Below are 72,089 nucleotides of genomic sequence, written 5' to 3'. Positions count from 1 at the left end.
GCAGTCACAGAGAATACACATGGTGGTGGTCTGAAAAAACAGCTTGGACATGTGCATTTAAATAAATCAAAAAAAGTGGTTTTATAATGTGTCAGTCTGTAAAAGTGATTTCCAATTGTAAAAAGTGATTTTCACTTGGCCCGAAAAAAAAAGAGCAGTAAGTGTGCTTTCAAAATGGCAAAGAAATTTCGTTTTGGGACTAATGTGAAAAAATGACTCTGTGTGCATAGAGGAATTATAGGCAGAGATTTATTGCGTCTTGCTCTGGTGATTTCACAGTTGCATTAGATGGAAAGGGGGAGCGAATTTTTGGGGGAAGAAGCAGAGTCTTAGCACACACCCATGTGCTTGCCATGTATAGTCATGCACAGTATTTAGAAGCGAGTGGGGTTTTCAGGTTTAAGTCTGTAATGCAAATACATTCAGCATCACTAAGGCTGGTTGCCCTTGCTGGAGTGTAGGCAGTCACCGCGAATACACATGGTGGTGGTCTGAAAAAAACAGCTTGGACAAGTGCAATTAAATAAATTAAAAAAAAAGGTTTCATAATGTGTCAGTCTGTAAAAGTGATTTTCACTTGCCCCGAAAAAAAAAAGAGCAGTAAGTGTGCTTTAAAAATGGCAAAGAAATTTCGTTTAGGGACTAATGTGAAAACATGACTCTGTGTGCATAGAGGAATTATAGGCAGAGATTTATTGCGTCTTGCTCTGGTGATTTCACAGTTGCATTAGATGGAAAGGGGGAGCGAATTTTTGGGGGAAGAAGCAGAGTCTTAGCACACACTCATGTGCTTGCCATGTATAGTCATGCACAGTATTTAGAAGCGAGTGGGGTTTTCAGGTTTAAGTCTGTAATGCAAATACATTCAGCATCACTAAGGCTGGTTGCCCTTGCTGGAGTGTAGGCAGTCACAGAGAATACACATGGTGGTGGTCTGAAAAAACAGCTTGGACATGTGCATTTAAATAAATCAAAAAAAGTGGTTTCATAATGTGTCAGTCTGTAAAAGTGATTTCCAATTGTAAAAAGTGATTTTCACTTGGCCCGAAAAAAAAAGAGCAGTAAGTGTGCTTTCAAAATGGCAAAGAAATTTCGTTTTGGAACTAATGTGAAAACATGACTCTGTGTGCATAGAGGAATTATAGGCAGAGATTTATTGCGTCTTGCTCTGGTGATTTCACAGTTGCATTAGATGGAAAGGGGGGCGAATTTTTGGGGGAAGAAGCAGAGTCTTAGCACACACCCATGTGCTTGCCATGTATAGTCATGCACAGTATTTAGAAGCGAGTGGGGTTTTCAGGTTTAAATCTGTAATGCAAATACATTCAGCATCACTAAGGCTGGTTGCCCTTGCTGGAGTGTAGGCAGTCACAGAGAATACACATGGTGGTGGTCTGAAAAAACAGCTTGGACATGTGCAATTAAATAAATTAAAAAAAAAGGTTTCATAATGTGTCAGTCTGTAAAAGTGATTTTCACTTGCCCCGAAAAAAAAAAGAGCAGTAAGTGTGCTTTAAAAATGGCAAAGAAATTTCGTTTTGGAACTAATGTGAAAACATGACTCTGTGTGCATAGAGGAATTATAGGCAGAGATTTATTGCGTCTTGCTCTGGTGATTTCACAGTTGCATTAGATGGAAAGGGGGAGCGAATTTTTGGGGGAAGAAGCAGAGTCTTAGCACACACCCATGTGCTTGCCATGTATAGTCATGCACAGTATTTAGAAGCGAGTGGGGTTTTCAGGTTTAAGTCTGTAATGCAAATACATTCAGCATCACTAAGGCTGGTTGCCCTTGCTGGAGTGTAGGCAGTCACAGAGAATACACATGGTGGTGGTCTGAAAAAACAGCTTGGACATGTGCATTTAAATAAATCAAAAAAAGTGGTTTCATAATGTGTCAGTCTGTAAAAGTGATTTCCAATTGTAAAAAGTGATTTTCACTTGGCCCGAAAAAAAAAGAGCAGTAAGTGTGCTTTCAAAATGGCAAAGAAATTTCGTTTTGGGACTAATGTGAAAAAATGACTCTGTGTGCATAGAGGAATTATAGGCAGAGATTTATTGCGTCTTGCTCTGGTGATTTCACAGTTGCATTAGATGGAAAGGGGGAGCGAATTTTTGGGGGAAGAAGCAGAGTCTTAGCACACACCTATGTGCTTGCCATGTATAGTCATGCACAGTATTTACAAGCGAGTGGGGTTTTCAGGTTTAAGTCTGTAATGCAAATACATTCAGCATCACTAAGGCTGGTTGCCCTTGCTGGAGTGTAGGCAGTCACCGCGAATACACATGGTGGTGGTCTGAAAAAAACAGCTTGGACAAGTGCAATTAAATAAATTTAAAAAAAAGGTTTCATAATGTGTCAGTCTGTAAAAGTGATTTTCACTTGCCCCGAAAAAAAAAAGAGCAGTAAGTGTGCTTTAAAAATGGCAAAGAAATTTCGTTTTGGGACTAATGTGAAAACATGACTCTGTGTGCATAGAGGAATTATAGGCAGAGATTTATTGCGTCTTGCTCTGGTGATTTCACAGTTGCATTAGATGGAAAGGGGGAGTGAATTTTTGGGGGAAGAAGCAGAGTCTTAGCACACACCCATGTGCTTGCCGTGTATAGTCATGCACAGTATTTAGAAGCGAGTGGGGTTTTCAGGTTTCAGTCTGTAATGCAAATACATTGAGCTTCACTAAGGCTGGTTGCCCTTGCTGGAGTGTAGCACTCTGGACATGGGCTTTTTAAAAAATCTGAAAAGTGGTTTCATAATGTGACAGTTTGTAAAAGAGATTTTCACTTGCCCAAAAAAAAGAGCAGTTTGTGTGCATTCAAATTGGCAAAGAAATTTTGTTTTGTGACTATTGTGAAAAGAAATGTAGTAATATATTTAAATACAATAAAGGATTTTTTTTTAGTTTTTTTCAGGTATTGCTGAAGAACAGTGAACAAAATTTAAGATGCCTACAAAATCTCGAGTTCAAAAAACGCTAAAAAAAAAACTATATTTGAAGACAACTGGAGGACCAAAGTTAGTAGAAGATGCTCATGTTGGGAAAAAGAAAAAATCTTCTGGTAAGCAGAAAAAACAATTTCTTAAAAAAATATTCAAAACAAAGAAAAATGTACAAAATGTCTGTCCTGGGAAGAATGTAACAAAACGAAGAGAACAGCAAAAAATTGAGAATTTAGTTAATGCAAATATACCTTCTGCAACTGAAAAGTTTTACATAAACAGAAAAACAGCGTTTAAAGAGATACGTAGAAAAATGTTTCAGAGAAGAGTTATGTCCAATTTGATAAAGGATGTGAAGAAATATAAGCAAAAGGCAAAATATTACAAGAGAAAAAAAGAAATTGAAGCCATTGCAGCAAAAGCATTAGAATTAAAAAGGAAACTATTCATATTAATTTTGAATAGGATGCGTACATTAGATAAAATGGTTAATGTACTGAAATCACAAAGCAAAAGCAAAAGAGTAGTGAACAGAACAAACTTTTGTAAAGTGTTTTTAGGAAAGTGGATGCATAGTTCAAGTAGTGAACCTTTTTTTAATGAAGAGAGCTATTTTCAAAGTAATAGTTTGCTGCATGCAGTTGACACCAGAGGTCGTTCATACGAAGTAAAAAATGGTTGCATAATGGAGAAGGAGATAATGGTTCCAAGAGATGAGGTACAAGTGATGGCAGATGAGGCAATGGGGAGACGTCCTAAAGCCCCAGTGTACACTTGGAATTGTAGTAGTATTTGCACTGTGCGTCAGGAATCTATTGACAGATTTCGAGAGTTTCTAAGAGAATATAGTAAAAAAAGTGTAAAACAGAAGATTAAGGTGCTTCAAAGTCTGGATCCATGCAGAGTGAGAGAGAATACTGGTTTGCAGGGTCATTCTCTGGCTTGTCTATCTAGAAAAGTGTGCAATAGTGTTTTCCATCATTTTAGGATGCTGGCTGTTCATCATACTGAAATGAGAAAGTTTGTGAGACGGTTGTATTTTGCCAAAAGTCCAGCAATAAAGTTAAATGAATTGAATAGGGCTCTGTTCCGAGGAACGGTATCAGATGTAGAGAAGGTTGTTGATGAAATTCAGTTTTGTTACTTTGGTCCTGAACAAAACAGTGCAGAGAAGGACACAGTAAATGAGGAAGAAGTGGAAGAGAATGTAGAACCTTCTGTAAGTAAGACATTTAATGATCACATAACAAAATTTGCAATAGTCTCTAATGAAAGACCAAATGTTACTTGTATTTGTTGCCGCAGAACTCATTATAGAAAACAAACTAGGAATGTTGATCTCTACAGAAAGAGTGAAAATGAAGATAATTATAAGTGGATGGATTTTGCCACATATATATTTCTTGAAAATTGTTTTGAATTGGGTGAAGATCAGCGTATTTGTAAATACTGTTACAACAAGTTAGAGGAAAATAGAATGCCGACCAGAGCTGTACATAATAATTTAGAATTGGATGCTATTCCTGCTGAACTTTCTGAATTAAATACATATGAGTCTATACTCATTCAATGTGTTCATCCGTTCCAGACCATAGTACGTATGGAGCCCAAAACTGGTAAATTACCTCCTTCAGATTTACTGAGAGGTTTAAAAGGTAGAGTGGTGTATTTGCCCTTGGATTTGAAAAAAAATATGGAAACTATTGATGCGGATACTTTGGAAACTGAACCATTAATTATTCTGGTTAATGGTGTACCTACAAAGAATAAGAAGATTTGGCAGGAGCTGGTAGATGTGCGGAAAGTACAAAGAGCAAATTTGTATTTGAAAAAAAATAACAAATGGTATGAATCAATTTATATAGAAGAAGAAGAAGAAGAAGACGAAGATTTTCAAGAAGACACAGAAACACCAACTGGACAAATTGAAAAAGTGGACAAGACAAAGGAAGAAGAAATTTATGAACATTTTAGCATACATCCTCTTCATTCGAAAGAAGTTATGGGAGACAATATTGATCTCTTTCAGATGAAGAAAGCAAAAGGAACTCCCGTGAGTGTATGGGAGGAGAGCTTGGAAGCTCGATGTTTTCCCCAGCTGTTTCCTACGGGAAAAGGAGGACGATACGATGAACGTCCAGAACAGATTCCAGCTTCAGAGTATCGGACTACAAGACTATATGCTGAAGATCCCAGATTTCGACAAAGTATTCCTTATTTGTTCCATCTTTTATTTGAAAGCGACTTGTCTGCACTGTCTTATGCAGTAAATCACATTTTAAAAAGTGGAGTACATTTACAAAATGTGTCTGCTAAGGATTTTATGGAGAAAGTGCAGCACCGAGATGATCATTTGGAAACACAACTGATCAATCTGATGGCTTGTCAGCGTGGGACAAATGAATATTGGTACCGACGCCATGGTGAACTAAAATGCATGTTATGCAATTTAGGAACACCAACATGGTTCCTTACCCTAAGCTGTGCCGAGTACGCTTGGGATGATTTACTGGATTTTCTACGAGAGGCCAATTCAAACATTAAAAACATCGAATACAAGACAGCAGGAGAACTGTGCTCATTGGATCCGGTTAATGTTTGCAGATATTTCAATCATAGATTTGAGGCTATGATGTCCTTCATCTGCAATAAAAAAAATCCACCCCTTGGAGAAGTAGTGGATTTCTTTTGGAGAAAAGAGTACCAGGCAAGAGGTGCTCCTCATATTCATATGCTGTTGTGGATCAAGGATGCCCCAAAGTTTGGAACAGATACTGATGAAGCAGTGTTATCTTACATTGAAGAATATGCAACATGTGGTATACCAAAAAGCACAGAAGAGAACAAGTTAAAGGAGCAAGTTTTACGTTTCCAAAGTCATCGGTGTGGAAAATACTGTCGACGGAAATACAAGAGCAAAGAAAAATACTACACTAAATGTCGATTTGGATTTCCTAGACCTGTTCTTTCAAATGGAAGAGTAAACAGTTTTATGTCAGCTGTGAGACATACTATCACAAGAAAATCACCTAAGAATACCTACAACCTTAAAAGAAAAGAAGAATCAAAAAATATAAATGACTACAACCCAGTCATTTTATCCATGTGGAACGCTAACATGGATATACAGTATGTAGCTGACAATTCCATTGCTGTTGCACGATATGTAACGTCTTACATTACGAAATCAGAAAAAACAGAATTGAAGGAAATGTGGGAAGAGATTTCTCACGAGAAGACTGTTAGTAAGAAGCTGTACAGTTTCAGTTTGAAGATGTTATCGCATCGAGAAATTGGATCCTACGAATGTTCAGATAGGTTATCTTCTGCAAGTCTCTACTCAAAGTCAAGAAGAATAATTTGGGCAAGTTTAGGCCTTGCAGCAATGAGAAATCGGGTACTGAAATCTGTTGGAGAAATTGAATATTTGGCCGAGAATGACCCAGAAAGTACAGATATATTGAAAACAAACATGTTGGACACATATTATCCCAAGAGAAGTCATCATCTGGAGAACATGTGTCTCTATGAAGTGTTGCAGAACTACATTTATTCACGGAAAGCTGCAGAAGACATTAATAATGGAAAATATAAAGTTGTTGGTGAAGAAGGATGTTTGGTGAAGCAAACCAAAGGAAGTTTGATAAATCACCGGAAGCTGAGTTGCGACACTACCGACAAGAAAGAATTTTACTACTTGGCTCTTTTACAGTTGTTTAAACCATGGCGTACAGAGGATGAACTACTGGGAGAATTTCAAAGCTATGAGGATTCATTTAATGCTTGCAAAGACAGCATACAATGCAATACATTCACAACTTATCTGCAAATGTTAAATGAAGAAATTGAACAGGAAACTACAATTGCAGCAGAAATAGCTAGAGACAGTTCTCAGGACAGCCAAAGTTCAGGAACACACAGTCAAGATCCCCTAGGACAACCAATCGTTGAAAATGAAGCATCAATAGCCATGAATGAAGTGGAAACAGCTATGAATCAAGCTCAAGAAGAATTTATAGACTTAGAAAATTTGGAAAGACAACTGAATCAAGAGCAGCAACAAATTTATGAAGAGATCAAAAACAAAATTGATCACGGATTTCTACATGTAAAAAAAGAGTGCTCATGCACATCATTTCATCCAATCAGGATGTATGTAAGCGGACAAGCTGGCACTGGAAAAAGTTTCCTAATTAAAGTCATCAGAAGCTACCTAAAGCAAAAAACGGATTCTACGTTGTCTTGTGTGGTTACTGCTCCAACTGGGTTAGCAGCATATAACATAAAAGGAATCACCTTACATCGTTTGCTAATGTTACCAGTGGAGCATGAGAACAAAATACAATTCAACAAGCTAACTGGAGAAGCATCCTTGGAAGTTTCACGAGTATTGAAGAAGATGCAAGTTCTCATTATTGATGAGGTGAGCATGGTATCAAACTTAATGCTTGCCTTTGTGCATTTAAGAATGCAGCAAATTTTGAAGACAGACTATGACGTGTTATTTGGTGGAAAACACGTCATAGTTTTTGGAGATCTTTTGCAACTTACTCCAGTTAAAGGACAACCAGTGTTTAATACTGTGACACATGAAGACACGAAGAAGTCATTGGGAAGCATCGGTAATACAAATATTTGGTCCTTCTTTGAGTACAAGGAACTTACAACTAATATGAGGCAAGCAAACGATGAAGAATATGGAAGTATTCTGAAAGATATCAGGATTGGACTACTCACAGAAGCTGGCAAAAAAGCATTACAGACTCGGCTGCTACATAATTTATTTCCAAAGGAAGAAATAGTTGCAGAGAAGATATACAAGAACATTGCAGAAAACAAAAGTGTCATCTGCTTAATGCCTACTCTACGTGAATGCTCAATATTCAATGAGGAGCTTTTGAAATTGGAAAAGGAAGAGATCAGGAAATTGGAAGCAGTGGACAAAATTGAGGATGGAAGAATTACTGTCACAGTAACAGGCAAACTGAAAAATAAATTGGACTCACTAGAGAAGAACATCTCCAAAACAGCTGGATTAGAAAAAAATATATATGTTTGCATGAACTGTAGAGTGTTTTTAAGGAGAAATTTGGATGTTGAGAAAGGTTTAGTTAATGGAGCGATGGGAAGAGTTGTGGGTTTTATTAATTATCAGAAAAAAGAAGGAATTGAATGTTTAAAAATAAAATTTGATCAGATAGATGAAGTTAAAGATATTTGTCGTTGTACAGTTCGTTTTATGCTTGTGAAAGACTTATATGTACGTAGGAAGCAGTTTCCGTTTTCTCTAGCATATGCTGTAACTATTCACAAGTCTCAAGGATTGACTGTAGATTGTGCATTTGTGAACATTGGTTCAACTGTGTTCAAAGAAGGTATGGCATATGTTGCTTTGTCACGAGTCAAAACATTATCAGGTTTATTCATGATAGACTTTGAAGAATCAAAAGTTAGTGCTGATACAAATTGTGTAAAGGAGTATAATAGATTAAGAAGAAGCTATGCTCCTCATTTAGGTCAGTATCCTGTGTTGGAGAAACGTGTAGTTTCTCGTAAAAGAAAAAATGAGAATATCTGTAGTGAAGATGTAGAGAAGAGGAAAAAAAAGAGGAGTGATGTAATTGCAAGCAAAAAGAAAAAGGAAAATGAAGAACAGGTTGTAGGATGTCATTTTGAAAATAGCTCTGGTGTCAACTGCTACGCAAATGTAGTGCTGAATGTTGCATTTTATCTGGAAAGTTTGCAAGAGCAGATAATAGTAAATCAGGGAAAAAGATTCTGTTCAGAGCTGAGTCTCCTTTTTCAAAAGTTGAGTAAAGATAAAACTCAAATAGAAAGTGCTACTGACATTAGAAAACTTTTAGATGTATGTTCAGGACGAACACAGTTTTCTCAAAATGAACAGCAAGATGCACATGAATTTTTGATGTATTTTCTTCAGGTAGTGGAAGAAGAAGGAGTTCCCATTGACATTTTTTTTGGTCTCTCTTATAAATGGGAACATAGTTGTGATAATTGTTATAATATATGTGGCTCTATTGTTGATAATGAAAGGTTTATTTATTTGACATTGCCAGAGAGTAAAACAGTCACTTTTGCAAAATTAGTTAAAGATGCTAATCATAGCATGAAATGTGGTGAGTGTAATTCTGACATGTTTTCAACATTAATTTTAAAGGAATACGGACAGTATGTAATTTTAATGATGCAACGATGTAGAGCTGATGGTTCAAAATTGGATACTTTAATAAAGAAGTTTACAGGACAGCAATTATCAATTTCAGGAAAAACTTTTGTAACTGTTGCAATAATTTTCCATGATGGACCTACTGTTACTTCTGGACATTACACAGTTTATCTAAAATGTGAAAAAGGCTGGACACTGTGTAATGATTCCCAATTGATTTTCAAACAACGTTTGCCTTTTGATTTAGCAAATTCCTATCTAATCTTCCTAAAACCTAAATTTTAGAGAGACTTGGCAAGATCTGGACAAAATAATTTTACCATTTTACTGGATTACCATTGCAATTTTGTAAAAAAAAGATTTTTAAAATTATCATTTGGCCTAATGGAAAGATAACCAATTGTAATGTGGACTTTTTTAATTTTTAATGCAATTTTGAAAAACCAATAATTTAGAGATTATCGGTAACTTCTGCACATTTTAAATTTTGGAATGTTATTGGACTGCCATTGAAAAATTTTTCAAAAATGATTTAAAAAATTACTATTTGGCCATGTGGAAAAGTAACCAATTCTATTGTGGACTAAATAAATTATTCAAAAAATTTTCGTGAACCAAAATGTTACAGAGAATCGGTGAGATCTGGACAAATTAAACTTTAGAATTTTATTGGATTTCCGTTGGAAATTTATTCCAAAAAAAAAATTAAAATTACTATTTGGCCTAAAGGAAATGAAATCAGATGTATTTTGGAGTTATTTGAGATATAATATTGTGATTATAGTTCTGAAACAAACATATCAGACGGTATTTTAAAGAAATAAGTATTGGTATTAGATGATATTTTTTTACAATATTATGCATTTCTATAATGTTAAGTTTAATTAAAAAAAGAATCAGGGCTTTTTTAATACAATCTTTGTGATTGGTATTTTTTTTTGCCCGCTGTAAAATGATGAATGCAATTGCTTTCACAATTTATAGTGAAATGCAATATATTCTGAAAACAGCAAAAATAAGGCAAAAAGATTTTTTGGTAAAAAATGTAAATATGTGTACTGTATTATAAAATGTTTAAAAAATATTAATACTTTTTTCTTTTTTTCCAGATAGATATAGAAAATTTTCGAAAACTACAAACATTTTTAAAACTATTTTTTAAAAAAAGAAATGAATAAATATTTTTTCAGTGAGTATGGTAAGTCAATAATAATAATTGTAGTCTCTCAAGGACAATGTAATGTGATAAATGATTTTTAGTGTTTTTTTTAAAAAATAAAAAAAAAGTACGCGCACCGTACGCGTACGGTAAAAAAAAAATAAAAAAAAGTTTTTAAAAACATATGTAAAAAAAAGATGAAAGATAAGGTTGGCTCTTAAAAGAACCGTTGTGTTCATGCAGGGACAGAGGAAAGGAAGCATGGGAAAATTATTCAAAGCGACAAATGTGCTGATCTATTTTGTTGTTCACTAGGGAAACACTGGTCTCCCAATGGCAAATTAGATCTTTACAAAATGTGCAATGAATATCAACCTTCCGAAATCGAGGGTTCATTTCCAGAGGGCCAGCAAAAGGAGATTCTCCCCCCACAGATGAAGGGCTCACCTGACCTGCAGAAGAAGGAGTAAGCCCTGCAGGTGATGGTCCAGGCTGAGCTGCTGTGGATGTACTGGCTCGTCTTTCTGAAGAGTTACCTCCAAAAAGATGACCATGTGTCCTTCTGTGTACATCCTGGAGGTGTCTCTTCATGGTGTGATTCCCAAAGGAATACTTCCTGTCAGGATTACCTCTAGAAAGTACACGCTTACACAGCCTGCAAGTAACTAAGGGTGCATTCACCTTTTGCTGGCCTTCTGGAAAAGTAAAATAATCCCAAACATAAGAAGGCTTTTGTTTCCTCGATCTCTGCCTCAAGACAGTGCTGCTAGTGCTAGCCTCACTCTCAGAAGAGCTCTGCTGTTCTGCCATCGTATCCCAAAGACAAACCAGCTCCTTCTCCCAAGGGATCACAAGCAGAAATGAGGGGAATGGGTGTGGTGTAGGAGAGTTCTAGAACTGAAAGTAGTTTCAACCAATCAAAAGTTGTGTTTCAAGATCACATGACCTACCGTACGCTTACGGTACGCTTACGGTACGCTTACGGCAAAAAGTACGCGTGCGCGTAAAAAAGACACGCGCTTGCGCGCATGCGCATAACAGTCACTCCCCGGCACTTCCGCGTAACGTGCGCGTGTGGCGTAAGCGCGCACGCGTCCCACGCGCAGTACGCGCGGCTACGCAAAGTGCGTAACTATACGCAAGCAGCGTAGATAGATTACGGACGTTGCGTAAACCGTACGCTTACCGTGAGCTTACGGTATGCATACTAAAAAAAAATAAAAATAAAAAAAAAAAACTGGAAATAAATTTTACATGTTTATTTTAAAAAATATATTAAAAAAAAATATTTAAGGATTTTAAAAATTAAAGCATAGTCTTTATAAAAGGTAAGAAAATTAAATTAAAAATATGTTTGAAAAAATTGAAGAATAAAAAAAAAATTAGCATTTAAAAAACCTTGCAAATTCACTGAAAAAACCATGGGTTTCACACACGTTATAGTTAGGAATTAGCATTTAAAAAACCTTTGAAATTCAGTGAAAAAAAAATAGGTTTCACACACGTTATAGTTAGGAATTAGCATTTAAAAAACCTTAGAAATTCAGTGAAAAAACCATAGGTTTCACACATGTTATAGTTAGCTGGACATTTTACTCGTAAAAAACCAATGAAATTGCCCCGTTATAGTTAGTTCAGCTAACTATAACTCGCGCGCCCGCAATGCACTGCTGATGACGTCACATATTACATCACTCATGACATGGTCAGTGACATCACTCATGACATCACTGATGACATCTCAAATGACATCACTGATGACATCACTGATGACATCATCCAGTGAATGTGTGTTTTTCTGAAAATTAAATATGTTTTATATATGTATATCTCAAGGTCGATGGAAGAATAAATGGGTATATAAGTGTCTAAATGGATGAATTGTTTTTGAAAAATTGATTGTATTACTGACTGATTAAGTGTATCTTAGTGAATACATGGCTTAGTGAGTAATGTTTAAATATGTAAATATCTGTATCAGTCTCTCACTTTGTGTATAAGTGGCTGCATGGGTTGGTGTGTAGCTACATGAGTGTCTAAATAGGTTATTAGTTGTTTTTTTGAGTATCAGTATGAGTGTGAGTGTCTGGTTCGGTGAGGGGTATTACGTAGTGCATGGGTGCATGAATGAGTGACTCATTGTTTGTATGTGTTGAAGACAGCATGTGTGCAGGACTGTATGGGTGGATGAGTGTATGTATGGGTGTGTTAGTGAGTGAATGACTGTCTCAATAGTGTCTTTATGTGTAACTACATATGTTTTAAACTAGTATATGTGACTATTGGTGTATATATGTGAGTATATGTGAGAGTGAGAGATTGAAAGAGTTCCTGTATGAATAAGTATGTGTTTCTATAAGTGATTGTTTAAAAGACTAAGTATGTGTAAGTTTCCGTAGAAGTAAGTGTGGTGGTGTGTGTATAACTGTATATGCAAGTAAATGTATGTTTGATTCTTTATTAGCATGACTAACTATGTGTGTGAGTACCTCTATGGATGAGTGGCATTGTGTAACAGGATGTATACGTGTATGAGTACATATGATGAGTGAGTACATGTATGAGTGACTGTATAGGACTGTTGGTGAATGAGTGGATGTGTATTTGGATCTTAGAATTACTGTATAGGTTGTTGTAACTGGTATTGGTATGTCCATTTTTAAAAAAATTTTAATTTCTATTTTTGATTGTGTGTATCAAAGGTTATATTAGGGGAAGAGGAGGTCTGCCACTCTATCACAAGGATGATGTCATCAGTGATGTCATCAGTGATGTCATTTGAGATGTCATCAGTGATGTCATGAGTGATGTCACTGACCATGTCATGAGTGATGTAATATGTGACGTCATCAGAAGTGCATTGCGGGCGCGCGAGTTATAGTTAGCTGAACTAACTATAACGGGGCAATTTCATTGGTTTTTTACGAGTAAAATGTCCAGCTAACTATAACATGTGTGAAACCTATGGTTTTTTCACTGAATTTCTAAGGTTTTTTAAATGCTAATTCCTAACTATAACGTGTGTGAAACCTATGGTTTTTTCACTGAATATATATATATATATATATATATATGTATATATATATATATATATATATATATATATATATATATAAAAACCAGAGTTTGCCTGTCGAAGAGAAAGCCACACTACAGGTAAGTTTTTCGCCCAACGATCTTTATTGAAGGATGCTGCGAGGAAATCGGCTGGAGCAACACAAATCTTCGATTGTCCAAGGCCTGACGCGTTTCGTTTACGAACACTTCCTCAGAGGCGTGGACTTGCAAATTCAAGGCACGGCAATTTGGGCTAAATACATCTTTTTCCCGTCCAGAGTGGGTGTGGCCACCCCGTGGCTTTCTGGTCTTAGTAGTGCCATTTCTTGCTTCAGTGAGCTGCCATGCCATAGGTGCAAAGTAAAATTGAATGATACCACAGTGGGTTGTGTGGTCCGCCTCAAGTCTTCGCTGCATGTTTTTGCCCTTCAACAACAGGCACCTGCTCCCAAAGCAGCAGCGTCGGTTGGCTGAGCCGCGGAGGGGAGCCTTGGGGCTGCGAGCAGCCCACCATTGGAGACGCCGAACGACGCCTCCGCTATGGAGAACAGTGCCGGTTATTTGAAGACAAATGTCAGCAACGAGGAAGGGTGCTGGGCTGTGCAAACCCACTGTGGTTTTATTTTGGACACAATTGATGTAATGGCATGGTAGCTCACTGAAGTAATACGGGCACCACAAGTACCATCGGGCCATGGTGTGGCCACGCCCACTGGGCCGGGACTTCTCATTACTTAACAGTGGTGCCTGAAAATGTCATGCTGCTGCCTCTAAAGTCCGTTGCCTTTGAGAAAGTGCGCAATGCACGAAACACGTCAGGCACGATGAACTTGTTGCCGCCTTTCATTTTTCCCCGCTGTTGCTTCGAATAAAGATTGTGGCTGATACTCACCTGTTCTGTGGGCTCCTTCCTTCACAGGCAACTCTTTGGATTTGATGTTAAGCGGCCTGCCTGAGCCGCGGAGGGGAGCCTTGGGGCTGCGAGCAACCCACCATTGGAGACGCCGAACGACGCCTCCGCTACGGAGAACAGTGCCGGTTATTTGAAGACAAATGTCAGCAACGAGGAAGGGTGCTGGGCTGTGCAAACCCACTGTGGTTTTATTTTGGACACAATTGATGTAATGGCATGGTAGCTCACTGAAGTAATACGGGCACCACAAGTACCATCGGGCCATGGTGTGGCCACGCCCACTGGGCCGGGACTTCTCATTACTTAACAGTGGTGCCTGAAAATGTCATGCTGCTGCCTCTAAAGTCCGTTGCCTTTGAGAAAGTGCGCAATGCACGAAACACGTCAGGCACGATGAACTTGTTGCCGCCTTTCATTTTTCCCCGCTGTTGCTTCGAATAAAGATTGTGGCTGATACTCACCTGTTCTGTGGGCTCCTTCCTTCACAGGCAACTCTTTGGATTTGATGTTAAGCGGCCTGCCTGAGCCGCGGAGGGGAGCCTTGGGGCTGCGAGCAGCCCACCATTGGAGACGCCGAACGACGCCTCCGCTATGGAGAACAGTGCCGGTTATTTGAAGACAAATGTCAGCAACGAGGAAGGGTGCTGGGCTGTGCAAACCCACTGTGGTTTTATTTTGGACACAATTGATGTAATGGCATGGTAGCTCACTGAAGTAATACGGGCACCACAAGTACCATCGGGCCATGGTGTGGCCACGCCCACTGGGACCGGACTTCTCAATATTTAACAGTGGTGCCTGAAAATGTCATGCTGCTGCCTCTAAAGTCCGTTGCCTTTGAGAAAGTGCGCAATGCACGAAACGCGTCAGGAACGATGAACTTGTTGCCGCCTTTCATTTTTCCCCGCTGTTGCTTCGAATAAAGATTGTGGCTGATACTCACCTGTTCTATGGGCTCCTTCCTTCACAGGCAACTCTTTGGATTTGATAGATATATATATATATATATATATATATATATATATATATATATATATATATATATTCACTGAAAAAACCATAGCTTTCAGGGGTGTTATAGTTAGCTGGACTTTTCACTTGTACAAAACCATTGAAATTCCCCCGTTATAGTTAGTTCAGCTAACTATAACTCGCGCGCCCGCAATGCACTGCTGATGACGTCACATATTACATCACTCATGACATGGTCAGTGACATCACTCATGACATCACTGATGACATCTCAAATGGCATCACTGATGACATCATCCAGTGAATGTCTGTTTTTCTGAAAATTAAATATGTTTTATATATGTATATCTCAAGGTCGATGGAAAAATAAATGGGTATATAAGTGTCTAAATGGATGATTTGTTTTTGAAAAATTGATTGTGTAACTGACTGATTAAGTGTATCATAGTGAATACATGGCTTAGTGAGTAATGTTTAAATATGTAAATATCTGTATCAGTCTCTCACTTTGTGTATAAGTGGCTGCATGGGTTGGTGAGTAGCTACATGGGTGTCTATATAGGTTATTAGTTGGTATTTTGAGTATCAGTCTGAGTGTCTGCATGGTTCGGTGGGGGGTATTACGTAGTGCATAGGTGCATGAATGAGTGACTCACTGTTTGTATGTGTTGAAGACAGTATGTGTGCAGGACTGTATGAGTGGATGAGTGTGTATATGGGTGTGTTAGTGAGTGAATGACTGTCTCAATAGTGTCTTTATGAGTAAATACATATGTTTTAAACTAGTATATGTGACTATTGGTGTATATAAGTGAGTATATGTGAGAGTGAGAGATTGAAAGAGTTCCTGTATGAATAAGTATGTGTTTCTATAAATGATTGTTTAAAAGACTAAGTATGTGTAAGTTTCCGTAGAAGTAAGTGTGGTGGTGTGTGTATAACTGTATATGCAAGTAAATGTATGTTTGATTCTTTATTAGCAGGAGTGACTATGTGTGTGAGTAACTCTATGGATGAGTGGCATTGTGTAACAGGATGTATAGGTGTATGAGTACATATGATGAGTGAGTACATGTATGAGTGACTGTATAGGACTGTTGGTGAATGAGTGGATGTGTATGTGGATCTTAGAATTACTGAAGAGGTTGTTGTAACTGGTATTGGTATGTCCATTGTTTTGAAAATTTTAGTCTCTATTTTTGAATGTGTATCAAAGGTTATATTAGGGTGAGAGGAGGTCTGCCAAGGATGATGTCATCAGTGATGTCATGAGTGATGTCATGAGTGATGTCACTGACCATGTCATGAGTGATGTAATATGTGACGTCATCAGCAGTGCATTGCGGGGCGCGAGTTATAGTTAGCTGAACTAACTATAACGGGGGAATTTCAATGGTTTTGTACAAGTGAAAAGTCCAGCTAACTATAACACCCCTGAAACCTATGGTTTTTTCAGTGAATTTCTGAGGTTTTTTAAATGCTAATTCATAACTATAACGTGCCTGAAACCTATGGTTTTTTCTGTGAATTTCAAAGGTTTTTTAAATGCTAATTTCTAACTATGCCTACAGAGATAGGACATGTGAAGAAAGAAGAGAAAATGCACAGAAAGAAAAAAAAGAAGTGCAGAAAGAAGCAACAGAAGTCCTCAAAGACGAAGAAAAGTGCAGGAAGAAGGATAACGTGCAGAAAGAACAAAAAGAAGAGCAGAAACAATCCTTGTTGCAAAATCATCCTGTACCCTCAACTTTTTCAGACGGATACTGGTGGTAACTGAGTCTGACTAACCAGTCCTAGAGCCAGTGCTATGTTAAAAGACACTTAGAATACAGTGAAAACACCTACATACACTAGGGAACATTATGCGTTGCGGTCCCCCTGTGATTAGCATGACCTCCTCTATAAGCCCCTAGTATATAATAGGGCTGGGGGATTAAAACTACCTCTTAAAACAGGCCACAGGGCATTTTTGCACACGTTAACTCAGGCCCCGTCCCCTCCCTTCACCACTGTGTACACACGCCCTGTGTCCGTTTTTAGTTGGGGAGATTAAGTTCATTTGAATCCTGAGGGTCCCTAGGGTCCAACTAGCCCACTAGGTACCTCCAGTAAGTGCCACAGAGCTGCGTTGCAGAGAGGTGCAAAAAGTGGCACAGCCTGGACCACCTCTCTGCAATGCAGCTCAGTGGCGCTTACTGGAAGCACTTGGTGGGCTAGTTAGCCCCCAGGGGCCCTCAGTATTGAAGGGAAATTATATCCCCAATTTAAAATGTGCCATAGTGCGTGTTTGCACACGTCACCTCAGGCCCCGTCCCCTCCCTTCACCACTGTGTAAACGCGCCCTGTGGCTGTTCTAAGTTGAGAGATTAAGTCCCCTTGAATCCTAAGGGTCCCTAGGGTCAAACTAGACCACTAGGTACCTCCAGTAAGCGCCACAAAGCTGCGTTGCAGAGAGGTGTAAAAAGGGGCTTGGCCTCAGAACACCTGTCTGCAGCGCAGCTCCCTGGCGCATACTGGAGATGCCTGTTGGGCTAGTTGGCCCTCAGGGACCCTCAGTATTGAAGAGGAATTAATTCCCCAACTTACAACTCGCCAGGGGGCGCGTTTGCAGAGTGCTGCAAGGAGGGGGCGTGGCCTCCGGCAAGATGCCAGTCTTTTATTTATTTTAATTTTTTAAGAAGGGGGGCTGTGTGGTTCCCCTTCTTATTCTAATTTATTGGCCCTGATGACCCCATCCCCCAGGGCTTGTCTCCTAATTATATTTTTTTGACCCCAATCCCCAGGGCCGGCCACTGTTTTTTATTATTTTTAAAAAATATATATTTATAGACACACCTAGGACATGCTGGACAAACCGTACGTACCTATCACCATGACGATTTGAGTGATATTCATTAAAAGGCGACTATGCATACAATGAATCTACGTGGAATGTATTTACACCACTAGTGAAGCTCTGACATGTCTGATGCCCTACCGTGCCTAATCCCGGTAGATACCCTTGTCGTTTATTTATACAAACATGGGTAGCTATTGACGGGCACATTTAATACACATGCACACCATGCACACCAAGCCATTCAAAGGGGATTCGACAAAAATTCGACCAAAACTATGTAAGAAACCCCCCTCACGGTTAATAATACACACATCCACTGCCGGATGTGTAATACTTTTTATTTTACTCTCTGGAAAGGGGACGAACATCACTTGAGAGTCACAGCGCACTCCTGGCAGAGCCCAATGCTGTGTTACACCCACCATTGCCTGCCGAGTGCCACACACCTCTGTGTTGTATTCCACCAGCTAGTGCATATGCTATGACACTCTCTAGCCCATGTGCACTGTAACACCACCCCGTGAATATGTCATGCCACACTTGTCTTCGGACGGGTTATATTGCCCCATCTAACGTGCCTTCCTCGATGCCTATGTTATAACGCACAGTGCTATGCCATACATATTACAATCTGGGATCCATATCTTTGTCACAGTGCATATGCAACGTTACACTCCCCAGCACATATTTTATATTACAGTTAGGTTACACAACACTGCCCTGTGCATATTACACTCCAAGGCGCACATCGCATAGCACGCGCTAGTGCCTGTGCTATCTCGCGCTCTCCAATGAATCTGTCATTGCGCACAATGTATTGCATATTATATTTCACGCCCGGTTCATCTTACATCACACTTTTTGGTGCATAGTTTATACCATACACTATATCTAGTTTTCATTTTCAATCGTGCTCTCAGGACTATGTTCTATATAACACTGTGTTCATCTACCCTTTTCACGGGCATTACATTTTGCAATAGGGGGTGGAGGGTCAGGGGGTGTTTCTGCCAAGTGAGCCCGGAGTCACAGTCACAAACGTCCTCTTCTTCCTGAATAAAAGTGAGATTATGCTCCATACTTGTTCATATTTTAAGTAGTTCGCACAGACACACGTTTTAAAAACAATAAAGTTACTAATACCCGCCTTCTCTGAACAGTTAGCTTGCTGCCCCATCCCCCTCCTCCCTATCCTCTGTTGTGTGAATCCATGGACTAGCCTCCTCCCTCCTGCCATGCATGGTCTGATGTGCTGCCACTGCCCTCAATTTAGTATGATGTACCAGTCCACTCCTCCTGCCCTCCATTGCCCAATTCTATGCCCCATCATTGACCTCCTGCTTAAACTCTGTGCTTAGCTTGCTGCCCCTATTCTCCTTCCCCCTGCCCTCCGATGTCTTTGTGCATGCCCCTGCTCCATCCTTTTTGCCCACCATGTTCCATGGACCTGCCACTCCTATCTACTTTGAGTGTTCTGTTGAGCTGCCACTCCCCTCCCACCTGCCTAGCATTGTCAGATGACTGTAACCTGTCCCTGCCACCTCCACCCTGCCTGTCCACATGCCATGCCCCTATCCTCTTCCTCCTATCCTACATGGTCCATTGTACTGCCACACCCTTCTGCCCTCCCTGGTCTGTTGTGCTGCAACGGCTCCTCCTGCCTGCCCCGTGCGGTCTGTTGTGAGGCCCCTTCCCCTGAACGTTCTTGTCTGTGCACAGGTCCTGACCCTCCCTTCTATCCTCCATCGTCCTTTGTGCATGCCCCTGCACCCTCCTTCTTGCCCATCATAGCCATTGTGCTACCACTAACCCTCCCACTTGCCATGCATGGTCTTCTGTGCTGCCATGGCCCCTCCCACCTTCCCTGTGTGGTCAGTTAGCTGCCCCTGACCCCCTCCCACCTTCCCTCCATGGTCTGTGTGTATGCCATCACAGTCTCACTGTTGCTCTTCATGGTGTGTCTTGCTTCTAGTGCCCATCCTGCCTGACCTCCATGGCTATCTTGCTGCTCCTGCCCTGCCTCCTTGCCCCCAGCCCTCTGTTTACATGTGCAGACCCCTACTCCATCCCTCCTGGCTTGTCTGTTCCATTGTAATGCCCCTGATCCGTCCCTCCTGCCCTTTATGGTTTGTTATGCTGCAGCTTTCTCTCCTGTCTGTCCATTATGGTCAGCTAGCTACCATTGCCTCTTGCCCCTCTGTTCTCTGTTGTCCATGTGCATGGTCCTGTCCCCTCCCTCTTGCTTTCTATGGATTGTTGTGCTGCACTCCCGTCCCGAATGCCCTGTGTGGTTTATTGTGCTGCTGCAAACCCTGATGCCTGCCCTGCAGGGTCAGTTCGGTGCACCTCTCCATGTCCCTCCTGTCCTCTGTTATCCAAGTCCATGTCCCTACCCAATTTCCTTCCATGATCCAATGTACCATACTTGCGAACATTTTGAACTTGGTAAGAGGGAGATTTTGAAAAAAAACTGGGGTATTGATTTTCCCCTTTGAGTTACATTGAAAAAGAGGAGATTGTAGACAGGAGACAGATCAAATAAAGCCCATTTGAGCTTAAAAACATTGGACGTTTCCTGGCTGAATCGGGTCTGTTGGCATGTATGGTTGTACTACCATTGCCTCTTCCTTCTGCCCACAATGGTCTATTACATTGCCACAGCCTCTCTTGCAAGTCCTGTATTGTTGGTTTGTTGCCTCTGCCCCCCTTTCCACTGCCCTCCATAGTCTGTTGTGCTGCCACGGCCCTTCCTGCCTGCTCAGTGTGGTTAAATTGTTGCCTTTGCACCCTCCTACCTGCCTTCAATTTTCAGAGTCCGTGCCCCTGGCCTCTGCCTCTCAACAGTATCCTAATGAACAACTAGATTGCTAACATTCTATATTTATTACAAAAGTGTGGAACGCCTGACGTCATCTTGATGTAATCAAAACTGTAATACCTAGAGCATTTCCTTTAGAAATTACATATATGAGAGGGTCTTATTGGCATCAAAATTATGGTTAGTGCTCTAAAAGACTAAAATAAGGACATATTTTCTGAGTTTTCAAATAGCGACAAAGCACTTTTAGATTATTTGTTATCTTTATGTTTTTTTATCCAGTTGACCACTTGATTAAATGTTGCACTTAGGGGAGAGGATGTGGTGTTACTTCCAGAACTGCAGACTTTGCAACTGGGGAACCAGGTTGGAGTTTCTGCTTCAGCTCGACATTCTGTGATTCTGGTCAAATCACTTAGTCTCCCCATGTCTACAACCAAAATGAATTTGTTCTTGTGTGCTGTAACCAATGCTCATGTAAAGCACTCCAATACCTGACAAGTCTGCACTATATAACACTGCAAAAACACAAAATAATAAGTGTTTTGCACACTTCTGTCATTGGGCTATATTTGGGCTACATCTGGGTGATTTTGGGCTACATTTGGGCTCTTTTGTCTCCGGTGGCCATCTTGGGAGATTTATTTGTTATGAAGTTTCCTAATTTCCTCATGTACTGCAACCTCCTCAGTAGGAAATGCTTTCAGTTTTTTACTTTGATTCCATCATGAAGGAATTCAGATATGTCACACATTTGCCATAAATTCTGAAAGTTAGCACTCTAGTTGCTCACTAGATCACTGTAGTAAAACTACTGTTCACCATGGAAGTCTGCTCCTGTTATTAAAAGTGCGTGTTTCAGTCTGCATGTCAGAATTTTTTAATGAAATAGAAGAGGATTTGAGAAGTCACTCAAAATGTGCCCTCATTTTCTTTCTTCAGCATTAATCATAATTTCTATGGCAAAATGAACCCCCTCATTGTGTTCCTTTTTAAATTAAATGTTTTAAGTGTTACCAGTTTATTCCAATCAAGATGGCTTCAGGTGTGCCATACTTTTTTCATAATGAAGACAGTAAGCGCTCTAGTTGTTTTTAAGAACACTCTGGGACATTCTGTCATTGGGCTATACTTGGGCTACATCTGGGTGATATTTGGGCTACATTTGGGCTCTTTTGTCTCTGGTGGCCATCTTGGGAGACTTATTTGTTATGAAGTTTCCTTATTTCCTCATTTATTGCAGTCTCCTCAGTAGGAAATACTTTCAGTTTTTACTTTGATTCCATCAAGAAGGCATTCAGATGTGTCACACATTTGCCATAAATTCAGAATGTTAGCACTCTTATTGCTCATTAGATCACTGTAGTAAAGCTACTGCTCACCAGGGAAGTCTGCTGCTGGTATTAAAAGTGCATGCTTCAGTCTGCATGTCAGAATTTTTTAATGAAATAAAAGAGGATTTCAGAAGTCAAAATGTGCCCTAGTTTTTCTTTCTGCAGCAGTAATCATACTTGTTATGGAAAAATGAACCCCCTCATTTTGTTCCTTTTTAAATTAAATGTTTTAAGAGTTACCACTTTAATCCAAGCAAGATGGCTTCAGGTGTGCCATACGTTTATCATAAGTAGGACTGTTAGCGCTCTAGTTGTTCTTTGGAACACTCTGGGAAGCTGCAGTAGAACACAAAGGAATCAACTGACAGTCTCTGCCCTTGTTGGATGTACATGTTTTACTGAGAATGTCAGGCTTCATTCTCACATGACTGAGAAAGATAATGTGAATTTACAGAAAATAAGCTCTCAGTTTAGCTTATAGATCACCTTCCAAACCTCTGTGGGAAAAGCATGAGAAAATATTTTTCTCTCAATCATGATATCCCAGCAGAAGGCTTTTTCACATGGTGAAATCACCTTAGAACATACCACAATTCCTAAAATGAGTATGGTACCATCAACAAATGATTTATAATGTAACTAAAGTCTTAAAACCTTCTATTAACTGCAATGCTTTTTAATGAGGTGCTATCATGTATATTGGTCCCAAGATGGCTGCCAACACTTCTTGGATGAAGTGCTGACAGCCAATCAGATCTCAGGATGAGATGTGTGGTTAGGCTCCGCCCACATATATATATGATTTTACTTTTGATTTTCTCAGGAACTACTGAACAGATTGACACCAGACCTCCAAAAGGCACTTCCCTGAGCTGAGGACTACCTCTCTGCCAAATTTCAAGTAATTCTGTTCAGCCGTTCGGGCTGTACCTTGGACTAAAGCTCCCTACGGAAAATTGCATGGGGAAAATGCGTTTTGGGACCCCCCTTTTTTCTCAGCCCCCGCTTGACGAATCCCCCCAAGACTTTCAGGGTAGGAGCGGAGCGGAGCGCCCCACCTATTTTGAAAATTGCGCGAGGATTCGTCAACCGGCGCCAAAGTTATTCCAAATAGAATGTTGCAGATTTCCTATGGAAACACGGTCCTAACTATAACTATCTACTGGCGACCGCCAGTAGATAATATATATATATATATACAACAAATGGTAACAGTAGATATAAACAAATGATAATAGTAGATACATTTAAAGAATATTAAAAACGTATTGGAGTTTGGATTTCCGAGGGATTCAAATTGTACTATTCCCACTCCAGTCTGTGCAATAGTAGTGAAAGCATTGGCCTTCGAAGGGGTTCCATTAACTATTTCCCCTCCAGTGTGTGCAACAGTAGGGAAAGCGTTGGACTTCGGAAGCGTAAGATTTACTAATGCCACTACAATCTGGGCAACAGTACGGAAAGTGTTGGACTTTGGAGGGATAATATTTACTATTTCCACTCCAGTCTGTGCAGCAGTGAAGAAAGTGATGGACTTCGAAGGGTTTATATTTACTAATCCCACTCCAGTCTAAGCAACAGTAGGGAACGTACTTCACTTCAACTAGATTACATAATTGAATAACTGGATTAATTTAGAACATATATAAAACTCTTAACAGGAACATTACTAATTAACCCCAAAAGACTTATATGCAAACAATCAAAAACAAAAAAAATGTTTACTTATCCCACACTTTACCACCACACACCTAGCAGCTCACACTTAAAATATAACTAAAATAAATAAGTACAACACAATTTACATTATTGATAATCTACTAACTAATTAACAATAACAATCATTTGTTAATTATGAGTTAATTAATGGCCCACCTTATAACCCTACAAGCCTTGCAACCCACAACTAAAATATAATTGGAATGAATCAATATTTGATAATGTACAATATATCTTGCTGCTCCTTTCTGACCTCTACTCTGTCTCTTTCTGCTTGTTAATCACCATTATTTTGCCTCTTTCTGCTTGTTGCTGACCTTTATTCTGCCCCTTTCTGCTTGTATTTGACCTCTATTCTGCCTCTTCCTGCTCATTGTTCGCTCTTATCTTGCATTTTTCTGCTCGTAGAGGGCTTTTATTCAGCCACTATCTGCTCTTTCTGACCTTTATTCTGCCCCCTTCTGCTTGTTTCTCACCTTTATCTTACCTCTTTATGCTCATTGCTGACCTTTATTTTGCCTCTTTCTATTCATTTCTCACTTTTATTTTGCCTCTTGCTGCTGGTTTCTCACCTCTATTTTTCCTCTTTCTGCTCATTTCTCACCCTTATTTTGACCCTTTCTTCTCATTTCTGACCTTTATTCTGCCCCTTTCTCACTTTTATTTTGCCTCTTTCTGCTAGTTTCTGACTTTTATTTTGCCTCTATCTCCTCATTGCTGTCCTTTAATCTGCCTCTTTCTGCTAATTTCCGACCTTTATTCTGCCTCTTTGTGCTAGTTTTTGACTTCTATTCTGTCTCAATCTGCTCGTTTCTCAGCATTATTTTGCCTCTTTCTACTTGTTGCTGACCTTTATTCTGTCTCTTTCTGCTCGTTTCTGACATCTGTCTGCTTTTATCTGAAGATGCTTACCATTTTCTTGCCTCTTTCTGCTCATAGCTGACCTTTATTCTGCCTCTTTCTGCACTTTCTGACCATTATTCTGCCTCTTTCTACTTGTTTCTCACCTTTATCTTTCCCCTTTATGCCTGCTGGTGACCTTTGTTCTGCCTTTTTCTACTCATTTCTCACCTTTATTTTGACTTTTGCTGCGGGTTTCTCCCCTCTAGTTTGCCTCATTCTGCGAGTTTCTGACCTTTATCTAGCCTCTTTTTGGTCATTTCTCACCTTATTTTGACTCTTTCTACTTATTTCTGACCTATATTCTGCCTCTTTCTGTTCGTTGCTGTCCCTTATTCTGCCTCTTTCTACTCATTTCTGACCACTATACTGCCTTTTTCTGCTCTTTGCTAACCTTTATCTTGCCTCTTTCTGCTTGTTGCTGACCTTTATTCTGCCCCTTTTTGCTTGTTTCTGACCTCTATTCTTTCTCTTCCTGCTCATTGTTCACCTTTATCTTGCCTCTTTCTGCACGTAGCTGACTTTTATTCTGCCTCTTTCTGCTGCTTCTGACCTTTATTCAACCTCTTTCTGCTTGTTTCTCACCTTTTCTTGCCTCTTTTAGGTAATTTCTGACCTTTATTCTGCCTCCTGCTGCTCATTTCCGGCCTCTATTCTGCCTCTTTCTGCTAATTTCTGACCTTTATTCTGCCTCTTTCTGCTAAATTTTACCTTTTTTCTGCCTTCTTCTGCTCATTTCTGACCTTTATTCTGGCTCTTGCTGCTCGTTTCTGACCTCTATTCTGTCTCTTTCTGCTCATTTCTCACCTTTTTTTGGCTCTTTCTGCTTGTTGCTGACCATTATTCTGCCTCTTTCTGCTTATTTTTGACCTTTATTCAGCCTCCAGCTGCTCGTTTCCGACCTCTATTCTGCCTCTTTCTGCTAATTTCTGACCTTTGTTTTGACTCTTTCTGCTCATTTTCCACCTTTTTCTGCCTCTTTCTGCTCATTTCTGACCTTTATTTTGCCCCTTGCTGCTCGTTTCTGACCTCTATTCTGTCTCTGCTCGTTTCTCACCTTTATTTTGGCTCTTTCTGCTTGTTGCTGACCTTTATTCTGCCTCATTCTGCTCATTTCTGACCTTTCTCCTGCCTATTTCTGCTCTTTCTGACCTTTATTCTGCCTCCTTCTGTTTGTTTCTCACCTTTATCTTGCCTCGTTATGCTCACTGCTGACCTTTATTTTGACTCTTTCTACTCATTTCTCACCTTTATTTTGCCTCTTGCTGCTGGTTTCTCACCTCTATTTTGATTCTTTCTGCTTATTTTTTACCTTTTTTCTGCCTCTGTCTGCTCTTTTATGATCTTTATTCTGCCTCGTGCTGCTCGTTTCTGACCTCGATTCTGTCTCTTTCTGCTCATTTCTCACCTTTATTTTGGCTCTTTCTGCTTGTTGCTGACCTTTATTCTGCCTCATTCTGCTCATTCCTGACCTTTCTCCTGCCTCTTTCTGCTCTTTCTGACCTTTATTCTGCCTCCTTCTGTTTGTTTCTCACCTTTATCTTGCCTCGTTATGCTCACTGCTTACCTTTATTTTGACTCTTTCTACTCATTTCTCACCTTTATTTTGACTCTTGCTGCTGGTTTCTCACCTCTATTTTGACTCTTTCTGCTTGCTCGTTTCTCACTTTTATTTTGACTCTATTTGCTTGTTTCTGCCCTTTATTCTGCCTCTTTCTGCTCGTTTCTCCATTATATTTTGCCTCTTTCTGCTAGTTTCTGACCTTTATTTTGCCTCTTTTTGCTAGTTTCTAACCTTTATTTTGCCTCTTTCTCCTCATTGCTGTCCTTTATTCTGCCTCTTTCTACTCATTCTGACCACTATTCTGGTTTTTACTGCTCATTGTTCACCTTTATCTTGCCTCTTTCTAGTCGTAGCTGACCTTTATTCTGCCTCTTTCCGCTCTTTCTTACCTTTATCTTGCCTCTTTCTGCTCGTAGCTGACCTTTATTCTGGCTCTTTCTGCTCTTTCTTACCTTTATTCTGCCTCTTTCTGCTTGTTTCTGACTTTTATTCTGCCTCTTGCTGCTCATTTCCGACCTCTATTCAGTCTCTTTCTGCTAGTTTCTGACTTCTATTCTGTCTCATTCTGCTCGTTTCTCACCATTATTTTGCTTCTTTGTACTTGTTTCTGACCTCTACTCTGCCTCGATCTGCTCATTTCTGACCTTTATTCTGCCTCTTTTGGCCCATTTCCGAACTTTATTCTGCCTCTTTCCGCTAGTTTCTGACTTCTATTCTGTTTCATTCTGCTAGTTTCTCACCATTATATTGCCTCTTTCTGCTGGTAGCCTGACCGTTATTCTGCCTCTTTCTGCTTGTTTCTCACCTTTATTTTGCCTCTTTCTCCTCGTTGCTGTCCTTTATTCTGCCTCTTTCTACTTATTTCTGACCTCAATTCTGCTTCTTTCAGTTCATTGCTGTCCTTTATTCTGTCTCTTTCTACTCAGTCTGACCACTATTCTAGCTTTAATCTGCTCATTGCTCACCTTTATCTTGCCTCTTTCTGGTCGTAGCTGACCTTTATTCTGCCTCTTTCCGCTCTTTCTTACCTTTATTCTGCCTCTTTCTGCTCATTTCCGACCTTTATTCTGCCTCTTCTGCTAGTTTCGGACCTCTATTCTGTCTTTTTCCTGCTAATTTCTCACCATTATTTGGCCTCTACTTGTTGCTGACCTTTATTCTCCCTCTTTCTGCTAGTTTCTGACCTCTATTCTGCCTCTATCTGCTCATTGCTCATCTTTATCTTGCCCTTTTCTGCTGGTAGCTGACCTTTATTCTGCCTCTTTCTGCTCTGTCTGACTGTTATTCTACCTCTTTCTGCTTGTTTCCCACCTTTATCTTTCCCCTTTATGCTCACTGCTGACCTCTATTTTGCCTCTTTCTACTAATTTTTACCCTTTATTTTGCCTCTGGCTGCTGGTTTCTCACGTCTAGTTTGCCTCTGTCTGCTAATTTCTGACCTTTATATTGCCTCTTTTTGGTAGTTTCTAACCTTTATTTTGCCTCTTTCTCCTCGTAACTGTCCTTTATTCTGGCTCTTTCTACTTATTTCTGACCTCTATTCTGCCTCTTTCTGATTGTTGCTGTCCTTTATTCTACCTCTTTCAACTTATTTCTAACGACTATTCCACCTTTTTCTGCTCATTGCTCACCTTTTTATCTTGCCTCTTTCTGCTCTTTCTGACCTTCATTCTGCCTGTTTCTGCTTTTCATGACCTTTATTCTGCCTCTTTCTGCTAGTTTCTCACCATTATCTTGTCTTTTTTTGCTTGTTTCTGCCTCTTTCTGCTTGTTTCTCCCCTTAATTCTGCCTCTTGCTGCTCATTTCTGATCTCTATTCTGCTCCTTTCTGACCTTTATTCTGCCTCTTTCTGCTTGTTTCTGACCTCTACTGTCTCTTTCTGCTCGTTTCTCACCATTATTTTGATTCTTTCTGCTTGTTGCTGAACTTTATTCTGCCTCTTTCTGCTTGTTTCTGACCTCTATTTGGCCTCTATCTGCTCATTGCTCACCTTTATCTTGCCTCTTTCTGCTCGTAGCTGACCTTTATTTTGCCTCTTTCTGCTCTGTCTGACCGATATTCTGCCTCTTTCTGCTGTTTCTCACCTTTATCTTTCCACTTAATGCTCGCTGCTGACCTTTATTTTACCTCATTTTACTCATTTCTCACCTTTCTGCTAGTTTCTCACCATTATCTTGTCTTTTTTTGCTTGTTTCTGCCTCTTTCTGCTTGTTTCTCACCTTAATTCTGCCTCTTGCTGCTCATTTCTGATCTCTATTCTGCTCCTTTCTGACCTTTATTCTGCCTCTTTCTGCTTGTTTCTGACCTCTACTGTCTCTTTCTGCTCGTTTCTCACCATTATTTTGATTCTTTCTGCTTGTTGCTGAACTTTATTCTGCCTCTTTCTGCTTGTTTCTGACCTCTATTTGGCCTCTATCTGCTCATTGCTCACCTTTATCTTGCCTCTTTCTGCTCGTAGCTGACCTTTATTTTACCTCTTTCTGCTCTGTCTGACCGATATTCTGCCTCTTTCTGCTGTTTCTCACCTTTATCTTTCCTCTTAATGCTCGCTGCTGACCTTTATTTTACCTCATTTTACTCATTTCTCACCTTTCTGCTAGTTTCTCACCATTATCTTGTCTTTTTTTGCTTGTTTCTGCCTCTTTCTGCTTGTTTCTCACCTTAATTCTGCCTCTTGCTGCTCATTTCTGATCTCTATTCTGCTCCTTTCTGACCTTTATTCTGCCTCTTTCTGCTTGTTTCTGACCTCTACTGTCTCTTTCTGCTCCTTTCTCACCATTATTTTGATTCTTTCTGCTTGTTGCTGAACTTTATTCTGCCTCTTTCTGCTTGTTTCTGACCTCTATTTGGCCTCTATCTGCTCATTGCTCACCTTTATCTTGCCTCTTTCTGCTCGTAGCTGACCTTTATTTTGCCTCTTTCTGCTCTGTCTGACCAATATTCTGCCTCTTTCTGCTGTTTCTCACCTTTATCTTTCCTCTTAATGCTCGCTGCTGACCTTTATTTTACCTCTTTTTGCTCATTTCTCACCTTTATTTTGCCTCTTGCTGCTGGTTTCTCACCTCTAGTTTGCCTCTTTCTGCTCATTTCTAACCTTTATTTTGCGTCTTTCTGATTGTTTCTCACTTTTATTTCACCTCTTTCTACTGGTTTCTGACCTTAATTGTGCCTCTTTTTGCTTGTTTCTAACCTTTGTTTTGCCTCTTTCTACTCATTGCTGTCCTTTATTCTGCCTCTTTCTGCTAATTTCTGACCTTTATTCTGCCTTCTGCTCACTTCTCTCCTTTATTTTCCTTTTATCCCACAGGACCACAGGGAGAGCCTCAAGGTGGGAGCTGGCATTGCTCCTGCATGGAGGGAGCTGCTGGAAAGGCAGCTCCCTCCATGCAGGATCAATCGTTTAATCTCTTTCCCTGTCTGCAGGCAGGAAAAGAGAGTAAATCTCTACTTCCAGCAGGCATGAGCACTTTGACAGCTCCGAACTTCTGGAAATGGAGTGTTTGCTTTGGCTTACAAAAATATAACAATAACATGCTGTTAGGCCCTGTCAGGGTCCCTCTGGGACCCCATGACCAGAGGTAATGGGTCAGGGTATTCCTACCTTGCCCCCTTTTCTTTTTTAACTTTTTTCTTGGACACAGCTAAAGCCAAGACCCAAAATGCCTGTCAACACTCCATGGTTAAACTGTTTGCAGCCAATCACATCTTGGGACAATATCGGGAGGGTTCACAAATGGTCCGTACCTCTAGATATCCTAATTTGATTCTCTTTTAATATCTAAAAAAACTATTGAATGGATTTACACCATATAACAAAAACTACTCTTTCTGGACCAAGAGCTACCTTTCTGCCAAATTTGGTGCAATTCCATTCAGAGGTTCGGGCTGTAGTCGTGTGCAAAATCCCTAATGGTAACTAACATGGGAAATGCACTTATTTTTACCCTTCCCCTTTTTCTCGTCACCCACTTGATGAATCACCCCGTAGCTTCACATGCACAGCCACAGTCACTGGCATACTTTTTTTCTAAAACATCGTGAAGATTTGTTAAACAGTGCCAAAGATATAGGCTAGTCAAAAAACGCTTTTCCTATGGAAACACGGGTCTATATAACTACCTACTGGCGACCACTAGTAGGGTGTGTATATATATATATATATATATATATATATATATATATATATATATATATATATATATATATATATATATATATATATATCGTTGCTCCATCTGCACCTCAGGACAGCGCACTCTCCATACGGGTGCTTTTTACGCGAAGGTGCATTCGCGTTTACATATACGCGCTCCCTCCTAATCTCTTCAAGACTTGGAAAGCACTCTGCGGGAAACTTCTGCAATCTTTAAATCCTTTATTGCGTTGCAAATATGAAAAACATGACGCGTTTTGGCTATGCCTTAGTCGAATGTTCTCATTAAGCACGCCAGGAAGCAGCATATTTAAAAGTGCATTACGAGAATCACATGGCAAAGTGAAGCATGAAAATTAACAAAGGACAATCTCCTTACAATATGCAGCGCCATATTGGAGTGTGGTTTTAAAACGCTCAAATGCAAATTTTAAATAATTTAAGGGCAACATCTAAATAAATACTTGCTCCCTACAATAATCCTCATATTAACTCCCCCGTTTCTAGGGAAACCTTATGAGATCATATCGCCGTGTATCGGCATTCTCAATATCCATACTGCGTTCACCATTATTGCGCCGTGAATCGGCTAACGCTTACACATAATTAATGTCATGACAACAGACTGTTGATTGGGATACACAACAAATTACAAAGCAGCATGTAATTAAACATTCTAAATTTGCACCTATTCACTCATATTACAAATATGACAATATCGCCGTATATCGGCTTTCACGGTGCTATGCTGTGCTAACTGTTATTACGCCGTATATCGGCTTCACCCTCATCATAATCAATGTCATTACAACAGGCTGGTGATTCACAAAAAATGCAACAAAAAATAAACCTAAAAGGTATGATCAAAATTAGGGCACATAGCTGACAAAAACTCATTGGTAAAAATTATTGTCACAATTTTCACAATTTTCGATGGCATATTCAACCTAAAAAGCTACACTGTGTATTTCATTTAGTCCCCGAGATGAACTGCCAATTCTTCCCCTACGTTCATACCAAAGGGATTCTTAGTTCCCAGGTCTATAATGTATTGTGATTCTAACCTGCGAAGTTGTTTAATTCTGTCATCCCCCCCTTATACTCATTGGGACATGATCCAACCCATAGTAACGTAACAGCTCCCTGTTACTGTTATGTTTCTCAGAATAGTGTCTCGCAACGGGATAGGTGACACCCCCCTTAGGTATAGCACGCATGTGCTCCAAAATGCGTATCTTGACACAATGAATGGTGCTACCGATGTAGCGTAAGCCACACGGGCACTCCAAACAATATACCACATAATTGGTGTTGCATGTGAAAAACTTCTTAATGGGCCTGGGTTTCTTTAAGCCAGTTACCAAATAGGTGGATGTCCTCTTACTACCCACGCAGGCCTTACATTTTCCACAAGGGAAAAAACCCCTAAGATCACTTAGGGTTCCAGCTGCCTTGGGTTTAGTCGGAAAATGACTTTGTACCAGACTATCCCTTAATGACCTGGCTTTCCTGAAAGTTACCAAGGGGACAGAAGGAATATCCGGGCCTATGATGTTATCCGTTTTTAGAATATGCCAATTTTTTCTCAAGATCATTCTTAATTCATCAGCATCACTTGAGAAAGTCGTCACCATCCTGAATTTATTTTCACCTGCCTCATTAGCCTTTCCTCTTTTACTCCCTTCTTTCTTTTTGTTTTTAGGTCTCGACTGATCCAGCGCTTGCGCTGATCTGGCCGAGACATTTTGTAAACAGGCTTTTTCAAAGTGCTGCCGTGGCCTAAAGCTACAGTGCACGTGAACGTGCACGCGCGCCCTCCGTTGCACGCGATCGTAATCGCGATTGCGATCACTTTCACTTTCGCGGCCGCGTTGCCAAAGCTTGTTTTAAACTCCTGTTTGCCGTGCACATTGCACGGCTCTCATTTCCAGTCTGTGCCCTCTTCCCCATCAGTTTATGACTGCCTCTGTCAGCCCGTGTACTCCTTATTTATCTGTGCCTTGAGTAAATGCGGGTGTATAAATGACACCTGCCCGCATGGCTGTCTGCTTCTAGTATGTGGCACTGGACAGGTCGCCATTCCATAGCGTTGTAAATAGGAGTCGTTGCAGCACACCACTGAATACCCCCAATCGCCTCCAGGGCAGGTCGCACCAAACATGCAAACTCGGAAACTTGTGTATTGTCCGCAGAGCTGTGTTATGCAAACGAGTCCGAATTCACGCCTTTAGCTAAAACTGACATATCGCTTCCACTGGTAAAGCGCCTTCTGGGGTGGCATGTATATTTGACTTTGACCAGTTTGCACTAAAGTTTGATGTGTAGTTAAGGTTACATTAAGGGTAGATTGCAACACACACTTCAGTTATCTCGTCGGTTCGTTTGTTTAGTTACCCATGTGCAATATTGTGTTTTGTCGTTTACAAATATGGCTTCTGGTGAATTTACTTGATGCTTGATGTATACGAGATGAAGGGGGATTTGTATGCCCGATGATGTATTTTGTTAGTGCACTTGTTCGTTTTATTGGTGCGACTTTGAAGAAATGATTAGAGTAAGTATTAATTGATGAGGCCGCACGTCCAGTCGCTAAAATGTGTATATTGATTGAGCTCTTTCATGTTCCAGATGGTTCGAGTACTTCATGGACAAAGGGTTCGCGATGCCTGTTACTTTAGTCCCTCGTGGCCAGACGATAGTTGTAATGGCTTTGTGGAGTACTGTGCTTGTCATTTTCGGAAATATATATATATATATATATATACATATATATATATATATATATATATATTTTTTTTTTTCCTGAATGCATCGACTGTATATAAATTAAGACTTCATTTTGCGACCTCAATCACGTCAAATGTTTTGAAACGCAGTTTCAAGATATTTTTAGAGTTTCTAATTGCTGAAATTGGTGTAGGTTCTCATATGTATGTTTCCATTCAGTGCTTAATTTGTAAGCACTGAATGCCACTATTTGAACTTTGAAATACAGCAATAATTGGGGCTCAGTGGCCCCCCTCAAGCCTCTGGGCCCCAGAGCCATTGCACATGCTGCTTCAATGCTCATGTCCAGATTTGCAGGGAGGTTCAACTCAGCATATGCTTCCTGACCTCTACCCCCTGTACTCTCACTTGCTGCAGCTCACGTCAACTAATACTTTTTAAATATTGTCTTGCTTCTTCTGAAGCTCTTATATCCCACTCTGCCAGGAGCAACAAGGTCATCCAGTCCTGATTTTATTTGCATTATGGTATTAATAGTCTTGAGTTCATAACTGGGTAAACAAAACAAGCCCCAAATTTCAAAGATACATTCAGGCAGTGCCCTGCCGTTCCCGCCCACTTCGACCACTGATTCAGAGAGATTTAGTAAGGGGCACAAGACCTTAGGAATGCGGTTTATGGCCAGTGCATGGGAGGCATTCAAGCGCGAATCTGGCATCTGGCATCGGACTTGAAAGCAGCAGACTGCTTTCGCCAGCGCGTGCTCGGCCTCACTTCCTGCATCCCCTCTTACAACAATTAACTTTCGTTATAACTCACACCCCATATGCTCGTTCCCTCCCACCCTTCCTTTGATGTCCGCTTTTCTTGTTGTTTACAAACAACGCCACACACTGCTGCACGCCACACACTGCTGCACGCCACACACTGCTGCACGCCACACACTGCTGCACGCCACATACTGCTGCACGCCACATACTGCTGCACGCTGCACACTGCACACTGCTGCACGCCGCACACTACCACACGCCACACACTGCTGCGCACACTGCTGCATTACACACTGCTGCACGCCACACACTGCTGCACGCTGCACACTGCTGCACGCCACACACTGCTGCATGCCGCACACTGCTGTACGCCGCACACTGCTGCACGCCGCACACTGCTACACGAAACACTGCTGCACGCCTCACACTGCTGCACACCACACACTGCTGCACGCCACACACTGCTGCACGCCGCACACTGCTGTACGCCGCACACTGCTGCACGCCGCACACTGCTACATGCCACACACTGCTGCACGCCACACACTGCTGCATGCCGCTGCATGCCACACACTGCGGCACGCCACACACTGCTGCATGTCGCACACTACCGCACGCCACACACTGCTGCGCACACTGCTGCATTACACACTGCTGCACGCCACACACTGCTGCACGCCGCACACTGCTGCACGCCACATACTGCTGCACGCCGCACACTGCTGCACGCCGCACACTACCGCACGCCACACACTGCTGCGCACACTGCTGCATTACACACTGCTGCATTACACACTGCTGCATTACACACTGCTGCACGCCTCACACTGCTACACGAAACACTGCTGCACGCCTCACACTGCTGCACGCCTCACACTGCTGCACGCCACACACTGCTGCACGCCTCACACTGCGGCACGCCGCACACTGCTGCACGCCGCACACTGCTGCACGCCGCACACTGCTGCACGCCACACACTGCTACACGCCACACACTGCTGCACGCCACACTTTGCTGCATGCCGCTGCACGCCACACACTGCTGCACGCCACGCACTGCTGCACGCAGCACACTGCTGCATGCCGCACACTGCTGCACGCCGCACACTGCTACACGAAACACTGCTGCACGCCACACACTGCTGCACGCCACACACTGCTGCACGCCACACACTGCTGCACACCACACACTGCTGCACGCCGCACAATGCTACACGAAACACTGCTGCACGGCACACACTGCTGCACGCCACACACTGCTGCATTACTCACTGTTGCATGCTGTACGACACTGCTGCACGCAGCACACTGCTGCACGCCGCACACTGCTGCACGCCGTACACTACTGCACGCCGCTGCACACCACACAGTGCTGCACGCCGCACACTGCTGCATGCCGCACACTGCTGCATGCCGCACACTGCTGCACGCCGCACACTGCTGCACTCCACACACTGCTTGTATGCGAGTTTATGCTACTGACATTGTAAATGACAATGCCTTTTATTTGTTTTAAAACCAAAACATAACTAAAAGGCATTGCAATTTTACAATGCCAATAGCTCAAACTCTTATAAATGCGAGACCTATTGCATTGCAAATGCTTGTTGCTTTTGTCATTGTTTAGTAGAGTAACTCGAGGTATGTTCCTGACTCTTTGAAGGGTTGTGTCAAGATCCTGGGAAAGTTGATATGAGTAAGGTGATTTGTTGGTATAGATATATCGACGACCTTTGTATAATCTGGAATGGGTCTGTTGAATCGGCATCCATTTTTATCAGTAACCTGAACAAGAATGTTGTAAATTTGGAATTCAGTGGGGAAGTCAGCTCTGAAGCAGTTAATTTCCTAGATCTTAAAATCAGAGTGGAGAATAATCAACTGTTTGTGTCTCTATACCGCAAACCGACGGCTGGCAATTCGACTTTGCACGCCGCTAGTAATCATCTCCCTGGGCTAGTCAGGAATATCCCCTATGGAGAATTTCTGCGATTGAAACGTAATAGTACCAGGAAGGAAGACTTTGAAAATGCGGTTCAAGAAAGTGCTAGTAGATTTTCTATGAGAGGGTATAATAAAGAGTATCTTGACACAACCCTTCAAAGAGTCAGGAACATACCTCGAGTTACTCTACCAAACAATGACAAAAGCAAAAACAAAAAGAAAGAAGGGAGTAAAAGAGGAAAGGCTAATGAGGCAGGTGAAAATAAATTCAGGATGGTGACGACTTTCTCAAGTGATGGTAATGAATTAAGAAAGATCTTGAGAACAAATTGGCATATTCTAAAAACGGATAACATCATAGGCCCAGATATTCCTTCTGTCCCCTTGGTAACTTTCAGGAAAGCCAGATCATTAAGGGATAGTCTGGTACAAAGTCATTTTCCGACTAAACCCAAGGCAGCTGGAACCCTAAGGGATCTTAGGGGTTTTTTCCCTTGTGGAAAATGTAAGGCCTGCGTGGGTAGTAAGAGGACATCCACCTATTTGGTAACTGGCTTAAAGAAACCCAGGCCCATTAAGAAGTTTCTCACATGCAACACCAATTATGTGGTATATTGTTTGGAGGGCCCGTGTGGCTTACGCTACATCGGTAGCACCATTCATTGTGTCAAGATACACATTTTGGAGCACATGCGTGCTATAACTAAGGGGGATGTCACCTATTCCGTTGCGAGACACTATTCTGAGTAACATGACAGTAACAGGGAGCTGTTACGTTACTATGGGTTGGATCATGTCCCAATGAGTATAGGGGGTGACAGAATTAAACAACTTCGCAGGTTAGACTCACAATACATTATAGACCTGGGAACTAAGAAACCCTTTGGTATGAACGTAGGGGAAGAATTGGCAGTTCATCTCGGGGACTAAATGAAATACACAGTGTAGCTTTTTAGGTTGAATATGCCATAGAAAATTGTGAAAATTGTGAAAATTGTGACAATAATTTTTACCAATGAGTTTTTGTCAGCTATGTGCTCTAATTTTGATCATTCCTTTTAGGTTTATTTTTTGTTGCATTTTTTGTGAATCAGCAGGCTGTTGTAATGACATTGATTATGATGAAGGTGAAGCCGATATACGGCGTAATAACAGTTAGCACAGCATAGCACCGTGAAAGCCGATATACGGTGATATTGTCATATTTGTAATATGAGTGAATAGGTGCAAATTTAGAATGTTTAATTACATGCTGCTTTGTAATTATTTGTGTATCCCAATCAACAGTCTGTTGTCATGACATTAATTATGTGTAAGCGTTAGCCGATTCACGGCACAACAATGGTGAATGCAGTATGGATATTGAGAATGCCGATACACGGCGATATGATCTGTAGGAACCTGGGGTCACCAGGCCCTATAGGCGGTAGCGTGGCGCGAGCCGGTCGGGCAACCAGAGGGCTATGTGTTAAGCAACCATACACCACACGCTTCTCATGGACTAGAGTCACACACAATAAGGGACGCCACACCGTTTAAATTATGCAAATACTTCAAGTTTATCCAAGTATAGCTGGTCAGATGCAGTTCAGGAAATAACAAGGTAATACATGAATCATAATACCATTGTGACATTACATTCGACACTCTGTGTGATATCTATGCAGTGCCTAACCTTGTTCTAGCGCCGTGCGCGCTTAGGTAAAGTCTTTCCCTGAACCGGCCGTCTAACTAAGCGTAATACTTGAAAGGGGACACATTGGGTTCACTTAACATGGCGCCTGTAGAACTGAGCGCTCCTCGTGATCAAGGGCCCCTAGTACTGTGAAGCAAGGCATATAAACATAGCGCTACGCGCAATCAGTTGCATGTGGATACGTTTGCGTAGAACATTTAATACATCGCGTGACTCGTAATCAGTCGCATGTCATTACCTTTGAGCAGAGCATATAACACAAAGCGCTACTCGCATTCCTGGGCAGGTAACTACTTTCGAGCAGAGCATATAACACAATGCGCTACTCCCATTCCTTGGCATGTAATTACTTTCGAGCAGAACATGTAACACAGTGCGCTACTCGCATTCCTTGGCATGTAGTTACTTCCGAGCAGAGCATATAACACAATGCGCTACTCGCATTCCTTGGCATGTAATTACTTTCGAGCAGAGCATATAACACAATGCGCTACTCGCATTCCTTGGCATGTAATTACTTTCGAGCAGAGCATATAACACAATGCGCTACTCGCATTCCTTGGCATATAGTTACTTTCGAGCAGTGCATATACCACATGGGGTTACTCGCCGTCCCGGTCCCTCCGGCTGAGGAAGCAGAGTCGGTGGCGTGAAGCGCCACACGAGAGTAATGTCTGTCAGTACTTTGAACGGCTTCCAGCGGGGAAGATTACTGGACTTGAGGAGCGAGTCCCTATGCTCCGGTGCAGTTCACAGAGCACCGCGCTCAGTAACACAGGAGGGGGGACACGGACAGGATCCCTCGGCGGGGTCTCTCCGTCGCGCAGGCAGGGGAGGGGATTCCCACGGAGGGGACAACCCGGGCCAAGTGCGGTGTGGTTTCCAGACCAGCAGGGGGCGCACCAGGGGGGATCTCGGCCTCCGGGCTTACCTCCGTCTCGGCGTCAGCAGGCGTCCATCCTCACGACGTTGGGGGAACTCGGCCCCGACCTTGCGCTTCTCCTCACACGGCTGCGACGGCAGCGACGGGGCCCCGGACTTCGCCTGGGCCTCGCGACACAGCAGGGCACTCTCCCAGGCCTCCAGGCCGCGGCGGTGAGCGCGCTGGCTTCGTCGTCGCAGGGGGGGCTCAAATTAAGGATGGGGATATGGTGCTCAGCGGAGCACGCTGCCGGGGGTCCCAGACCAGGGCAGGGAGCGCGGGGGTCACAGCGCTAGTACCTGGTCGATCCCCGGTGGCTTGGCAATCGGCTTAGTATTTTGTTCACTAGGGTAGCTTGGACACGCAGTCTCAGCTCTGGCATTCAAGGCTTACAGCTCGCTCTTGTCATGCAGTCTCAGTTCTTAAAGTTAGGTTTCAGTTCTCAGTTGACAGATGAAGTCTTTTGGCGCAGATGTATCCGGCGCCCTTAAGGGGTTCTGTTACAGGGGTAGGGATGGAGAGGGCGACTAGGTCCTTCCTAGTCAGGCTGGCAGAGAGTCTCTGGGTCCTCCTACTACTGGGCAAGATCAGTGGGATTCACAGGGCACCTCACTCACTTAAGAGGCAGTACCTAAATCCTGTCACTCTCAGAGGCATAAGCCCCTGGCTAGGCCCTACCGCCTACACTCCTGGTGGATTCTTCCAGCTCTGCTTCACCCCAATGGCCAACTCACCACAAAAGCTTCCCTCCCACTCTTAAGTAGCCCTAGGTCAGGTGACCTCTAGCCAAGGCGGCAAAAGTAAAACCCCACCTCCCTTCTAGAAGGTTCCAGCTTCTTCCAGGAGCTTCCCCACTCTAACTATGGGACAAAAAGGCGGGCTGGTATCGCAACATTGTTGTGGGTCCCAGCCAGCTCCTGGCAGCTAGGGTGCTACTATGAAAAACGACCACCCTGCAGTAGCAGGGGTCTGTGGCAGCCATCTTGGGAGAAGGGAGCACCTGCACCTTAACACTGCAAAAACGAAAAAAATGAGGGAAAAAGGGCCAAGTCCAACATAACCCCCTTCCAGCCGAAAGCCAGGGTAGACCGATCAATGCCTTGATGGTCTTCCCTGCTTGGGGCGAGAGAAGGTGGACGCAGGCCCGCAACGGTAGGAGCACCCGCAGGTTCTCCTCCGCTCTGGAACCCGATGGTTCCCTAACAAACCTTCCTGGACCAACGAAACCACCCCACTGGGGCTCCCTAGCTAGTTGTGGCCAGGACCGGCCCCTGGGCCGTCCAGATGTCTCTGGCCCGGGTGATCTCGCGGAGTGGGGGGCAGTAGCCCCAGGCCTGTAGTGCCTGTTGACCACTCCGGTCCTCCTCCTTGCAGTCCTAAACTGCCTCTGGTCCTTCCTCCTGGGGTTCACACCCTTAGGCTGACCAGCCTTCAGGGGCGAGGTTCTCCTCCCCCTAACTCTCCTTCTGGGGTTCCTCACCCTACCCTGCGAGGCACCCTCAGACCACCACTTCCTCCTCAGTCTAGGGCCTTGACCCTTCAACTGATTCCTCAACCTAGGGTCTAAACCCTTAGGCTGAGTCGGTGCCCGAGGCGAGACCTTCCTCCCTCTGCACCCCCTCCCAGAGTTCAGCACCCTCCTAACGGGAAAAGTACCCCTGGAAGTCAATTTTGGGGGGACCCTGTTAGCAGAGGCCCCACCCGCCAGGTCAGGCAACCCCTGAGCCTGGCATCCCAGCACAGGATCTAAACCCTGTGGCTGGGTCAACCCCAGAACCTCAGGCGCGCTGGTTACAGTCGCCCTGGGTCCTCCTGACACTAGGGGCTCCCCTGCACTGGATGGCCCATCGGGACAGCCTAGGCTCCCAACCTGGGGCTCCCTTGCGGAACTCTCCAGGCCCTGAGACTTCGGTTGGGGCACCTCGGGACACCTCCCCGTCTCACGCCTTCCTACAGATAGGTCGTGAGGCCCTACAACCCTCTCTCCCTGGGACCTAGCTGGGCTATCTGCCACTTCTCCCACCTCGCTGGGTTGGGAGCTCCCTGCACCACCCCCTTCAGGTTCACACCCCAATGCCTCCTCAGACACCCTAGTGATGTCATCCTGGGGTAAATAAAATCCTAGCTCCTGTGGAGCTTCCGGTATGCTGCCACCAGTGTCCTCACTGGACACACTCATCTGGAGGGCACGCAGCTCCAACTCCTTCATCCGAAGCTCGTGCGCCATCCTCCTCTCCTCCATTGCCCATTTCTTATTCTCCCTTTCTTGTTCCAATCTGGCTAGTTCCCATCTTAATTGCCTCTCTTCCCTTCTGTCCTCATACTCCTTTGGAGACGCGCTCCTACTAGACCCTGTCCTACTACTGGCCCCAGAACGTCTCCCTGGGGGCACATTTTCAGACTCCTCTATGTTTACGATGTCTAGGACTTCCTGGGCGCTCTCCCCCTGAGGTGCCTCTGGCGCTTCCTGTCCCTCATCCCCTCTCCCGTCTGGGTGGGCCTCTACCCATGCCCTAATGGCGGTACGGAGTTCCGGCCCTTTGGCCCTCCGCATCCCAGGCACCCCCCAGCTCCTGCGCGAACTCCCTTAGTTGCTTCGCTGTGTACCCCTCGAGGTCAGCTAACCGGGATTCCATTCCGGCAGATGGGGACCTAGACACTAAGGAGAAAATTCCTAGGGTGTAGGCAACAGTCAATAGCTAACCAGGCTTCTTGCACTCTCTACCTGGACAGTGGAACTAATGATCCAGCAACAATGGTTTCTGAGCTGTGGAACAAAAAAAGTGTAGGATAGGCGTTTAATTGTGGCGCCCTTCGCCTCACGGAAGGGTGCTGTATGGTCACAAGTCCCAAGGATCCCACCGCTGGCCAACAATGTAGGAACCTGGGGTCACCAGGCCCTATAGGCGGTAGCGTGGCGCGAGCCGGTCGGGCAACCAGAGGGCTATGTGTTAAGCAACCATACACCACACGCTTCTCATGGACTAGAGTCACACACAATAAGGGACGCCACACCGTTTAAATTATGCAAATACTTCAAGTTTATCCAAGTATAGCTGGTCAGAAGCAGTTCAGGAAATAACAAGGTAATACATGAATCATAATACCATTGTGACATTACATTCGACACTCTGGGTGATATCTATGCAGTGCCTAACCTTGTTCTAGCGCCGTGCGCGCTTACGTAAAGTCTTTCCCTGAACCGGCCGTCTAACTAAGCGTAATACTTGAAAGGGGACACATTGGGTTCACTTAACATGGCGCCTGTAGAACTGAGCGCTCCTCGTGATCAAGGGCCCCTAGTACTGTGAAGCAAGGCATATAAACATAGCGCAACGCGCAATAAGTTGCATGTGGATACGTTTGCGTAGAACATTTAATACATCGCGTGACTCGTAATCAGTCGCATGTCATTACCTTTGAGCAGAGCATATAACACAGTGCGCTACTCGCATACCTGGGCAGGTAACTACTTTCGAGCAGAGCATATAACACAATGCGCTACTCCCATTCCTTGGCATGTAATTACTTTCGAGCAGAACATGTAACACAGTGCGCTACTCGCATTCCTTGGCATGTAATTACTTCCGAGCAGAGCATATAACACAATGCGCTACTCGCATTCCTTGGCATGTAATTACTTTCGAGCAGAGCATATAACACAATGCGCTACTCGCATTCCTTGGCATGTAATTACTTTCGAGCAGAGCATATAACACAATGCGCTACTCGCATTCCTTGGCATATAGTTACTTTCGAGCAGTGCATATACCACATGGGGTTACTCGCCGTCCCGGTCCCTCCGGCTGAGGAAGCAGAGTCGGTGGCGTGAAGCGCCACACGAGAGTAATGTCTGTCAGTACTTTGAACGGCTTCCAGCGGGGAAGATTACTGGACTTGAGGAGTGAGTCCCTATGCTCTGGTGCAGTTCACAGAGCACCGCGCTCAGTAACACAGGAGGGGGGACACGGACAGGATCCATCGGCGGGGTCTCTCCGTCGCGCAGGCAGGGGAGGGGATTCCCACGGAGGGGACAACCCGGGCCAAGTGCGGTGTGGTTTCCAGACCAGCAGGGGGCGCACCAGGGGGGATCTCGGCCTCCGGGCTTACCTCCGTCTCGGCGTCAGCAGGCGTCCGTCCTCACGAACTTGGGGGAACTCGGCCCCGACCTTGCGCTTCTCCTCACACGGCTGCGACGGCACTGACGGGGCCCCGGACTTCGCCTGGGCCTCGCGACACAGCAGGGCACTCTCCCAGGCCTCCAGGCCGCGGCGGTGAGCGCGCTGGCTTCGTCGTCGCAGGGGGGGGCTCAAATTAAGGATGGGGATATGGTGCTCAGCGGAGCACGCTGCCGGGGGTCCCAGACCAGGGCAGGGAGCGCGGGGGTCACAGCGCTAGTACCTGGTCGATCCCCGGTGGCTTGGCAATCGGCTTAGTATTTTGTTCACTAGGGTAGCTTTGACACGCAGTCTCAGCTCTGGCATTCAAGGCTTACAGCTCGCTCTTGTCATGCAGTCTCAGTTCTTAAAGTTAGGTTTCAGTTCTCAGTTGACAGATGAAGTCTTTTGGCGCAGATGTATCTGGCGCCCTTAAGGGGTTCTGTTACAGGGGTAGGGATGGAGAGGGCGACTAGGTCCTTCCTAGTCAGGCTGGCAGAGAGTCTCTGGGTCCTCCTACTACTGGGCAAGATCAGTGGGATTCACAGGGCACCTCACTCACTTAAGAGGCAGTACCTAAATCCTGTCACTCTCAGAGGCATAAGCCCCTGGCTAGGCCCTACCGCCTACACTCCTGGTGGATTCTTCCAGCTCTGCTTCACCCCAATGGCCAACTCACCACAAAAGCTTCCCTCCCACTCTTAAGTAGCCCTAGGTCAGGTGACCTCTAGCCAAGGCGGCAAAAGTAAAACCACACCTCCCTTCTAGAAGGTTCTAGCTTCTTCCAGGAGCTTCCCCACTCTAACTATGGGACAAAAAGGCGGGCTGGTATCGCAACATTGTTGTGGGTCCCAGCCAGCTCCTGGCAGCTAGGGTGCTACTATGAAAAACGACCACCCTGCAGTAGCAGGGGTCTGTGGCAGCCATCTTGGGAGAAGGGAGCACCTGCACCTTAACACTGCAAAAACGAAAAAAATGAGGGAAAAAGGGCCAAGTCCAACATGATCTCATAAGGTTTCCCTAGAAACGGGGGAGTTAATATGAGGATTATTGTAGGGAGCAAGCATTTATTTAGATGTTGCCCTTAAATTATTTAAAATTTGCATTTGAGCGTTTTAAAACCACACTCAAATATGGCGCTGCATATTGTGAGGAGATTGTCCTTTGTTAATTTTCATGCTTCACTTTGTCATGTGATTCACGTAATGCACTTTTAAATATGCTGCTTCCTGGCGTGCTTAATGAGAACATTCGACTAAGGCATAGCCGAAACGCGTCATGTTTTTCATATTTGCAACGCAATAAAGGATATACAGATTGCAGAAGTTTCCCGCAGAGTGCTTTCCAAGTCTTGAAGAGATTAGGAGTGAGCGTGTATATATATATATATATATATATATATATATATATATATATATATATATATATATATATATATATATATATATATATATATATATATATATATATATATATATATATATATATATATATATTCAAACCTTCCTTCGCAGTTGACCTCTGCCTCTTAGCGGTGGCAGGCTGCCGGAAAGGTCGCGACCCTTAAATCCAGCAAACAATCAATCCTTAGTTTTCAGAGATTGCGCCGAGCCCCAATTCTTTTCAATCAGCGTGCTTTATTTCCTTTTCAAAGCAATGGCAAACACTGCATGCATACATACATACATACATACATACATACATATATATGTAACACAACGGTCTTTATTTGATATTCAGTCATTAACCCCATGTTCTGCGAAAGTACTCCTCTGGATAACTTTATTTTAGAGAAGCTAATGAAAAATGAATAATTGTTTTCGATAAAGCAATTTCTGGCATATTTTGAAAACGGAAATGATTATTAGAAGCACAAGGCATACTGAAAATGAATCCTTTTTGGAACTCAGTGGCCCTGTCCTGATTTGGTTGGCACAGCACTCCGAGCAGTGGCGTAACAAAACATGAGGGGGTCCCCCTGTAAGATATGCTGCAGGGGCCCCTCACACTTATATCAGTAGGGGCTGAGGGGGCCCTCTCCAGTATGTGTAAGCCTGGGGACCCCCTCACAAGAGTCCCTCAAGCCCAATTAAAATAAATAGACCTTTCTGATTGGCCCAAGCATCTTTTTGTCCTGAGGCCAATTTGCTCTCACGGGACACACTACCGCTGGAGCAAGCTCTATCATTGGCTGCCAGCGACATGGGGAAAAATGTTGGTGACAGCCATAGCAGCACTTGCGGACCCACTCCCCTGTCCTGATGTTTAAAAATAAAAATATTATAAGGTAACAGAGTAGGGCTACCCTGGCCCCTAGGCCCTGTGGTGGTGGTAGGGGGTTCGCACACTGAGGCCAAAATAAACTAAGCATTTGCAATACAATAGGTCTTTCATTTAAGCTAGTTTGAGCTATTAGCACTGTAAATGACAATGCCTTTTGTTTATGTAATGGTTTTAAAAAAATAAATTAAACGCATTGTCAATTACAATGCCAATAGCTTAAACATACGTAAATGCGAGACCTATTGCATTACAAATTGCTTGTTTAAAGCAGTGACGAGATGCAGGAAATCCATGAATGGTTATGTGTTATTTTAGCTTCTTTTATATATCTGGGTGTGGGTTATGGATTTATGACTTTGATTGTGAGAGGCGATAGGAGTTGATTGTGATTATTGGGAGATGTAGTGGGAAGATGTAACTCACTAAGTGCATTTAGTGGATTCCCATTGTTGATTCTTTTAAATGCTGATTTGTTATCGAAATTATTTTTTGTATGTATTTTATGAATGTCTTTTGTATTTATGTACCTTTTATGGCTATTTATGTTCCAATTAAAGTGTTATGAACTGAATTGAGTGCTTTGTGTGATTTGGTGTAAACCTGTTCCATAGTTTTTGAGATATTAAGGTACAAAAATATATGTGTATCTAGATGGTTGGGTTCGAAGGACTCTTGTGAGAGTTCCTTGAAATTAATTTAAAAAACAATTGTGTTCTGATTGGCCCAGGGGGGCATTTTTCCCCTTAGGCCAATTCGCTCCCATGGGAGTCTTACTCCCGCAGGAGCGAGCACTCTAATTGGCTGCCTGCAACATGAAAAACAAGCATTAAAAATGAAATATGTCTCGCCTTTCATTAAGTTAAAGCCATTTGCTTTGCTCTACAATACCATTAGCAAAGCAAATGGCTTCAACTTAATCTACGGCGAGACCTATTGCATTTTCAATGCTTGTTTTTGTCTTGCAGGAGTTCCCACCCATGCCTGCCTCCAGGGGGCAGAGGTCCCGGCTACTGCCTGTTTTCCTAGACTTTCTGGAAGGCGCTTGTCTGCCTCTTCCTTCCCACAGGACTGGTACAATTCCCCGATAAGGATCAGTTTGCCTCAGAGGAAGGAGTCTCACATCAAGGGCAGTCAGTCCAGGGCGATTCCTACTGATTTAAGGCCAGTTCGCACAATTGAGTGGAGGACACCCCGGGGACATGGGGACAGACAGACCCACAGACAGACCCACTTCAAATGTATATGTGATTGTAAAAACAGTAAAAAGAATCTCATGATGTCTTAGCAGAAGCCCCAGAGGGTCCAGGCGCTCAAGTGACCAGCAGCCTTGATGTTCAGTCATTGAGCACTGAGTGAATAACTGCATGGAGTTCTCTCCCCGCATAGACCGCTGCTAAGCGTGCTTATTACATTTCTTATAAGAACCGAGAGCGCTGGACATCCAGGTGACCAAGTTTGCCGTGCATTGTGAAGCTCTGGAAGTAAAGGGGCAGCTCTGGAGAAGGTGTCACAGGAAGCCGGAAGGTTCACTGACCGGCACCTGCATAAGGCAGTGGAGTCAGGTCTGCACTGCACAAAGTCAGAAACCGTGCACAGACTGCCAGCTCGACATCGCGGTTCTGCGTGCATGGCCTGACAGGGGGATGTTAAGATACACAGACTGGCAGCTGCATAAGAAGGTTGGGTTACAACACTATTAGTGAGAAGTTTGAGCATGTGCATGGAGCAACAGCTCGACGTCACACCCAGGCATGAATAGCATCACTCAAAGAATATAGAATGCAGGGACCGGCAGCTGCATAAGGAATCTGGGTTATGGAAGTGCTGCAGGAGGGCTGAGAGAGTGTTCAACAGGCACATCAGCATCGCCCTTCTGCATGGGTGGTATGACAGGAAGTTGGAAAGGATCGGATGCACAGACCGGCAGCTGCATAAGGCAGCTGGGTTATGAAAATGCTGCAGTAGATATGAGAGAGTCACCCAACAGATACCTCAGCATCGTCCTTGTGCACAGATTGTATAATAGGAAGCTGGAACGGATGCGCAGAGGAGCCGTGAAAAAAGATGAAGCACGGTGTCCGGAGGAGTGTTTCACCAGTGGACGGCTGGGGAAGCTTCAGTAAGCGCGAAAGTGAAAGCATTTCGCTTGCAGCTGAATGCCAAAGAAAAACAAGCCGCGCCAGGGAAATGAAAGGCGCGTCAGCCATTGCTGAAGATAAACGGGGTAATACAAAAAAAAGTGCTTAGCGGCTAATTAAGAGACACTGTCTCCCACCGCAAGTAAAAGATCCAATCCTGGTGGGCGGAACCAAAAGTGGACACGGTGGTAACCAGGAGGGACTAAAAAGCCTCCTGGGCAATCATAACACCTGGTTTTACACAACTGGTGACGCAAAATGATGCGCACAAATGGAAATCACAGGCGGAGCAGAAAGCGAGCTTCTGAAATCGTATTGATTCCAAGAAGCCCCTCGCATGGCAAGGGCAACGCATGCGCGCTGCTAACGCTAGGCGAGACCTAAAAATGTTGCACGCAGACATTACAGACCTCGGGCCTTAGTCCTGTGTCTTGAGTTTAAAAATAAAAGAAATATAGAGAGAGATGGTCGGGATACCCGGACAGCTGACCCCTTGTCACCTGTTATAGTTATCTCTAGTTACTATAACTTGTGCCCTAAGATAGTTATAACTTGTGCCCTCCTCACCATGCATAGCTAGTTACCGCACATATTACATCACTCGTGGGTACAAGTTATAGTTATAAGAGATAAATATAACTGGTAAACTTCAGTAGTTTATTTGAGTTTAAATGGTCACATTGTCACTCAAATGTTCACCTAACTATCTTGTCACTTTCACTTTTTTTGGCGAATGAATATATATATATAGATACATATAGAGAGAGAGATAAAGAGAGAGAGATAAAGAGAGAGAGATAAAGAGAGAGAGACATAAACAGAGAGAGAGATAAAGAGAGAGAGAGATAAAGAGAGAGAGACAGATATAAAGAGAGAGATAACGAGAGAGATAAAGATAGATGAAGAGAGAGAGAGATAAAAAGAGAGATAGAGATAAAGATAGATAGATAGATAGATAGATAGATAGATAGATAGATAGATAGATAGATAGATAGATAGATAGATAGATAGATAGATAGATAGATAGATAGATAGATAGATAGATAGATATAAAGAGAGAGAGAGACAGATATAAAGAGAGAGATAACGAGAGAGAGAGAGCTAAAGAGAGAGATAAAGATAGATAGAGAGAGAGATAAAGAGAGAGAGATAAAGAGAGAGAGAGAGAGATAAAGAGAGAGAGAGATAAAGAGAGAGATAGAGATAAAGAGAGAGAGAGAGATAGATAGATAGATATGGAGATAGATAGAGATATATAGATAGAGAGAGATAGATAGAGATATATAGATAGATAGATAGATAGATAGATAGAGATAGATAGATAGATAGATAGATAGATAGATAGATAGATAGATAGATAGATAGATAGATAGATAGATAGATAGATAGATAGATAGATAGATAGATAGATAGATAGATAGATAGATAGATAGATAGATAGATAGATAGATAGATAGATAGATAGATAGATAGAGCCGAAAAAAATATTAATGAAAAACTGCGGAATTCACAAATCTTATTACTGGATTTACTTAATGAAGTGACAATGTGGCCTGGGCTAGATGGACAAAACCATAAGAAAAACAAAGGTTAAGTTGATTAGGTGGTTGGAATTTAAGAGCAAATTCATACTAAAGCACACAAAAGCACCAGTAGACGCACACTTTGTACAATCCAGACATAATATCTGTAAAATACTTTTTGCAGAATACAGAAACTATAATATTTTCTTAATTGTCAAATGGGAAACGCCCTCACTTTACTGGGGTGGTTTGTGTTCACTCTGCAGAGTCTGACCTATTGGAATATTTTAAGTGTTCCGTTCAGAAATGTCTGCACAATCAATGACTTCAACCAATTTGGGGCTGACATTTTCCCATAAACATGAATAAATCGCCCCCTTTTTAAACAAAATCCTGAAGGAGGACCGTGGCTAATCCCTTTGGGAGGGTTTTGTGCTGTTTGATTGCTGCTGTACAGGGTGAGCCTGCATGCCCCCCCCCCCTAATTTGAAAGTTTACCAACCATCACAGGTTGCTGGCAGACAGAAAAAAATATTAGTTATCCTAACTGTAGACACATTATCTACAGTATGAGTAGATCACATTTCTAAGATAACAATTATTGAGAATAACAATTTTAGCAGCATCATTTCATAATATGTATGTTACAATGCCACACTTTTCATTTTGCCCCTACAGTACTATAAAAACAGGATTGTGAATAAAACATCGCCATTGTCGACTCGAAGGGCTGTGCTGAGGGGGCCCCCTGGAGCTTGCCCCCCCCCCTACCCTCCCCCCCGTGGTACGCCCCTGACTCCGAGCCATGTGATAATTTTGACTGACGTGTTACCGCACCTTTGTGGCATTCTGAGTACAGGCACTGCATTGCTAAACATGTCTCTGGACAACGGCCAGGAAATTAGGAATTACTGATGGAAAGCAATGGGGAATCCCTGATATATTTGGTAATTCTGCCTTCCATTAAGGTATGACTCGTAATCGGCCAGTAATTTGCAATCGCGGATGTAAAGATCCCTTCAGCATCAGTAGTTTCAGGTGTGAAATTATTGATGCGGTATTGCTGCAGAACTCACCATTATGGAAAGCACAGGTGTGTGCTAGAAAGCTAACGGTATATTTGAACTGTGAATTAAAAGATTGTGTATGTATAACCAAGATTATGGTATGCAGCAAAGTGTTTACACACTGCAGATGTGGTGCATGCCGAAAACTGGTCTAAATGCTGCTAGTAAATCCTTATACATGTTTCCTGAAATTGACAAATATTCTATCATTGCAGGATCCGGATGTACATAGGGATTTCAAGAAATCTGGTCATTACATGAATTGCTATTCCTTAATGAAAACTTTCACTCTGATGAAAAGATTTATTACAGGCTTCAGTCTACTGATGCAAAGCTGTGCGTTTGGCACACCTGGGAGGCCTCAAGCCTGAGCTGATGAAGGGGTTCAGTCACTGGTGCTAAATAAATAAAATGGCTCTTTGAGATATTAGACTCTTGATTGAGTTTGTGTAGCACTGCCAGGCACTAATGCACCTGTTAAGAGCCCTCGGTAATGAATAATCTGGACTGCGGTAAAAAGCGAACTGGCAGTAAATCATAAATGTGTTGTAGGTATCACCCAGCGCTGCAAAAATACCGAGTCAGTTGTTTTACACCTTGACCTGATGAATGCAATGTGGTGGGATGGAGTAAAAGACACAAGGGATGTTTTAAAGATATATCCCATGGTCAGCATCTACTCTGCATGTATTAAGAGCTATTATCGAGCTCTGTTTCTGAATACAAAAGATGACTTACTCAGCATTTGTGTAACATGAACAGCTGATTGGAGGCCAGTGTCGGAAAAGAAAGAATGGCACGGTCCCTCTCCTCTGTGGCCATGTGTTTGAACCCTGCTCTTGCACACTTACACCGTTTGAAGGCTTAGGGCCTGGTGTAGGGTTTAGCAGAGGGCTGCTCTGTTAGTGACGGATATCCTGTCCACCAATTCACCTAATTGCAATTGCTGCAACATACAATGCACTTGTAATAATGTAGATGGCGTATCTGTCACGCTCATCGTGTAGTAATGCATCTGACAAACTCTAAATCAGACCCTTAGACTCACTCCGAGCAAACTTGCTAAGTGGGAAATTCGAGAAAATGACAAATGTCTGAAGTGCTCAGTGGCACAGGCTGTTCTGGTGGCACTCTGCCCATCTCTCTAGAGATGCTGGCGAGAAGCCTATTTAAAACTGAGACAAATTCCTACCCAGATCAATGATCATGCCTGCCGGCCAGTCACACTGGATGATGGTAGCATACATATTCAGGAACAAGATTGTCCTCTCCTCTTCTTCGGCCTCCTTGTGCCTAAGTTAACTGTTGTAAGGGTCTGGACCCAGAGTTTGTCCAATGTTGATCCCTTGGTTTCAAAGACAAGAGAGGACTGTGCAACTCTCCTAAAATGTGCTAACAAGATATCTAGGCAGGGTGGAAGCCTGACACTCATAAAAGAGCATTTTAGTGGATGAGATGAGTAGGTCAGTAGGCCACACATTGATTTAATGAATACAAGTTTGCAATGATAATGACTGAGGTAAAAATATGATGTGGAACAAAGGCAGTGCACAGAGGTGAACGCAAGTGTGCAACAATTACAAATGCTTGAGTAACATTTCATATATACTTTATTGTGTCTTTAGACGTCATTTTAGCAACATTTCAGATCCCTTTATGGTGCCAAATCAGCTTTTATATTTCATTCCTTAGTCAGTGGGTGGCCGCTTTACCCTACTGCAACAATTTGTGACTAGAAGCTACAGAACCCTTACCAGCTTTTTCACTTAAGGTCCTCCCTGTTGCCGAAATATGATTCTTCAAAAATAATAATGGTAATCATGGTAATAATAATAATAATAATAATAATAATAATAATAATAATAATAATAATAATAATAATAACAATAATAAGATTAACAATAAGAATGACCCAATTCAAAAGGCATGAAAGAATCGTACCCACAGTGTCAGTGTAGACATTTCGCATTTTGTAATTTTCTCCAATCCACAAAAGGCAAAATGTATGATAGACATGCAGAAGCGCACATTGTTACTTGCAGGACTAGCTCAGTAGCAGCAGAACACATAAATGGAAAAGACCAGTGTAAAAAACAAATTCCTTCCTTTTTTTGTTCTTTCATCTCTTCTATCTTTTTTGCTTTTTTTACATTCCCCTTTTCTTTTTTCCTTCAATCCTTCTTTCCACGTTTCTTCCATTCTTTTATTCCTTCTATCTTGCTTTTCTTTTTTCTTTCATTCTTTCATCTCTTCTTCTTTTCTTTCTTGATTTCCCTATTACTTTTATTGCTTCTTTATTGCTTTCCCTTTTTATTTCATTAATTCATCCTTTCCATCTTTGTAGCTTTCTTTTTTCCTTCATTCCTGATGTATTTCTCTCTTGCCTTCTTTCTTCCCCTTTCATTCCTTCTTCTTGCTTACTTTCCTTCTTTTGGGTTTCATTCCACCTTCCTTTCTTTCTTGCTTTCTTTCTTTCTTTCCTTCTGCCTTTCTTGCTTTCCCTTTTTCTTTCCTTCTTCCCTTTCTTCTCTTTTGCCTTCTTTGTCTTTCTTTCTTTCTTTCTTTCTTTCTCTGTCCTGATTTCATTCCTTCTTTCTTGTTATCATTCCTTTTTCCTTCATTCCTGTTTTCTGTTTTCTTTCTCTTTGTTTGTTTGTTTCTTTTTTCTTCTTTCTTTCTTGCCTTCTTGCTTTCCTCTTTCTTGACATCCTTCTTTTTTCATTTCTATTCTTTCTTTCTTTCCTTCTTTCTTTCTTGTCTTGCTTCTTTCCTTCCTACCTTATTTCTTGCCTTCTTTCTCTCCTTCTTGCCTTCTCTCTTTCCTTCTTTCTTGCCTCTCTTCCCTCTTTCCTTCTTACTTTCCGTTCTTCTTTCTTTCCTTTCTTCTTTCTTTCCTTTCTTCACTTCTTTCTTTCCTGCTCAAAGACAAGTGCCCTGGAGCAAATAGCACAATTTTGTGTTTGAATCTCTTTATCACATTTTACCTTTTGTCATTAATGCACTTTGTCAACATCATATATAAAGACAATGCAGAGGATTCAGGCTGATATGCTGTCCATCCAGTACACGAAAATGGTATTGTACAGGCAACAATTAATGCCCTCAACAAGTAACTGGTATTGAGTGAGTAATTTTGCTACATTCAGCAGTTTTAGTCAGGCCCCCATATGGGTGTCTGCAAGAGTTTTTCCGGTATGGTTTATCATTGCAATAGTAATGCAAAGACTCCATCATATGAAAAACTGAAACTAACTTGACAACTGGAGCCGGTGTTGAACATTTTTCTGCCCCCCCCCCCCCCCCCGCCGACCCTTAATCCCTCCTCCGACGTACGCCAGGCCCTAGATCAGCGGCAGCTGTGAATATGGAGATGGATATGCAGTCCCGGAGCATCTTCTCTGTGCAAAGCTGCGCTCTCCACCTGTGCCCACACAAGGAATGACTGTAACCAAATCTCGATTGGAGGGGGCTCTGGGGACTTCCACCTGTGGGTGATAAGCGCTTGGCAGTTAGGAATCCCAGATTGAGAAACCTGGAGGTTGTCTTGTGTTTCTTGGCTCCAGGAAATACACCCAGCACACAAACCTCCCATGTGTGCAGGACAGGGCGCTCCGTGCAAGATGACAGCTGGGTCGTAACACACTGCCAGTAAGTGTGTAAAGTGGGGCAATACCAGAACATGTGGAGCAAAGTGGCATTTACCAGAGCATTTCGGGGGCAGGCAGCATCTGTACGGTGATGGTAATGATTGATTTTGTTGGGTGTGGGATAGGCCCTATGTACAATATAAAACTGTATGAGTCCTGTGGTGCGTGGGACATTAGTGGGGCCTTCTAGGATTGTAGCCCATTCCCTATATGTACTGGGTCGAACAAGGTCTGCTTCCCAATGGGCCCAAAGTGCTGCAAGTGATGCCGCTGTATGGGTTAACAGCGAAGCAGTTAGCCAGTGCAGTATGAGACTATCTGTAACCATAACCTGCAAATATCTGGAGCTAATTGCACAGTGATTGGCCTTTTTTAGGCCTGTGTTTGCCAGGACTTTTGTACTTTTCCAAAGTTATGTATATGACATAGTAACTTATAGGGGTTTTAGCTACACTTCTTAAATTTGTCTGTGGTTGTGTCATTCACATTTCTCTCTAACCCACTCGAGCATGCATCCAGGGGCAATCTGTCACCCCAATCCAGCCACTGACTGACTTCACTATGAGTTAAGGTATGCTGCCCTTTCACAAGGAGCACATCCACACTCAAAGTAGTTCCTTTCAGTACTTTGGAAATATGTGTTTTATTTTTAGACCAGAGCATGTTCGCCTTTCGTCAATTTTTTTTTTTAAAGATTGTAAAACACCTGGCAGCTTCCCAAACAATACAGTTTTACAAATACCGTGACAACAGAAAACAAGAATTGCCTAAAGGCTGGTGGACGACACCAGGGCTAGGCTTGTTAGGTTTAATGCGTATTGCAAGAGAATATGATTCTTATTTGCGCATAGAAAAGGTTTATTCACATATGGATGACTAAAAAAAGGTATCACAAATAGAAAGAAAAAAGCACTGGCAAAATAAAATATTGGCCCATCAGCCCTGGCACTGAAGTGCATTTCTTTTTCGGCTAATATGCACATGTGATCAGGCAAAATGCCATCGCTCACAGTGTAAGAGAGTCAGTCGCTGAAGTGAGCTCTGCTGTATGTGGGCTGAAACAAATTGACATTTGACAGACCAATGAATGAAGAGTAGTGTCCTAAAGAAGGCCATTCTATATATATATATATCAAGTTTAGAACGGAGTTCCACTCGCTCACTCGGACCATCAAAACATCAGGATTACACAAGAGTTTTGACAACAAAAGGGGGTTTATTCAAATCATAAACCCGACGTGACGCGTTTCACCCTCAAAAGGGCTTCATCACACAGCGATGTTACAAGTTGCAAAGCATTACATACTCTTCCTGGTATAGCCGTAAACAGTGTAAAAGGACTATCCGATTTTATCAATGTTTCATGTCAGTTACATTGAGCGACATGTTGTAATGTTTCAAAACTGATGTTTTAAAAATCAAATCCAAACATAATTGCATTGATCCTGTGTGACTCACAACAGCGATTCATTGTATATTAGCATAATTCATTCAATATACATTACAGTCCATATCCCCGTTTTGTATGCATGATCTGTTATCCAATCACAAAATATATGCTGAGACTTGGAATATCGAGTGTCCTCAGTATTCATTAATCATAGAGTATGTGTGCGCAATACGGTTTAAGTATATTACAGACATAATGCACCAAAAATTGCAAAATTAATTCTAGCGTATTGCGTTGTTTCCAGCAAAGCATCATGATACTATTAGTGTACCCTGCCGCTCAAAGAGTTATTCATATGTCCATGTGTACTACATCATTGTATGACATGTCGCGGTCTAGTTAAAATTAAAAATCCAAATAGTGGTAAAGGGTGTGGCGTATTGTATTACATTAAGTGGCTAACTCTATGAATCATGCGTATATAGTATTCCCATACTCACTACACGTGGATCATTATCTAAGGGAATTTGTATCCACCTTACCATCGTACGTGAGGGACACCAAGGACTTCTTAAGTAAAATTGACAATCTAGAATGGAGGGAGGATTACATACTTCTGACCCTAGACGTCAATTCATTATATACGGTGATAGACCATGAACAAGGAATACAGGCGTGTGCAAGATTCTTAAAACGCAGAAACATCAGATTCCTGGGACACACAAACATGATTTTGGACATGATCAGATTCTGCCTTAGCAATACTTTTGTATTTTTTAATGGGGACATGTACAAACAATCACACGGGACCGAGATGGGTACGTGTTTTGCTCCCAGTTTTGCAAATCTGTTCATGGGGGCCTGGGAAGAGGATAATAGATCAAATATCCACTTGGATTGGGGGTGGAGCCATACCTTGTACACAGCGGCATCTGAGGAAGGCCCAAAAGGCTGAAATGCATTATGCGTAAGCTGTTTCAATAAAGATCTCCCGACGCTTCCCCCGAGTGGCCTCTACCTCTTCTTTGTTGGAGTTGAATGCTGTGGATATTTTCGCGCCTGCCAGAGGCGCTTTAGAGGCCCTGTTCCCTCAAGAGGCCGGAGTATCACTGGCACCTGCTGCTGCTGCAGCTTTCTGCATCGTCAAGGGATTGACATGACCCCGGCCTGCCAGGAAGTGCAAGCCATGCCATGGGTTGCTGCGGAAGGCGGGCCGTTATTAACGGCGAGTCAGGTTCACTGCAATTCTGACCCACGACCCGGCTGGCACACGCGCAACAAGGCTGGAACGTTTTAAGAGGACCCGAGGGAGATCGGCGATCAACTTTCACAAGGACTCTTTATTTTTGACACTCAGCACCTTTTAATTAATCACCATCACCCACAGAGGTTGTATTTTTCAGTCCCTCCCAGGCAACACTTAACTGGCAATACAGCATTCTGGGAGCTGTAGTTGTACTGCAGCGGAGTTGCAAACATGTGACCATTGGTCAGCGGACTACTGACAATGGGAGAGACTGTGGTCAGTGAAAGGTGGGGGTGGAGCCATACCTTGTACACAGCGGCATCTGAGGAAGGCCCAAAAGGCTGAAATGCATTATGCGTAAGCTGTTTCAATAAAGATCTCCCGACGCTTCCCCCGAGTGGCCTCTACCTCTTCTTTGTTAGAGTGGAATGCTGTGGATATTTTCGCTCCTGCCAGAGGCGCTTCAGAGGCCCTGTTCCCTCAAGAGGCCAGAGTATCACTGGCACCTGCTGCTGCTGCAGCTTTCTGCATCGTCAAGGGATTGACATGACCCCGGCCCGCCAGGAAGTGCAAGCCATGCCATGGGTTGCTGCGGAATGCAGGCCGTTATTAACGGCGAGTCAGGTTCACTGCAGTTCTGACCCACGACCCGGCTGGCACACGCGCAACAAGGCTGGAACGTTTTAAGGGGACCCGAGGGAGATCTGCGATCAATTTTCACAAGGACTCTTTATTTTTGACAGTCGGCACATTTCAATTAATCACCATCACCCACAAATGTTTTATTTTTCAGTCCCTCCCAGGCAACACTTAACCAGCAATACAGCATTTTGGGAGCTGTAGTTGTACTGCAGCAGAGTTGCAAACATGTGACCATTGGGCAGCAGACTACCGCCAATGGGAGAGACTGTGGTCAGTGAAAGGTGGGGGTGGAGCCATACCTTGTACACAGCGGCATCTGAGGAAGGCCCAAAAGGATGAAATGCATTATGCGTAAACTGTTTCAATAAAGATCTCCCGACGCTTCCCCCGAGTGGCCTCTACCTCTTCTTTGTTGGAGTGGAATGCTGTGGATATATATATATATATGTATATATATATATATATATATATATATATATATATATATATATATAGATATATATATATATATATATATATATATATATTACCTACTGGCGGTCGCCAGTAGGTAGTTATAGTTAGGATCGTGTTTCCATAGGAAATCTCAAAATTCTATTTTGAATAACTTTGGCGCCGGTTGACGAATCCACGTGAAATTTTCAAAACTAATGGGGCGCTCCGCTCAGCTCCTACCCTGAAAGTTTCGGGGTGATTCGTCAAGCGGGGGCCGAGAAAAAAGGGGGGTCCCAAAACGCGTTTTCCCCATGCATTTTTCCATAGGGACTTTAGTCGCAGCTACAGCCCGAACGGCTGAACAGAATTATGTGAAATTTGGCAGAGAGGTAGCCATAAGGTCCATGAAGTGCCTTTTGCAGGTTTGGTGTAAATCTGTTCAGTATTTCCTGAGAAATTAGCATTTAAATCAATATATATATCTGTACGCGCGCAGCGTGCGCGCACTGAGCAAGTCCTGTGCGCGCACCCTGCCGTGCGTGAGCGCACTTCTGATTGGTTGTTAGATGTCAGTAAACATTCAAATCAGTGGAAATCAGGAAGCGGCGGCCGCCATTTTGTCTCTCGCATAAAGAGGGGGTGATAAACAAAGGGGGAGAACGTGAAAAGGGGGCAGAGTGGGGAGATATTGACCAACTAGGCTTTGTAAGGGGGTCACAGTAGGACCTTGTAGGGCAAAAAAAAAGATTTATATTTTGAAAAAAAATATCGCCGAGTGCGCGCACCCAGCGCGCACCCGAAAATGTTTTAAAAACAAAAGAATAATAAAAATTCGCAATTAAGTAAAAAGATATAAGGTGGCTCTAAAAAGAGCCCTTGTGTTTATTGTGTGTTTTTTGGTACCTACAAGTAAGTACCGATGCAGAGTCTAAAGTTCAAGAGGAAGACTCTGTTGCCTTCATCAGTGAAGTGTACACCATCTCCTCTATAAATGTCTTGCATGTTGTAACGCAAGTTGTTGTGGTATATAGAACCCATACCATAGTCTCTGAGGAAAGCAGAAATAGATTTGTTGACGTGCTTCCTTGCTTTGTCAATCTGCGGACAAAATTGGTTGGACCAGTTCCACTTTTGCCTTTGGCATATGTTAGAATATACAAAGGCAGTTTGTGGAAAAAGCGACATCAATTGCACAAAGGTGTCCTTAATAAGGATTTCCAGACCTACCCCAGTTAAAGTGCCTAGGTCATTACCACCACAGTGCACAATAATAAGGTTAGGCTGTGGGAGATGTAGAAAGGTTTTCACCAAAGGCATTAATTGGTGCCACTTTAACCCTCTCTGACCAATCCATTTAATGTCTACATTTGGCAAAGCAAGGTCTCTCACCATACCTCTTTTTTCTGCAAATTTTTCACTCCAGAAGACATAGCTGTGACCTACAATCCACACAGTGAACATCTTCCAAGGAGATCTGGATGCACTCAGGAGGTGTCTTTCAGTAGAAAGGCAATATGAAATGAAAGACAGTAGAAAAATGGGGGCACACATAGTTTTTTTTATAAAAAGTACTCATTGGCTGTTTCAAACCATTCTACACTAAAAACTAGGCTGTATGTTTAAATTTTAAAAAGCATGTTTTGTATTGGTTCAGAAAAATGTGTTACCAAAGAACATTACTATGGATTTGCTGTTAGGTTTGAAAAGTCAAGCACTCTTGCTCTTTGGATATGAAACATTGTTTGCTGAACTTCTGACCTCTCTCCTCACAGCAGTGTTCCATGACCTGTTGCTATGGTAGCAGGCAGGAGACAAGTTGGGGGAAGGGTACATTTGGAAAGGGGTTGAAGTTTTCAACCAATAGAAATGTGTGATTTCATTTGAAAAAAAGTGGGAAGCACTGAGATTTGAAATTAACATGTATATGTGTGAAAAAAGAGAGGGAAACATTGCCATTTGCTGGTTCTGGAGAGAGGAGAGAGGTGTGGAGCTCTGATATTCTGACTCTGATAGTCTGCTGTTTGAGTGGCACATTTCTTTCTCAACTAACTATTTTAAAAGGTGAGTTATGAGTTTGAGAGGGGATGTATGTGGTGATTTTTGAGATAAATATTAGAATTGTGAATCTTCATCAAAAGTTATGTTTTACATTTTGAGGTTTGCGAGATATTTAACTGTTTTGAACTTGTAAGATATTATGGAGTATGTTTTCACAATAAGTTAATGTGTACTGGTAAGAATGAGGAATACTGTTTTGTGCCTACCATCAAACCATGAGTCTGTGTGCAGAGAAGAATTGTTGACAGAGATTTAATTTGCGTTGCTGTTGAAAAGTAAGACTTGCAGTTGAAAGGAAAGGACAGCTTGTTTTTAATTGTGATGGTTAGGATTTAGCAGAAATCACTTTGAAAGAAAAGAGAGGAAAATGGCAGCACATTTGAAATTAGCATTAGTTCTGTAAGAATTGCAGACCCAGGAAAGGGGCAGCCTGTGTTTTGTGCCTACCAACACAGCATGAGTCTGTGTGCATATAGGAATTGGTGTCTGAGATTTAATTTGTGAAGTTGTTGTTCTGTAAGGATTGCAGACCCAGGAAAGGGGCAGCCTGTGTTTTGTGCCTACCAACACAGCATGAGTCTGTGTGCATATAGGAATTGTGGCCAGAGATGTATTTTGTGTTGCAGTTGTTCTGTAAAACATGCACTTGCAGGAAAGGGACAGCTTGTTTTCTTCAAATGTGGTGGTTAGCAGTCAACAGAAATCACTTAATCTGAAATGAGAGGCAAAAGCTAAAATATTTGAAACCAATAGGGTAGATTTTCCATTCAAAATAGCAAAGGCACAGGTAGTTGCCATATGTTCAAAACTGAAAATAACCCTTAGCACACATGCACTGTTACATACATCCCAGCAGTCTTCATGCAGTTTTGGAAGTCTCTTTGCTCATCTGTCTTGTACCAGACAATACACAGTCTCAAGAAACACACTCTTGGCACACACGCAGCAGCTTCTCTCACACTCCCATGTGTAGTACTCAGGTCTGTGTGGTGTTTCAGATAGCACTGTGTAACGCAAACACATTCAACGTCATCAAGGCACATTTTGTTTGCTCTAGTGTAGTCACTCACCCAGATTGCACATGCTCATGGTATGATGTAGCTGTTAGGACATGTGGTCTTTTCTGCCTCTGTGATCTAGAAGGAAAATGTGTCAGGCTGTAACAGTAATTATCACTTGTTCTACCACAGTAGTAAATGTGCTTTGAAATTGCAAATCAAATTCTGTTTTCTGCTTAGACGCACACTATGAGGCTGTGTGCGCACAGGAATTGTGGCCAGAGATGTAATTTGTGTTGCAGTTGTTCTGTAAAACATGCACTTGCAGGAAAGGGACAGCTTGTTTTCTTCAAATGTGGTGGTTAGCACTCAGCAGAAATCAATCGCAAATGAGAGGCAAAAGCTAAAACATTTGAAACCAACAGGGTAGATTTCCCTTTCAAAATAGCAAAGGCACAGGTAGTTGCCATATGTTCAAAACTGAAAATAACCCTTAGCACACATGCACTGTTACATACATCCCAGCAGTCTTCATGCAGTTTTGGAAGTCTCTTTGCTCATCTGTCTTGCACCAGACAATACACAGTCTCCAGAAACACACTCTTGGCACACACGCAGCAGCTTCTCCAACACTCCCATGTGTAGTACTCAGGTCTGTGTGGTGTTTCAGATAGCACTGTGTAACGCAAACACATTCAACGTCACCAAGGCTCATTTTCTTTGATCTAGTCTAATCACTCACCCTGTAACACATGGTCATGGTCTCAAGGAGCTGTTAGGACATGTGCTGTTTTCTGCCTCTGTAAAGGATAGGGAAAATGTGTCAGGCTGTAACAGTAATTTGGTACTATTCAGGAACACTGTTTTGTTCCAAAAAACATAGCATGAGTCTGTGTGTATACAGGAATTGTGGGCAGAGATTTAATTTGTGAAGTTGTTGTTCTGAAAGAAATGCAGTCCCAGGAAAGGGGCAGCCTGTGTTATGTGCCTAAAATGACGATATGAGTCTGTGTGCACGCAGGAATTGTGGGCAGAGATTTCATTTATGAAGTTGTTGTTCAGTAAGAATTGCAGTCCCAGAAAAGGGGCAGCCTGTGTTATGTGCCTAAAATGATGGCATGAGTCTGTGTGCGCACAGGAATTGTGGGCAGAGATTTAATTTGTGAAGTTGTTGTTCAGTAAGAATTGCAGTCCCAGGAAAGGGGCAGCCTGTGTTATGTGCCTAAAATGATGGCATGAGTCTGTGTGCGCACAGGAATTGTGGGCAGAGATTTAATTTGTGAAGTTGTTGTTCAGTAAGAATTGCAGTCCCAGGAAAGGGGCAGCCTGTTGTCTTTACACAAATTATCTCTTAGCACACATGCACTGTTACATACATCCCTGCAGTCTTCATGCAGTTCTGGAAGTCTCCTTGCTCATCTCTCTTGCAGCTGACAATACATAGTCTCCAGAAACACACTCTTAGCACACACGCAGCAGCTTCTCCAACACTCTCATGTGTAGTACTCAGCTCTGTGTGATGTTTCAGATAGCATTGTGTAATGCAAACACATTCAACTTCACCAAGGCCTCATTTTCTTTGATCTAGTCTAATCACTCACCCTGTAACACATGGTCATGGTCTCAAGGAGCTGTTAGGACATGTGCTGTTTTCTGCCTCTGTAAATGATAAGGGAAATGTGTCAGGCTGTAACAGTAATTTGGTACTATTCAGGAACACTGTTTTGTTCCAAAAAACATAGCATGAGTCTGTGTGTATACAGGAATTGTGGGCAGAGATTTAATTTGTGAAGTTGTTGTTCTGAAAGAAATGCAGTCCCAGGAAAGGGGCAGCCTGTGTTATGTGCCTAAAATGACGATATGAGTCTGTGTGCACACAGGAATTGTGGGCAGAGATTTAATTTATGAAGTTGTTGTTCAGTAAGAATTGCAGTCCCAGGAAAGGGGCAGCCTGTGTTATGTTCCTAAAATGATGGCATGAGTCTGTGTGCGCACAGGAATTGTGGGCAGAGAAATAATTTGTGAAGTTGTTGTTCAGTAAGAATTGCAGTCCCAGGAAAGGGGCAGCCTGTGTTATGTTCCTAAAATGATGGCATGAGTCTGTGTGCGCACAGGAATTGTGGGCAGAGATTAAATTTGTGAAGTTGTTGTTCAGTAAGAATTGCAGTCCCAGGAAAGGGGCAGCCTGTTGTCTTTACACAAATTATCCCTTAGCACACATGCACTGTTACATACATCCCTGCAGTCTTCATGCAGTTCTGGCAGTCTCCTTGCTCATCTCTCTTGCAGCTGACAATACATAGTCTGCAGAAACACACTCTTGGCACACATGCAGCAGCTTCTCCAACACTCCCATGCGTAGTACTTAGCTCTGTGTGATGTTTCAGAAAGCAGTGTATAACGCAAACACATAAAAACATCATCAAGGCCTCATTTTCTTTGCTCTACTCTAAACACTCACCCAAGTTGCAGATGCTTATGGTATGAAGTAGCTGTTAGGAAATGTGCTCTTTTCTGTCTCTGTAAACGATAAGGAAAATGTGTCAGGCTGTAACAGCAATTATCAGTTGCTCTACCACAGTAGTAAATGTGCATTTAAATTGCCAATCAAATATTGTTTTCTGCCTAGAATCACACCTTGAGGCTGTGTGCACACAGGAATTGTGGGCAGAGATTTAAAGTCTGTTGCAGTTGTTCTGAAAGACTTGCAGTTGCAGGAAAGGGGCAGCTTGTTTTTTTTCAACTGTGGTGGTTAGCACTCTGCACAAATTAGTAAATTACAAATGAGAGGCAAATAGTAAAATATTTGAAATTAATGAAAAGCTTAAAAAATATTTTAATGAATTATAATTACAAAAAAGATTTTTTTTTAAGTTTCTTGCAGGTATTGCTGAGCAACAGTGTAAAAATTAAAAAATGCCTTTAAGGACAAGAAAGAGGAAAGAAAAGCAACAACAAGTATATCTGGACAAAACTGGGAAAAAGAAATAGGAGGAGAAGCATGTGATGGAAAAAAGAAAAACTCTACTGGTAAGAAAACTAAAGTTTTCTTTAAAAATATCTTCAAAAGAAAAGAAAATGGCAAAAATAAATGTAAAACAAACAGTGTTTTATGTACAATGCAACAACAGAGTCAACAGCAAAAAACAAAAGCTAATGTACAATCAGAAGTATGTAAAAGTGATTTAACACGAAAATTAGATTTTAAAAACATTCATCGAAAAATGTTTCAGAGAAGAGTGATGTTAAATTTGCTAAAGGATGTGAAAAAATATAAGAAAAAATCAAAGTTTATTAAGAAAAAAAAAATTATAGAAAATATTGTAAGTAAGGCTTTGGAAATAAAAAGAAAACTTTTTATTCTAATTCTGAATAGGATGCGTAGATTAGATAAATTAGTCAATGCAATGAAGTCACAAAGCAAAAGGAAAAGAGAAGTGAAAAAAAGTAACTTTTGTAAAGTGTTCTTGGGAGAATGGAAACACAGTTCAAGTACTGAACCATTTTTTAATGAAGAGAGTTATCTTCAAAGTAATAGTTTTCTGCATGCAGTTGACATCAATGGTAGAGCATATGAAGTTAAGGATGGTTGTGTGATGGAAAAAGAGAAAATGGTCTCAAGAAATGAGGAAGAAGTAATGGCTGCTGGGGCTATTGGGAAGACGTCCAAAAGCCCCAGTGTACACTTGGAACTGTAGTAGTATTTGTACTGTGCGTCAGGAATCTATTGATAAATTACGTGACTTTCTAAGAGAATATAGTAAAAAGAGTGTAAACCAGAAGATGAAGGTGCTTCAAACACTAGATCCATGCAGAGTGAGAGAGAATACTGGTTTGCAAGGACACTCTCTGGCTTGTCTATCTAGAAAAGTGTGTAAAAGTGTTTTTCATCATTTTAGGATGCTGGCTGTTCATCATACTGAAATGAGAAAGTTCGTGAGAACATTGTATTTTGCTAAAAGTCCAGCAGTAAAGTTGAATGAGTTGAATAATGCTCTGTTCCGTGGATCTGTATCAGATGTAGTGAAGGTTACTGATGAGATTCAGTTTTGTTACTTTGGTCCAGAACAAGAAAGTGCAGAAAAGGACACAGTTAATGAGGAAAATGAGGAACAGAATGTAGAACGCATTATTACTAAAACTTTTGAGGATGAAATGACAAAATTTACTATCATCTCTAATGAAAGACCAAATATTACTTGTATTTGTTGCCGCAGAAGCCATTATAAAATTCAAACAAGGAATGTTGATCTGTATAAAAAAAGTGAAAATGAAGATAATTATAAGTGGAAAGATTTTGCAACATATATATTTCTTGAAAATTGTTTTGAATTGGGTGAAGATCAGCGTATTTGTAAATACTGTTATAACAAGTTAGAAGAAAATAGAATGCCGACCAGAGCTGTACATAATAATTTAGAATTGGATGCTATTCCTGCCGAACTTTATGATTTAAATACATATGAGTCTATACTCATTCAATGTGTTCATCCGTTCCAGACCATAGTACGTATGGAGCCCAAAACTGGTAAATTACCTCCTTCAGATTTACTGAGAGGTTTAAAAGGAAGAGTGGTGTATTTGCCCTTGGATTTGAAAAAAAATATGGAAACTATTGATGCAGATACTTTGGAAACTGAACCATTAGTTATTCTGGTTAATGGTGTACCTACAAACAATAAGAAGATTTGGCAGGAGCTGGTAGATGTACGGAAAGTACAAAGAGCAAATTTATATTTGAAAAGGAATAATAAATGGTATGAATCAATTTATATAGATGATGAAGAAGAAGATTTACAAGAAGACACAGAAACACCAACTGGTCAAATTGAAAAAGTGGACAAGTCAAAGGAAGAAGATATTTATGAACATTTTAGCATACATCCTCTTCATTCAAAAGAAGTTATGGGAGACACTATTGATCTGTTTCAGATGAAGAAAGCAAAAGGAACTCCCGTGAGTGTATGGGAGAAGAGCTTGGAAGCTCGATGTTTTCCTCAGCTGTTTCCTACAGGAAAAGGTGGACGATACGATGAACGCCCAGAACAGATTCCAGCTTCTGAGTATCGGACTACAAGACTATATGCTGAAGATTCAAGATTTCGTCAAAGTATTCCTTATTTGTTTCATCTTTTATTTGAAAGCGACTTGTCTGCATTATCTTATGCAGTAAATCACATTTTAAAAAGTGGAGTACATCTACATAATGTGTCTGCTAAGAATTTTATGGAGAAAGTGCAGCACCGAGATGATCATTTGGAAACAAAACTGATCAATCTGATGGCTTGTCAGCGTGGGACAGATGAATATTGGTACAGACGCCATGGTGAATTAAAATGCATGTTACGGAATTTAGGAACTCCTACATGGTTTGTAACCCTAAGCTGTGCCGAGTACGCTTGGGATGATTTATTGGATTTTCTTCGAGAGGCAAATTAAAACATTAAAAACATTGAATACAAGACAGCAGGAGAACTGTGCTCATTGGATCCGGTTAATGTTTGCAGATATTTCAATCATAGATTTGAGGCTATGATGTCCTTCATCTGCAATAAAAAAAATCCACCTCTTGGAGAAGTAGTGGATTTCTTTTGGAGAAAAGAGTACCAGGCAAGAGGTGCTCCTCATATTCATATGCTGTTGTGGATCAAGGATGCCCCAAAATTTGGAACAGATGCTGATGAAGCAGTGTTATCTTTCATTGAAGAATATGCAACATGTGCTATACCTAATAGCACAGAAGAGAAAAAGTTAAAAGAACAAGTTTTACGTTTCCAAAGTCATCGGTGTGGAAAATACTGTCGACGGAAGTACAAGACCAAAGATAAATTCTACACAAAGTGTCGATTTGGATTTCCTAGACCTGTTCTTTCAAAAGGAAGAGTCAACAGTTTTATGTCAGCTGTGCGACATACTATAACCAGAAAATCTCCCAAAAATACATACAACCTAAAAAGAAAAGAAGAGTCAAAATTTATAAATGACTTCAACCCAGTCATTTTATCCATGTGGAATGCTAACATGGATATTCAGTATGTGGCAGACAATTCTATTGCTGTTGCTCGGTATGTCACATCTTACATCACTAAATCTGAGAAAACAGAATTGAAGGAAATGTGGGAAGAGATTTCTCACGAGAAGACTGTCAGTAAGAAGCTGTACAGTTTCAGTTTAAAGATGTTATCGCATCGAGAAATTGGATCCTACGAATGCTCAGATAGGTTATCATCTGCAAGTCTTTACTCGAAATCCAGAAGAATAATTTGGGTAAGCTTAGGCCTTGCAGGAATGAGAAATCGGGTACTGAAATCTGTTGGAGAAATTGAATATTTGGCCGAGAATGACCCAGAAAGTACAGATATTTTGAAAACAAACATGTTGGACACATATTACCCAAAAAGAAGTCATCATCTTGAGAACATGTGTCTCTATGAAGTGCTGCAGAACTACATTTTTTCACGGAAAGCCACAGAAGACATCAACAATGGAAAATATAAAGTCATTGGTGAGGAAGGATGTTTGGTGAAGCAAACAAAAGGAAGTTTGATAAATCACAGGAAGCTGAGTTTCGACACTACTGACAAAAAGGAATTTTACTACTTGGCTCTTTTACAGCTGTTTAAACCATGGCGTTCAGAGGACGAAGTACTGGGAGAATTTCAAAGCTATGAAGATTCTTTTAATGCTAGCAAAGATAGCATAGAATGCAGTACTTTCACAACTTATGTCCAAATGTTAAATGAAGAAAATGAACAGGAAGCAAAAATTGCAGCTAAAGTAGCTAGAGACAGTTCTCAAGACAGCCAAAGTTCAGGAACACTTAGTCAAGATCCCCTAGGACAACCAATCATAGAAAATGAAGCTGCAGTAGCCATGACTGAAGTAGAAAAGGCTATGAATCAAGCACAGGAAGATTCAATCGACTTACTAAATCTGGAACAACAACTGAATGAAGAACAAAAACAAATTTATGAAGAAGTCACCAAAAAAATTGATCATGGATTACTACATGAAAAAAAACAGTGCTCATGCACATCATTTGAACCAATCAGGATGTATGTGAGTGGACAAGCTGGAACTGGTAAAAGTTTCTTAATAAAAGTCATCAGAAGCTACCTACAGCAAAAAACAGCTTCAAATTTGTCTTGTGTGGTAACTGCTCCAACTGGGTTAACAGCCTATAACATACAAGGAATTACCTTACATCGCTTGCTAATGTTACCAGTGGAGCATGAGAACAAAATAGAATACCACAAGCTAACTGGAGAAGCATGCTTCGAAGTTTCAAGAGTGTTGAAGAAGATGCAAGTTCTCATTATTGATGAGGTGAGCATGGTTTCAAACTTAATGCTTGCCTTTGTGCATTTAAGAATGCAACAAATTCTTAAGAGAGACTATGACGTGTTATTTGGAAGTAAACACGTCATAGTTTTTGGAGATCTTTTACAGCTCACTCCAGTTAAAGGACAACCAGTGTTTAATACTGTGACACATGAAGACACGAAGAAGTCATTAGGAAGCATTGGTAATGCGAATATTTGGTCGTTCTTTGAGTACAAAGAACTCACTACCAATATGAGACAAGCAAACGACGAAGATTATGCAAGTATTCTGAAAGATATCAGAATTGGACTACTCACAGAAGTTGGCAAAAAAGCATTACAGAGTCGGTTGCTACATAATTTATTTCCAAATGAAGAAATAGTTGCAGAGAAAATATACAAGAACATTGCTGAAAAAATACTGTAATCTGCTTAATGCCAACACTACGTGAGTGCTCAATATTCAATGAGGAACTTTTGAAATTGGAAAAGGAAGAGATTAAGAAAATGGAAGCAGAGGACAAAATTCAGCATGAAAGAATTACTTTTACATTAACAGGCAAACTGAAAAATAAATTGGATTCACTAGAGAAGATCATTTCCAAAACAGCTGGATTAGAAAAAAATCTATATGTTTGCATGAATTGTCGAGTGATTTTAAGGAGAAATTTGGATGTAGAAAAAGGTTTAGTGAATGGAGCTATGGGAAGTGTTGTGGGTTTTATTAATTATCAGAAAAAAGAAGGAATTGAATGTTTAAAAATAAAATTTGATCAGATAGAAGAAGTTAAAGACATTTGTCGTTGTTCAGTTCGTTTCATGCTTGTGAAAGACTTATATGTACGTAGGAAGCAGTTTCCATTTTCTCTAGCATATGCTGTAACTATTCACAAGTCTCAAGGATTGACTGTAGATAGTGCTTTTGTAAACATTCGTTCTACTGTGTTCAAAGAAGGTATGGCATATGTATCTTTGTCACGAGTGAAAACATTATCTGGTTTATTTATGATAGACTTTGATGACTCAAAAGTTAGTGCTGATACAAACTGTGTAAAGGAGTATAATAGATTAAGAAGAACCTATGCTCCTCATTTAGGTCAGTATCCTGTGATTGAAAAACATGTTGTTTCTCGGAAAAGGAGATTTGAAAATATCTGTAATGTGGATGAACAGAACAAAAAAAAAAGGACAGTGATGTGATAGCAAGGAAAAAGAAAAAGGACAGTGTTGAAGAGGTTGTTGGTTGCCATTTTGAAAATAGCTCTGGTGTCAACTGCTATGCAAATGTAGTGCTGAATGTTGTATTTTATCTTGAAAAGTTGCTAGAACAGATAATAGTAAATCATGGAAAAAGATTGTGTTCTCTGCTGAGTCTCCTTTGTGAGAAGCTGAGTAATGATAAAACTGAAATAGAAAGTGCTACTGATGTTAGAAATCTTTTAGATGTATGTTGTGGTTCTACACAGTTTAAAGAAAATGTTCAGCAAGATGCACAGGAATTCTTAATATATATTTTGAGTGTACTTGAAGATGAAGGAGTAGAAGTAGAAAACTTATTTGGTGTCTCTTACAAATGGGAACATTGCTGTGAAAACTGTATGAACACATGTAGTAGTAATGTTGATTCAGAAAGGTTCATATTTTTACCATTACCACAAAGTAAATCAGTGACTTTTAGTAAATTAGTTAAAGATGCCAATCACAACATGGAATGTTCTGAATGTAAATCTGACATGTTTTCCACGTTATTTTTACAGAAGTATGGTCAGTATGTAATTTTAATGATGCAACGTTGTAGAGCTGATGGTTCAAAATTGGATACTTTAATAAAGAAGTTTACAGGACAACAATTATCAATTTCTGGAAAAACTTTTGTTACAGTTGCAATAATTTTTCATGAAGGACCTACTGTAACTTCTGGACATTACACAGTTTATCTTAAATGTGAAAAAGGCTGGACACTGTGTAATGATTCCCAATTGATTTTCAAGCAACGTTTGCCTTATGATTTACCCAATTCTTATTTAATTTTTCTGAAACCTAAATTTTGAAAACTAAAAACTGCATCTGAAGAAAGCATTTTTTGTAATTTTAAAGGATTATAATTGAAGATATCACTTAAAAAGGATTTTGAAATTACTATTTGGCCTAAAGGAAAAGTAATAAAAACAGTTGTGGACTCCTTTGACAGAAATTATTTTGGCATGTGTGCTTTTGCGACAAGGTTTAAAGACGGTTTATCTAGAACATTTTTATTCATCTAGAAAAGTACTTGTAATATATATATAATATTTCGAACAAGGTATATTTTAGTGAGGATAGTTTTTGGGCTTTTTTTAAACAATCTTTCAGATTGTTTTTTTTTTGCCGGCTGTTAAATGATGAATACAATTGTTTTCACTATTTTAAGTGAAAATTAAAAAATTCTGAAAACAGCTAAAAAAGGGCAAAAAATTGCTTTGTAAAATATGTCAAAACATGTAATGCTTTTTGTAATGTATGATTGAATATTAATACTTTTTTTCTTTTTTTGCAGAACTAGAAAGAAAAAATTTAAAAAAAATTCTGTTCCCTTGCAAAATACAAAAAAAAAATTTTTTCAAAATAATTTTTTTTTTTTAAATAAGTGAAAAATATTTGTATTTCTCAATCCTCCCTTTTCATGCTTCCATTTCTTCACCTCTTTTTGTACATTACATTTTTTATTTTATTTTTAAACATCCTTGGGTGCGCGCAGGGTGCGCGCACCCAAAAAAAAAAAAAAAAAAAAAATCCCCCAAAAATTTTTTGGGGTTTAGTTTTTAAGTTGCTCTTAAAAGAGCCCTTGAGTTAATGGAGGGAAACAGGAAGAGAAAAACGAAAAAAAAGAAAAAACATCTATGGCCTACTGCACTCATGCGCATCAAATTTTCTCTGAATGAGATCAAGACTGGTCTCACACACAGAAATAAGTCGACCGCAATCAGTGCAGCGTGTGGACAACCTCGCAAAACAAGGTGGTCCAAAAAGAGGTGTGGAAGAAGGCAAAGGCACCACTGCAGAAGAAGTGCTCGCCTGAGCTGCCGAAGATGTGCTCGGCTGAGCTGCTGCAGATGTCGTCGGTTGAGCAGGTGGAGGGTTTGCTCCAGAAGCTCGACGAAAAGTCACTGGATGCATTTTGTCAACATGCCTCAACATAGTGTGAATGCTAAAAGAATACTTCTTGTTAGGATTCCCACGTGACAAGACTTTTTGACAAAGTACACAAGTAACTTTAGGTGCATTTACCTTTTTTTGTCCCTCTGGAAAAGTGAAAAACTGCCATATAAAGCTGTCTTTCTGCTTCCTGCTCCTCTGCCTCTCAAGAGTGTCCTGGTCACTGTCTGAAGATGGTTGCTGTTCAGCCATTGTCTCTCAACAACAGAATAGCTCCTTCTCCAAAGGAATCAGAACTAATAATGAGGGGAGTAGGTGTGGTTTGGGAAGAATCTGGAACTGAAAGTACTTCAAACCAATCAAAAGTGATGATTCTTGATCACATGACTTGCCATGAGGGGATTGGGTGTGGTGTTGAAACAATCAGAAACTGAAAGTAATGATAACCAATAAGAAGTGTTGTTTTATTAAGCATATAACCCGAGGTGCGCGCACTGCGCAAGCTCCGAGCGCGCACCTTGTGATTACGCATGCGCGAACGCGTAGGAGCGCATGTGCATACGTCATATGCGCGTACGTAACGCGCATACGTTGAACACGCGTATACGCGAACGTTATTGCGCGTAATTTAAGCGTATGCGGAAGTGAACCGCGTGGAGCGCGTAGGACGCACGCACGCATGCGTACGTACGTACGCATCCGTACTGGGTGCGCGCTCCCAGCACGCACTATGACGTATATATGCGTACGTAAATAACGTACGACGGTATTCATAAAAAACTTACGAAATTATACTAGGAGCGCGCTCAGAGCGCGCACCCCAAGAATTGATATAAAAAAAAAAGTGGAGAAAAATTAATTGCAAAAATTAAATAAACTGTTCAACTTTATCCTAATTGAAATTTAAAAAAAAGAGCAAAAACAAATAAAAGGATACAGATAATATATAAATGAATACATAGGAATTTTATTTTTATTATAAAAAAAAAATATTTAATTAAATAATTCAAAAATTAGCATTTAAAAAACCGTACAAATTCACTGAAAAAACCAAAGGTTTCACACACGTTATAGTTAGGAATTAGCATTTAAAAAACCTTGCAAATTCACTGAAAAAACCATAGGTTTCACACATGTTATAGTTAGCTGGACATTTCTCTCATACAAAACCAATGAAATTCCCCCGTTATAGTTAGTTCAGCTAACTATAACTCCCGCGCCCGCAATGCACTGCTGATGATGTCACATATTACATCACTCATGACATGGTCAGTGACATCACTCATGACATCACTGATGACATCTCAAATGACATCACTCATGACATCACTGATGACATCATCATTGTGGTAGAGTGGCAGACCTCCTCTCCCCCTAATATAACCTTTGATACACACATTCAAAGTAGAGACTAAAATTTTCAAAACAATCG

Source organism: Triturus cristatus, chromosome 8 (assembly GCF_964204655.1).
Source record: "Triturus cristatus chromosome 8, aTriCri1.1, whole genome shotgun sequence".
NCBI classification, from domain to species: domain Eukaryota; kingdom Metazoa; phylum Chordata; class Amphibia; order Caudata; family Salamandridae; genus Triturus; species Triturus cristatus.
The sequence above is the reverse complement of the archived record's forward strand: the minus strand, read 5'-3'. Positions refer to the sequence as shown.